Below are 72,089 nucleotides of genomic sequence, written 5' to 3' on the forward strand. Positions count from 1 at the left end.
ACCAGCAGCATGGCCTCATGCTCACATTTAGTGCTATCCTAGAGGGGAACTGACCCCAGCCAAATTTAAGAGCTCACTCATATGCTCCGTTTCCTACAAGATGTGAAATTTATTTTCCAACTGAGTTTTTTTCCTCTTGGGCCTTGCCTATCCTTCATTTTTCCATCGATGCAACTAGGCCATAATCTAATCTGTTAAATGTACTATATGCCAACCGTTTTCAGACTCTAAGATTTAGCTAACCCCCGCCTAAAACTCAAAAGTGCTTGGTCATTTTAATGTGTGTTGCTATGATGGATCTGATATTAGTCTTTCAGACAACCTGTGTGCCCCTGATGGCAGCCTGCAAACCGCCAGTGGTACACGCACCGCTCTTTGAGAACTGCTGCCCCTCTCCTTTTGCCATTGGCTTGTAAGAAAGTGACCCATGCATTTGTTGATGGCTTAGTCTTTTGCTCTTTCGGAAGCTTTTCTCCAAGACAGCACATGTCAGCTTGATAGGGAAAGCCCAGGGAGAAGCAGATTTCCTTGATGGCATGGCCATACTTAATACTCACATTGTTTCACTGAGAAATCTATTACTGTAAGCTGAAAATAAATACCATATATTATAAAAAAATGTATGTCTCATCTGATTTATATAAGCTCTTAGTATTTTTACAAAGGCTTTATTCACTGTACTTATCCACAAAGCATGAAAATTATACACCAAGGGCTTGATTTAGTAATGAGCTAAGCCCCAGTTTAGCGATGAATATTTCTCACCTGAAGAAAAAAATCTCTGAGCAGAAGCCATTCTATAGGTTTTGAGGTGATCAGCATATCTCTGCTGTGAAATGTATTATCTTCCACAATAATTATAGATCCTCTCATTGAGTGGCTTCAGACTGTCCAAGCCAGATTATTTTAGACATTATAGCCCACGCCAGGAGGTTAAAAATGGAGAGGGGAATCTCAGGAACTACAAGCATTTTGTTCTAGGTGGAGAAAAGGGTTTGTAGAGGTTCAATCATAGTGGGTGAAATTTCCCCCTGTGTAGGCATGTAAGCCCCACTGTAGCACTCAGGGGTTTAGTGGGACTGAAGTCCAGCCTTCCGTTATCATCAATATACGTCCTTATGTTGTCAGGTGAGGCGGATGAGTCAGTTAAACTGGGAATCAGGAAACTGTGGCATTTCTATTGAAAGGAATATGTTGGGGAAGACAAACTTTCAGTGACGGTGCAAAGACGAGGCAGGGGTGTTCAGGGGTGCAGTAAGGAGAAAGGTCACAGCAAGATGTCTGTAGCCTCCAACAGGCGTTTTCAGAGACTCCCTCGAGAGATGGATATTTACCAGCCGAGTCTTACGTAACAGAATCCTCGCTGCCTTAATTGTCTTTTCCATGTACTCTCAAGATTGTTTATGAAAATGAATTATACATTTAAAAATGATTGTTTGTTGTTGCATTTCCCATTGCTGCATTGTTGTGGGGACAATAAATATCCTTGTCTGATTTCCCCAGGGTGCAATTTAACCCAATTACTTGAACTTTCAAAGTTAGTTTCCTAAATTTGATTTGATATGCATTAAACCTATTTCAGATGCTTATTAGCTCTATGTAAGGCCCCCATTCACCAAGGTGCTTAAGCGCATGAGTAGCTGTCAGTAGCTGTTCAGGGAAACTGCACCTGTATTCTCCCTCTGTGGTCTCTCCAGGACACTCACTCTTGGCTCTAGGCTCCTCAAAAACTCTCTCGCTCCAGGTTTTTCCAGGCTGGACGGTTCCTTGCCTACACTTAGGTAACCTCAGGAAGCTAGATTGACTAAACAGGCCAGCATCTGTGGTTGGCTTTCTGGCCAAAGGCTACACATGATGCACTTGCCAGCAGACACAAGTTACCACTAACCTATTGCTAAGCAAGCACACTTATTCTTAAGCATTAAAACCAATGCAAGTTCCTACATACATAGTAAAAGCTCACCAGAGGTCACCAGTCATTCTTAGGGGGTCTCAGTAGGCCAAAGTCCTTTCAATTCTTCTCTGAAAGGATTGGGCCTTCTTTGGACAAAAGAGAAAGAAGGCACTGAATCTATTTAAACTCAGACTATTTATCCAAAAGTCCTTTCTTTGTTTGTTGGTCTCTGAGAACCCAGGTAGATCCAGTATATGCAGCATCTTCCGGTAGTGGTACATCTCTAGAGGTGTTACAGCCTGAGTGAATTTGCCTGATCACCCCCCACTGTTCTTGGCTCCTGAGGCACTGAGGTCCCCCTCTCCCATGGTGTTACATATGATCCCTGGCCACACAATGATACATAAACCTAGTACAATAAGATCTCACGCAGACATGCTGGACATTGGAATATCCGTCACACTAGTCAATATCACTACTCAGGCACTTAAAGTTAGGCATATGGTTAATTAACAGGCTGAATCACAGTCGAAATTTCTTGAGTCGCAAAACGTAGGCTGGAAATCTAACGAAACTGGGTTTCCATGACAAATGCTCCATACATCCTGCTTCCAGCAGGGTCAGCGGTTCCATGAGAGCAACTTTTTCTCCTTGGATTACAGCACTGCCTCTGCATTTGAAAATGACAAATAGCACATGCACTCCATGAAATCCTTCCTTAAAAGGTACCAATGCCATGATGCCTACACATTTCTTGACAATAGCTACGCAGTAGCAGGGCTGAAATGGCTACATATTATGGTTTAATTTTGCATCACTGTTTAACTTGTCCTCCCCACTTTTTATGTTTTAGGAACATGGGAATGGATGCAGTCCCCTGCCCTTGTAGGCAATCTCATCATATAATCCTGTTAATAACTTTATCAAGCTCCATCTTAAAACTGGGTAGGTTTTTTGTATCCACCCTTCCTATTGGAAGGCTGTTCCAATAAGGAAGCTGGGTTTTTTCCCCACCTCTTGTGTCTTGTTGTATGTATTGACTATCAGTGCTTGAAGGCAGGAGTTTTCTTCTTCAGAAAACACAGCACCTAGCACAAATGGGCTCTCAGGGTACTACCACCATGTCAGTAACATTAGGCTTTTGAGCTTTGTTTTCCGTTAGTTTGGGGTGAAAGTTTGGGCAAACTTTTCTTTTATTCAATCAGATTTCTCACTTCCACCCTTTCTGCTTTTCTCACCCAAGAGCTCAAAAATTAATGAAAAGGTCCCTGTGCTGTGATTGGGTGTGTTTTATTTAAGGCTTGACAAACTGCAGTCTGAAAGTAGTGTTTTAGCTACTGCAAGGCATCGGAAGAGCTTAGCGGAACGGCTCGTTATTCCAGTGCTTGTATTTTCTGGAAGAACCAAATTAGTCCAAGTTTGTTTTATCATATTTAACAGAGCTATTGCATTTGTTTCCTATCCAGTGAAAGTAGGCATCTGTGTAATGGATGGATGTTCTCAATACATTCAAACCTATTGAATCTTCACTGAATGTGTGCTATTCATTCTAACACGCCTCCCTCCTGCTTTAAAATAATGTCTGCAGATCAAATTAGCCCTGATCTCAAATATTTTATTTTTTTTCTTCTAACATCCTTTTATCTTCAGCCAAGTTCTATAACTTAAATAAAACTTGCACCTGTCATTTGAATCCATTTGCAGTAAAGCGGGAGACATGGAGCAACATTAAATTAACCTAATTTATTATAATACATTTATTTGTAGGAAATTTATTGTTTGGTTTTATAAGAAATTCCATAAAGCCCTTTACAAAATGAAGGCTGATTTGGAATGGCCTCAGAGAGAAAATGGCTTGTCTGGGTTATCCATACTCTCCTCCAAAGGAGATGCAAGTTGAAAAATCTATCCCAGTGCAGAGCTCGTTCTAATGCAGAGTAGCAAATTGTTTTGTCATATTATTTCTTGCATGCTTTTAAAGTATAATTGGATTTAATCAACAACAAAATGTGCAAATGCTGTGAAAAAACCTCCATGATAATACTCTGGGTTATAAAACCTGTGACACTAGGCAATGCAGCTCTAGCGCCCAGGACTTGATAAATGCTCTCATAATTACCCTGTTTATAATCCACACCTCAGTCTGCAAATCAGGTTCTACACATATCCTCCAGCTAAAGTTTACTTTCATATAATACAAGCTTTTCAACATGAAGGAAACAGACAATGGATTTGAAATTAAACCAGCATTTTTAATCATTTATTGATCTCTTGCTGTAATGAAGTGAAGTTACCATCTTAGACCATGACCATCTGCGGCTTGCTGTTTGGAAATCCCAAATCATTTTCACTGTGAGTTCTATTGAACAGATCATTACAGCTGGAACAAGAAGCTTTTTGTCATTTTCTTGTTGTTTAATAATAAAAACAGATGCAGAACTACAGATGAACACAATTACGCCACATAACTAAAGTCACTCAAGTAATTTATCTAGTGAGTTTTTTATTTTATTTTATTTTGGACCTGTAACGGATTGTGTGTGTGGGGGGAAAGATTAGCTTAATGTCATCACCTAGGAAGTGATAGTTTGAAATCTACAGCCTGATCCAAAGTTCACTAATATCAACAGAGAGACGCTGGTTGGCCAGTTCTTTGAGTTTTCATTGATGCTGAAGCATTCGATTTTTGGGACCTAAATCTAGTTGGTGGTTGATTAGCAGCCTTTGTAGTTTGTGGGAAGGGCAGGGCCATGCTGCAGAACCATCATTTGCCCGTCTCACTGAATTCAAATGTTTTAGAAATACTTGCCATGAAATGAATCCAACCTCATCTGTAGCATTTGGGAGCTCACGGGTGTTTAGGCGCATAAATCCTAACTGAGTCAAGCGCCTAAAGACTTTGGAGGGATTTGTGCCCACCTTGTGCACTCAGCAAGTTGCTTTAGGTGCAGGGGTGTCTAGTTAATAGGACACTGCCCTAGGAATCAGGAGACCTGTGTAATCTTAGCCCTGCCACTGACCTGCCACATGACAATGGGCAACTATGCCTCTGTTTCCCCTCCTGTCAGGCTTGTGTATTGGAGTATAAGCTTTCTGGGGGACAGGACTGCCTCTCCTGGGTTATCTGCTCAGCACCCAGCACTGAGCTCCATTTGCGCTTAGGCCCGATGGTCATTCATTAATTATTTCAGTTGTGTTGAAATTATACTCGTTACTCTGATATAACCCTGTATGGGTAACTTGGGGGCATTTTGGATTTATGTAAGGGCCAGAGACCTTGATCTAAACCAGCAATGACACTTGAGGCCAGAGTTTTGAAAGTTTTTAGATGCCTAACGCCCATGGATTTCAAGTACCTTTAAAAGCCTGGGCCTTCGGCTATGTTTGCACTGGAACGAGAAGGTGCTATTTGGAGACAGCTTGAGGAGACATCCTAGCGCTGCCTGAGCAAGGGGGCTAGAAAGAGAGGTATGGCTGTGGTGATGGGAGGGGCTAGATAGATACTGGGGGGGTGGAGAAGGGGGCTAGCCCATCCTGCCATGGCCACATTGCTTTTTTTAGCACATTCCCTTGCTCAGAGTAGGCAGACATATCCTTAGATTGAGGAAATCCGATGTTGCTCCCATGGATTGCGCTGGATGATGGGTTGATCCTCGTCGAAAATTCAGCTCAAGGGAATTGCTGACGTGTTGAATTCCACACAACATACCCCGGAGTTTGCGATATACAGTCAACGCTATAGTAAACACCCACTGCTGACCTTCGCCAGAAAACCTGCCCTAACGAAGGGTCGTGAGCACGGGATTCTTGTTTGTGTTGTAGTGGTGCCTCTGGGCCCCGCTGTCAGAGATCAGAGGCCCATCGTGCTCGGTGCTGATAAACAAAAGGAGATGGCCCTGCCCCTAAGAGCTGACCATCTAAGAGGAGAGGCAACCGATGGAGATGGAAACACTAGGTAGTCAACGTGATAAGCGGTGGTCACAGCGAACAAAAATGGCTCCAGGCTGGCATTCCTTTCACTTTAGGTAGCTCAGACCTTAGGCGCACCCATGACATCTCCCTGTTGGCATATTAAGCCATGAACTTTTAAAGACTGTATTTATTGGCACATTTGGTTTTATGGTGGGAAGTAGGCTGGAAAGTCTGAAGAAAGAGAATAAAACTCACACAAGGCACCATGGGATCACACAGTAGGGTTGATACGATAGCCTCATTACCTCCTTTCTCTTGCCAGTGGTATCTTACTGCCTACTAGCACTTAGTTTATTATTTACTTGTGGCCTGACCCAGCATATTCCTTGATTAGTTCGGCCCCTCTCGTTTTAGAATTGAGGGACACAATCTCTCTGCTGGCCGGGGTTTCTTCTGTGGGAGGACTGCATGGGGGCCATTCAGGCAAGAGAAGGTTTTGGGAAATAATAGACCAGCGGGAGGCTGTCATCACTGAACAGCGTACAATGAAACATGCTCACTCTGTAGATTGCAGTCTGAAGTGCCGGATTAGAAGGTGTTAAATTGTTCATTTCTAAAGTGGCATTAAGAGGACACCCCCCTTCTAATCACATCTGGCAACGTCTTCAAAATCCACACGTCGAGGTGGGATTCCCCCCTGTGAACAGGGCATGTGAACTCTGCACTCCTTAAGACCTCTAGAGCAGCGTGGCCACTGAAAGAGTATCCCCTCCTGGCCAGAGGTTGCTCTCCTCCACCTTCCCTGTTTTTCCCCCTCCTCAAGGCCCTTTAAGAACTCACAGTTCAAGAGGGTTTCAAACAATGCTCATAGCATGTCCCATTTATTTAGTCCTCTGCTGCAACACTCGCCCTCGCGTCCTCAAGCTCAGCTCAGTGTCTCTCTCTCCTAATTAGTCAAAAAATAACACAAAACCACAATCTCACACAGTTTTCACCACAACTCCCCTGTACAATCCTTCCCCTACTTGTCCAGCCTTTCTCCCAAGCCTGCAGAGGTTTCTCCAGCTCTCTCCTACTTCTACAGCTTTTTCCTTCCTGACTCAGGGCCGTGCCTGAGCCTTCTTGATCCCTCAAGTATCTACAAACATAGCTGCGATCGCCTGAGCTCCCCCGCTCAACTCTACTGCCATTTCCTGCCCTTTTTATCCTGGGAACACATGACTCAACCCAGCTATGCCTCATTCCGTAGTCAGGACTGGTTATGCCCCAGGCTCTGTCTCCAGACCAAGGGCAAGCCAGCCTGTTACATGCCCGAAATGGGGCTTAAATGGAATTGAAGTGATACAGCAGCTCTGTGCTGGCCCACTGGAGTGAGTGTCACCCTAGGGAACGGGATTTGCCAAAGTGCTCAGTGCTGGTCTCACTGTGGTCCCACTGAAGTCAAAAGGAGTTTGATCAGAGGAAAAGTCAGGGAAGTTTGATGTAGGGAAAATGCGCAGACATCGCCCCAAAAACTCTGCAAAACCTGTTGCAGTTTTCACATCTGGTTTAGCAAGAACTGAATCTTCCATGTGCACACGAAGTCACATTTTTTCAGAACAGCTTATCTAGTACCAGTCTGACACTTATAGTTCATGGCTGATCACCCTGCTACATGGCATGCTTCACTGCATACAAAACTCAGCTGCTGTGGGACAAATTCAGCCCTGGAGTAAATAGGCACATTGCCACGGACTTATGATGTTGAAACCCTGCTTACATCAGAGCTGAATACGGCCATAGGTGGCTGCAGGTGTTGAATGGGGAACATAGAATGTGGCAATGCAGGCTTTGTTTGGGAAGACAAGACGAATCTTTCAGTCTAATAGATCAAGTACAGCCGTTTAACCTCAGAGTGCATTTTCCAATTGTTGTACCCTGCTTTAGCCATGCAACCCAATTTGACTTCAAGCAGCGAAAAGTCTGTGCAACTTGGAAACGCTATCGTCTGATGTCAAAAGAATGTACGAGATTGAAAGCAAATTAGGAATCCAGCCAGCTGTCCTGAAATAAGAAATATATATATAGAGAGAAGAGGAAAAACATTTTTGATCTTTTGATCTTTCTATCACAGGAAACCACAGAGCAAAGCGTAAGAGCAGAGCTGGCTTTCATCAGGTTAGACCATTGTAACGCTTCCCGAATAATATGCTTACTAATGAGTTCATCAAAATCACTACCTTTCATTCCATCTAAATGGTAGATTTATTTGTGCAGCTGCTAACGAGATATTTAATCAATGGCACTCAATGGAGGGGAATCATGATTCTTATGAGTCATCATCAAAGGCATTTCAGATTCTTGCTGTACTTAGCATGACAAGGCACTCAAGTCAATTTGGAACCAGCCTTTACTTTCTGGCTTTAATGCTTCCCCATAAAACTGGACCATTTGAATATAATATCAACCAATCCTGAGGATAGCTGGTATTTGTGCAGAGAATACAATACTGATCTAACATGTTGAATATGCCAGGAATAAGGGTGTGATCCAAAGCCCATTGAAGTCAGTAGGAGTTCTCTGCTGAGCAAGTGATGAAAAAAGTGGGATGTAGAAGCGGGCGTGTCAGCGACAGAAAGAAGCATGGTGGAAAGGTCAGAAATAATGGGGTCAAACTCAGCACGAATCACAGAGAGAGCTAGAATTGAATAATGGGAAGGGAAATTTCAAAGGAAAGAGAGCAAGAGGAATTGGGCCAAAGAAGAAGACTCTGAACAAGGAAGCCATAGCCATGAAGTTCCTAAGAGAAGTGTCTAAAGAAGCAACGCTTTAAATATATAGCGGCTGGTTCTCCTGTGTATTACTCAGTCATACAGCAATGTAGCTCCACTGGAATGAATGGACCTCCACCAGCATGAAACTAATGTAAACCAAGCCCATAGCTTCTTTTGCCACAAGATATAAAGTCTACCATTTATCAGCCTTGACATGCTCCGTAGGTTTCATTCTGAGCAATTCTCCTGACAAACAATGTTTATTCAGAAATATTCCTCTATTTTTCCTACCTAGAAGTAAAGGCCGGATTCATTCCATCAGTAGCGTTAGGCCAGGGATAAATTTAATACCACAACTTTTTGACAATATCAAATTTACCTTAGAATGTGTATTTCAATGTGCCCTGAAAAATGGGGCCAAGACAATTTGAGCTGTAAATGTGGAAACTGTGGGGCAGACTCTCAGCTCTTGGAAACTGGCATGGCTCTATTGATGTCAAAGCCAATGTATACCCCCTGCAGGTCCGAGCCTATATGAGTAGAGTCTAGTTTAGATGAAGGAAATATCTCCATAATTTCTCAGCCGCAGAGTTCACCTCAGTCATGTCTGACATGGAATGGATGCCCCAGACAATCCAATCAGCATTCTGACTGGCCGAGAGAGATTCTGGATAGATGCGTTTGTATTGAGGATCATGGAGGTGAAACGCTCGTTCAGCATTTTTTCGGTTTCACATTTTCAGATTCGCACAGCGCTGTGGAGAGGGGCCCCACTGCTTTGTCATTTTATTTACTACCAACTTCCCTCATCTGACAGATCATCTTTGGCTAGAGACAGATCATTCTGACCAAGTGAAATGAGCCATTTTGTATGTATAGAAGGGATGAGAGAGGAACTGTGTGTGTTGAGCACTGCAGGAACCTTCTGCTGAAAATATTCTAGGACAATAAAGTAAATGTAAAAAATTGCACAATGTGAGTTGAATAATTAGGATAAGAATAATTTGTTAAATCCACCTGGGCAATATGCAGAGAGGCAAAGGTTAAAGGCCAGGCCAATCTGTTTGCCTCCACCCCTGAGTAAGTGGGCATCAAACAAGCAGACCTGGAATTGCTTGTTACTACTCAAAGAGTCACAGTTCAGTCCTGCCCTCTTCTTGCTCCAGAGGGATGCAATCTGCATCAGAATTACTGCTAGTACAATTTATATCCCCACTGTGCTGGCTGGTGTACGGGGCAGGGGTTGGGTTGAAGATATGCCTGGGTTGAAGATATGCTTACATCCCACCCACTCCCCACCATCCTGCAGAGGAAGGGGAGTAGTGGCCTTACAGCTGCTGATTTCCCCCCAAGCTGTGACCCAGGGAAATAAAGGACTTTGTTTGACTCACATATCAGTCCTTGCTTTACTCTTGATCAGTGCAGCTACGTGCCACCCCTTACTCCGAGTGGATTGCGGGGTGTCAGTGTAGCCCTACAGAAGTACTTTGTTAACGATTTTTTTAAAATGAGGAATAAATTCCCACTTTTGTACTTAGTTCCTTATGTCTTCAGAGTGACTGTAACGATCACCAGCACATTTGCCGTTGATCAATATGCAGTGATTTGCTTTGGACTTTCATGCTTTTGATTAGCCACGCGTCTGACACGGCAATCCTGGCCGGCAGGATTGTTTGGAATTCCATCTGGAGTTCTCTTTCAGTGAATTTCATACTCTAAACAACAGTTGTTCAGAACGAGATCGTTAGCACTGCGATCACCTGAGATAAATTAGTGAGAATTCTTTGAAAGGATTTGATAGGACTCTGATTTTGTTGCATAATCTTAGGCATTTTGATCACTCACATTAGCATTCAATCACATCGCTTGAGACATCATCAGTGCTTCTGTTTTACCTTCCGTCTACCTGAGAGAGCACACTGAGATAGGGCCAGATTGTGCCATTCTTACTCACACTAGATTGGATTGCCACTGTCCTTCCTCATCTGAGTAAAGGAAATTAAAGCCATCCACTTTTTTCCCCCTGCCTGGCCTTGGTCAGGCTGTGATTCCAGTCATGGGAGAACGGGAGAATTGTGGCTTCTTTCCTAATACTTCGCATGGGGGCAAGTGAGAAGGAGATGGAAGGATCCCTGTCTTTGCCCCTTTCTACCGGCCTGGCATGGGACACAGTGGAGAGCAATCTGCTCCATGACAAACAGTGAAGTAACTTATTCCCCTCCCAGGGGCAGCAGAGGAGGAGTTGTGAGTTTAGTTGGCCAACACAACGGCAGCCGCCCCTTCCTCAGAGCAGATTGGAAACATATATCTAGCCTGTTGAGCTGATCCTGGGTTTAGCAGCAACCCTCTGAGACTCAGTACCTGCAGAAGAGATTACTCAGTGTGAATAAAGGGGACAGGATCTGTAATTAGCAGCGCACAAAAAGCCAGATTGGTAAGCACTGACTCCCTTGCCGTAATGGGACTCTACATCAGTTTGAGTAAGTGTTGCACAGTGAGGCCCTAGATTAGCCAGGCTGTCAAAGGGACAGATTGTGATTGTGACACACATTGAGTAGCACCTCACTTGGCAACTAGCCCCAGGGACCTCTGTGGTGCAACGTGCTACTCAACATAAGGAAGGGTAAGACGACTTGGTCCCAGCTGGTTATCTTTATCCTGTGTAGGAAAGAGAACGACAGATGTATATTGGCCACTGTTAAGAAGTGGCCACCATTTGAACAGATGTACAATGGTCACCATTTGCCAGCGAATACCATACAGGATCAGACTGTGATTCCCTTATTCATGCTGAATAGTACCTGAGACCACAAGCAGTCCTGCTGAGGTTACTGAGTCTACTTGTGTAGTAAAGTGGTGACACCTGTTGTAAAGAGGTGCAGAATGGAAGCCATTTGCAATGCAAAACAACGTATCTTATCGGTCCTGGACACACCAGGGACTACGCTGTGTATTCTAGAGCACCAGCTAGTTAGTGGCTATTTACATAGATAGAGACATAGATCATGCTCATGAACAGGTATTAATTAGAGCAGGCTGGATGATGACAACTTCTGAGCTTTTGTTGCCGCATAGGTCTCAGAGCTCCCAGACTCCCTCACACGTTATGTCAAAGGAACTAAAAGGTTTATTTGATTTTAAGCACACGGGCATGTAGAATTAATGTTAAAAAGTACTACTGATGGAATGGAAACGTGTCTAATGTATGACCTTTTCATAACCTATCTTTGCAGTCAGCTTATGGTTGTTTTTGTGCTTGTGATTGGCTGACTTCTTGAATAACAAGTTATAATTTTGTAATGGAAAGTACAAGAAAGGGTTAAGTAGGAAAACATTGCAAAGGGAGAAACAATGGAAATGGATAACAATTAAACTGTATTATTGGGATGTGAATCACCTTGGGGAAAATGTTCTGTTGGAAAATATATCTAACTGCAAAGGACAAAATGAAATGATTGGCTGTGAGTCTTGTTTTAAACTCATGCTAAAGTAGGTCAAAGCTGTTTTGATTCTTTGTAGCTGGAAATTTGGAGGGTAATGGAATATGTAACTGTCTAGATCGATTGACCACAAGGGTGACATTTGCTGTTAATGGACTTATGCTAAGCCATGTAGCTAGCCACAAATTGTAATATGTGCAAAACAAGTGCTATAAAAGATTGTAGCCCACCTTGGGCCAGGGTGAGCAGCAGCCTCGACCCCAGGACTAGTGAGTATCACATATTCTCTTTGTGTTGTTTGACCTCATATGCCTGATCTATGATTAATAAACCAATTTGAGCTTGACCATTGGATGTCTCATTAATCAATCATCAAAATGAACCCTGTTTACACTTTCAAAAACCATTATTTTGCATTGGAGGAAAAACAAAACCTTTTGAATATTTTCATGAAATGGAATTGTGTCAGAAAGGTCTTGTAGTCCGTTATATATAAGAGACACACACACACACACAAACACACGCCCCACCACCACCACCTTGGAGCTCAGAACCATCTCATACAAAAATGATGCCAAACGAATAGATCTCCACGAATCATTTCAGCTGCAACAGAATGGGATTGGTCCCCAAAACAATGTTTTGCCACAAATGTTCCCCCCCACCCCGTCTCTCATAGTTACCGTATTGCAATTGCAATTATGGTTTTGCAATCGCATTGTTACAGTATTGCAATCCAGCATTACCATCATTGTTTCTTCCTCTAAATAGAGGGAAGACACTGTGGTTCCAATTTCTCAGCCATACTTGTGTGCTGTGCAATTGGCAGCTGCGGAGCAACCAATGTAAGGGTCTAATCCATGTGCTTATAGCACCAGGTTCATAAGGGAGCAGTTACTTCCAGGAGTAGTAGCATGGAAGTCAAGGCGACTACCCGTGCAGATAATGTCAGTAAGGAGTACACAATCTGTCCGTAATTAATAGCTACAATAAACAAAAGGGCTTCTCCTGCTCCTGCTGAAATCAATGGCAAAAGTTCCACTGACCTCAATGGAAGCAGGAACTGGCACTGGACTTTGAGTCACTTTCTGATGTCTTACGCCTCCCCCAAAGCATGCGTACAGTATTGGAAACTATTCTGAATCTTTGCCCAGATTCTGCTACCTTACTGATGCAGCGCAATTCTTTATTCCATGACTGGTTGTGCTGAAATCCAGGGGAATACTTGCCACATTTGGTGCTATTCACCATGAGGGAGGGTAGAAAAATCTGGTCCTTAGTTCTCAGTGCAGTGCTGGAGCCTATGAAAGGGCTGGCGGTGTGTGGAAATCACTGCATTGTACAGTGCCCAGACAAATGAAACAAGCAGGTCAGGCGGTGAGCTAAAGAGCTGTTTTATGATGGTTGAAAGCGAGCTGAATAAAGCTTTAAGGAAGCTATAAAATATTTAATTACTCCAGATTTTCATTTTAGACAGCAGAGAGTTATATTTTCAAGTCCAGCTGCCCATATTTCCATTAATAAAATAATCATTTGAGAGAAAATCCAGTGTAAAGCCTGAGCTAAAGAGGAAGACTCAGAAGAGTCCCAATAATTAATTTCCCTCCCACCGCCCTTAAATAAATGAGAGCTAAAGATCAAATTGCATCCAGCTAAGTACTTCTACTGTCTGTGTAGGAAAAGGCTGCAAAGACTAGATGACCGTGGGGCTCAGATCTGATTCGTACAGGAGGAATGCCATGTTTCAGTGATTCTCACAAATCCTCAAAGTACCAGAACAAAATGTGTTACCTGAAACGGCTGGGACTCAGTGGCAGCTTCCATTTTTGGCCTGTGGGAGCTACTCAGAGCCATTTCTTTACAAATCCAGGATATATCTTTACAATACAATACAATTACAAATACAAAATATCTTTAAAATAGATTTCTATGTGCTACACTGTAGCACCTGCACAGGGGGATAAGAATCCTTCTGACACCCTTACCTGGGATACCCAGATCTCGGGTCCATTGTTTGGGAGTAAGCGACATTTACTCCTCTGCTTATTCCCTCCAGGAAAGAGATGGGTGGGAAAAAGGGGAATTTTGCTTCCCCTCTTACCTGTTGATCATAGTGGCTAAGGCAGTGCCGGAAGGATGTGGGAGTGGCTATAGGACAGAGCAAATTACTAGCCCCCAGGAGCAAGGAGAAACAGTCAAAGGCATGTCCTTGAGTCACCACGATTCCTCCTGGGATGGGGCAGCTAATTGCCACCCGCTGCTCGGGGCTTCACCAAAAGTCACAATCTAACCCAATCTGGGTAACCATTGCTTACTACGGATATACTACGGATGATGGTTTTGATGTGAAATGAACCTTAAAGCACCATTTTGCAGGCGTTTGCACTATCTGGCAGGTTCCAGAACAATTACTTGTAGCTCGTATTCAGTGAATAATAATCTCTCCGTAATATAAGTTACCGTAGCAAAATTGCCTGTTCTCCCATATCAGCACAGGAATTATGCCTGGTGGAAAATTTGCTGGCAGTGTTTGCAGAGTGAGTCCAGCATTGAAGAAGCAGCCCAAAAAGTCATCCAAATTTGATAGAATTTACACTGAAACTTGGAAAATCTATGCACTACAGAGGTTATTGTTTGCCTCAAACAGATTTCATTGTGTGCTGGGTTAGAATCTGCAAGATTGCTTTCTCTGTATTGTACGTTTGAAGTCTTTAAACTTCTTTATTGTGGAATGTGCTTTCCCTATTATTTGTGAGTAAACAAGACATTTGATTTCATCATCGGGCCAGGTCATTTCATTACAGCAATCTCTTAGTGGCAGAGTAGGAATCACATTGGGACAATGCAATGCTTACTGTCTGTAGCATTCTCATATGAATTGACATTCCAAATGTCAGTAAAGTCAGTTTACGATGAGCTAAAGCATACAGTAATTTAATTTCATTTACAACTTTTTATTACAGTGTCACAGAGGTTAGCAGCAGAGCACACTACTTGCTTTTGGTCTTTGAATTGCAGCAAACTAGGTACTTACCTCCCGCAGTTACCAACTTCCGCACTCTTCAGAAGAGGTGGTGCTGCTCCAACGTTCCCAGCTGTCCCATGGTGTCCGTTTTTTTAAATATAGGCTGCTTTTAAGTGTATCAGGGTAGTTGCAGCTCAGAAAATAAATCTAATTATAAACTTATTCACTTTTGAACTAGCCTTTTAACTGTGAATATTAAATCAGGATATAAATTGCTTAAAATAGTCTAGTAAGATTTACAGTATTCCTAAAGTTTTGATCGTCTACAAATTATTTCAAAGTCCTGCTGGTGATTTCATTTTTAGGTCAGTCTTTTAACTGTAGTGATTTTGCGGTCATGTGGCTTGTTTTAAATTAATTGGGGCATCACATTACCCATGTGGTGGGGCGGCTGCCCCACACTAGCCTGGAAAGGGTTAATAAAGCCGTAGGGAGGCTGCACTAGGAGCAGCCAATCAGGGCGGAGGATGCCCTATATAGGCAGCCAGCAGAGCACAGAAAGGGCAGTCCCTCCCTGGAGTGTGGGGAGGGAAGGCTGGTGGCCCTGTGGGCTGAGGCAGGTCAGCACCTTGGACAGAGCAGTGGCTGGCTCTGGAGAAGGAGCAGCTGAGAGTGCTGAGGTAGGGGTTGGACAGTGGACTGCAGTGGCCACCGGAGGAAGTGGCTAGACTGGGACTGCAGAATCCTCCAGCAGAGGGGAGAGCACAGATGGTGGCATGGCCAGAGGGCTGTGTCATGAAGCAGACACTGCAGGCTTTGGAGAGACGTGGGTCCTAAGGTGGAGGTGTAACGGCGGGTGAGACACAACCGTGTGGGGCACTGGACCTGCAGAGCTGATTTAACTAAACAGCAGGAGGTGCAAGAGTGGTAAGTGCAACCCTGTTACAACCCAGAACAAGTGGACAGCAAAAAACTGTTATCTTTTAAAAAATGTATTGGCATCATTTAAAAAGATAAAACGAAGTCTGTGAACTACTAATTCTCAAAAGCTTTGGCCTTTGGATGCAATCTGAACAATTCCTTTTCATCACAAAGAATTTTTTAAATTTCAAAATGTCAATATTTCAAATGCTGAAATTCCAAATTTTGAAGAAAAGGTAATGTGTTAGCAGGACATTTTGCTAAATTTCTCTCCCTTTTTTGGATCAACTACAATGCTGCTAATTTTTTGTTTGTATCAAATTGAAAGTTTCCCCCCAAAAACTGGTAAAATGGTGATTATTCTCTCCTTCTTTTCCCCAGTCAGCTCTGGGAACACTACAGCCCTGGTATAAAAGATGGAACATTTTATTTAAGAATAAATTATTCCATATCTTTCAAGATATCTCAAAAGACTTTCAGCCTGGAAGGAAAATGCTGGTGCTTTTATGAGCTGACCTTTTGCTCTGAGCTGTATTGCCTCTGTATTTTCCCAAATTTTTCATTAATCAGAAAAAAAAAAACCTCTTTTCTACAATTAACAAAAATAATTGTTGGTTTGAAAATTCTGTTGCTGCTGCTGCTGTTAAAGTCTGATTCTGTTTCCTACAAAATAAACACACAGAAAAGAGCAGAGCTGAAAGAACAGCAAAAATAGAAAATGCAGATTCTGTCTCTGGTGCTGATTCTTACTTGCATTCCCACTGCTGGAAAAGCAGAGACATGGCACACAGTCTTACCAACCACGCCAAAAGCTGACAAACTTGTACCAGCATCAGGTTGTTTAGGCATTGCATTTAGCTGCCTCTTTGGACACAGGCTTACAGCATGGTTGCAAAATATACAGTGTTGGCCAGACAAGCCAGACTTTTATTAGACAGCGGACATAAGGGAAAAAATGGAAAAGAGATAATGTGGGAAGGAAAGGACATGTGGGGGAAGGATTGATAGCAGGGATCAAGTCGAAAGTCCCAAGTGGCGGTTGGGATTTAGCTGAGATCGGTGGAAGTGGTAATGTCAGTGGAGTTCCTTTCTTTGGCCTGCTCTGGTCAGGATATCTCTCAAGATCAGGATAACAAAAGCCCAGTGGATTCCAGGTCCCAGCTGATGAAGATTTGATTAAACCATGATTTGAGGACTTCAATAACTCAGTCAGGGTCTATTACAGGAGTGGGTGGGTGAGGTTCTGTGGCCTGCCTTGTGCAGGAGCTCAGACTAGATTTATCATATCAGTCCCTTCAGACCTTAAAGTCTGAGTCTATTGGGCAGGGGGGGGGGGGGAGTCATGATGGTAAATTTTGCTTCTTTCCTGTTCCATCTTTTGGTCAGAAACTGATGTAAAACAGCTTGATTATCCCCCCAAACTCTCCTTTTAAGGACCCCAAAACGCAGTGATGGATGGACATTGCGGTGTCCACCAGTCAGACCTAATTTCCAACACACCAGTTTTGGTCCGTTGATTTCCAGTCCCACAATTCTCTTGTTTACCAGGTCTGATTGTAACACCTTTGACCAGGGGGCTCGAATCACTGGGCTAGGGGATATTCGGCTATGTGACTCCCTCATTTTCTCCAGTCCCGCGGTGGATAAATCCTGGAAGCCCAGCTGGTGCCCGGCTATAGAGGCATCCTCACATTTTCTTTCTCCCTCTTTGGCCCAGTGACACTTTCATTATTTACCCGCCGTAGAGAGACGGAGGGAGACCTGCATCAGCCTATTGCACAGCTTCATGGTTCAAACCGCAGGATTTGAAGAGGGGTCCCCTACTCCGTTCTGGCAGAGGGGGAATTGAACCTGTCTCCCACATCCCAGGGGAGTGCTTTAACCATTGAGCTAAAAGGCATAAACTGAGTGGGGGCAACTTGGTGTCCAGACAGACGGGGCCCCAATCCAGCAGACAGCCTCTGAGCCTGCCTACCAAATCTGTGAGACGGGCGGAGGAGTACCTATCTTTCCTGGTTCGTGAATCGCTCTGGGGCTTAGGTGGGAGATAGGCATCCGAATGGCCAGAGGGAGGCAGCTGTGCCCATTCCCAGGGGCAGGAACTTAGGCGCTAAGGGAACCTTTACAGTGAAAGTTTTGGTGCTAGGTGAGTTTACAGGGTTAGGCGACAGCTGGGTGGGGATTTTGTGGATCTCAATGGTGCCTAAAATCGGTCCTTACGTGCCTAAATACCTCTGTGGCTCTGGGCCTTAGACACGTTTAATTTTATACATAATATTTACCTTTGTTCTTCTTATCAATTTATTTTACAAGTTTCCTAGACTGAGTAACCATGTTTAAAATGTTGGCTGTCATTCTCCAAAGAGTTAATCTGTGTTAACCGCAGGGTTTTACTGAATCTCTGTAAATAGGACAAAATAAAGTAGTTAAACACGAGTGTCGTTGTTCTGATATTTGCTAAAAGGCTAAACTAGTCTCTGAGATGTCTGTGAGAGAGATGAATGTTCCCTCCTCTGTCTGAATTATTAGCGTTATTAAGATATCTGTGGTGCCACATGAGGTCTTTAATGACTTCCTTCAGGGAGAAGAGGACACATTTACAGTACCCTTCTTGAATGTGTCAGCACTGAATAGGTGTAATAAGGATTTAGTTGTCCACAGCTAGGTTGCTTTGTTATTACTGCCTCTTTCTTCCTTTAATAAGACCTTTTGGGGTTTAGGAGAGCAAGTCCATCACTGGTAGGTTTAAGCAAAATGAAATGCTGGTGGTAAAAAGCTGCAGGAAGAGCTCACACCACAGATCCGAGATGTGGATTGTATGCTATTGGAGTTGTTTTTTTCCTTTTCCAGTGGTAGCTTAAAGCAGGGCCCTTTGCAATGGATGCTGGATGAAAGTGATGAAGACATAAAAATAAATAAATCTGGGAAATGTTTTATTAAGGGCCAGAGAATAGCAGCTGAAAGAAAAGCAGCCAGTAAAGAGATGGTTTATGAGTCCCTGAAGGATAGTAGAGGTTTGTGAAAGAGCTACCATTTTCAACTTTAAGTGGACTACTCCATGGAACAATTAGTTGGGGCTGTCTAGTAATTCACAAGGAATCTCAGCACAGCACAGTTAAGCTCTGTCTGAGGCACCCACAGACCTAGAATGCAGCGCAGATTTGCTTAGAATGAGGACAAAAAAACCTTGTGTGCAGGAGGTTGCATGTTAATGTGACTGTCAGCTCTGGACAACGCCAACGTTGCAAACGGGCCTGAAATAGTTCCTTAACCGAGGAGGAAAGGGAAGCGTCTGAGACCTTCTGTAACTCTGCCCTTCAATCCAGTAGCATGAGATTCCTAATGTAGAAGTAGAGAACTTTGCGGGCTGATTCGGGCTACATCCAATATTCGCTGTAGAAGGTGTTTTTGTCCCAAGGATCATTGAGAAACATGGGGTTGCATTTTTTTCCACTGCCCTGGAACTTTATCTGCCTAAAAACAGAGAAATAAAGAAGGACGAGTACATCAGATGAAGCCAGGCGGTAGTTTGCTAACCCCCCAAATGCCTCTGTCTGTTGCACTACATCTCTTGCCATTCAGACTGAGTCAAATATGAATTCCGGAGGATAGTCAGTTCTTACCTAGTGTTTGCACAGAAAGTCGAGATACTCTGAGCTACTCCTAGTACTCCCATAAATAAGACTTTGAGAATTATTCCCAGCCCTAACAGCCGCACATATTTGCTGAGAGAAGCCCAGATACAGTGGAGAAAGCCCAGGTAATATGTGAGTCTTCTGCCAGGGCTACTGATTTCCTCCCTCCGTCCTTCAGCAGTGCCACACCACACTCCGGAAAACAGTGTGCTACCCCCTCTCCAAAGCAAACACGTAGAAGACAGCCTGAGGTGGGCACATGGTTGCATTTCTCTCTCTCACTCACGCACACACACATCTCTTCTCCAGAGGCTGAGTGGTTACTGGGAGACAAAAACAGGAGACCCCCAAAACATCAAATATCCCAAATGATCCTGATTTACTCCCAGCTGTTTTTCAAGATACATAAATCTGCAGCTTTGTAAATTTTGATCCAGATACTTTATATGGAAATGCCATTGATTTGGTGAAATGTCAGGTTATGTGTGTGTGTGGGGGAGGGGGGAGAAGAAAATGGGGCTTGTCAAAATTAAAAATGATGCAAATAATTTTGCCCAGATTTCTTTAAAATGTTTCCCATATGCTGCACTGCATTAATATCAGTTTTCCCTTGGAATCAATATGGTGGTAGCTACATTATTCACTACCATGGGTGTGGGTTTGTTTGTTTTTAATCCTGTAAACTCCTCTAGAGGAGCACGTTTATGAGCGCCAGGAGAGCAGGAGGAACTTGTATCAAGATGAATGATCTACAAGGTTCATAAAGAGAGAATTTAAAAGCAAATGATCATTTAAAATATATCCCTTCTCAGAGATGAATGTGGTCTCCAGGTCTGCCAGGCATTCGTTAATCTCCCGCACGTTGCACAGAGGACGTGAATTAGAAGTGTGCTTACAGAATGCCCAGTGGAAAGTCTCTTGTCTAACTGAAAAAGCTAAATTTACTCTCTGGTGTCAGGCACCTGGACGAACTTGGTATGTAACCAGCAAACAGAACCTATTTTCAGCTTGTAAACAGACTGCAAAAAGAGACCACACTTCATTTCACAGCCCCCTGCCTGATCACAGGAGCAATCTCTCAAAGAAGCTTGGATCTCCTTGCTTTCCCCAGTTGGGTAAATGCAGACTGCTATAAAATTAATTACATATATTTTTTATTTGAGAGACAGGGTGGGTGAGGTGGTAATTTTTATTGGACCAGCTTTGGTTGGTGGAAGGTAGAGTTTCTGTGCTATACAAGGCTCTTCCTCAGGTCTGGAGAAGGAAGCAGACTGTTTTCATTTATCGCATCAGGAATTCCTTCCTCAGAACATTACTTCAAGGCTAGGGGAGTGCCTTCTTGACCCATAGTTTTCCCTGCAAATAAGACAAAAATACCTGCAAATAATCAGTGCACTCCAGGGCAGAGTTAAGCACAGCTGAGCTTCCAGAGGGAATCTTTAGGATGAGTAACATCCTGGAGCTCTGGAGTGGTTTCTGCAGAGTTAAGTATAGGCCAGGTGCAGCCAGCTGCCTATGAACCTAAACAAAAGTGAGAGTGTATTGGCATGCGACCTATTGTACAAAAATCACCACCTTGGGGCCCATTCCTGCTACTGGATCTGTGTGGGTAAACTCACGCAGAGCCCCACCGAAGTCATCCATGAACATTTTCCTTCCCCTCCAGGTCCCATTGAGTGGGATGCACGGTACAGAAGGGTCTGAACCAAGCGCTATTGAATTCTGGTAGCCTGATGTTAGATGTGGAGAGGCAGTCCCTGCCACACAGCTGGAGGACACAGTGACGGTGTGGTCAAAAGCTTTTACTGGCACCCGCGTGAGAATATGCATTCTTTACTAATGGCATGACAATCTCAAACTTGTGCCGATAAAAGGTTACCAAGCCCATCCCTCTCGGTCATTATCACTCTCCAAATACGTGGCTCTCTCTTTCTCTTGTCTGTGTGTCTGGCCCCCTGCATTTCACCCACTCCTTGAATCAGAGTCCTACCACTCACCTGACAGTCAGTGAAGAGATGACTTATTGCTCATCTCAGCTCAACACTGATCTATTTTAGGGCATCAAGAGGGAGAGGAAATGGGGCAGAGAACAGCACCAATTGGGTCTGCCAGTTTTATCATGGGGACCATTTAGCATGAAAAGAAGCTCCTAATTAAACTTCTGTATGTAATTTCCCTCCTATTGTAACATATCATCTGATTTTCCTCTTTTAAAATAAACTTTCCAATGACTAATGGGGAGAGAAAAGGAGATTGATCTGATAGTGGTTGTGCTTTGTTTTTAATCAGTTCACTGGACTACATCGCCACGCCTCACTTTCAATGCTATGGTTTCTTCCTGCTGTGGGAAACATTTTAATTACTGCTGGGGCAATACTGACTTTGGGGGCTGATCCTGCACTCTGAGATGAATGGGAGTTTTTCCAGTGGCTCGAATGGGAGCAGATTCATGCCCTGGGTGAGCACAAGGGCCAGTATATGCAAGTCTAATTGCAGAGTTTGCACAGCCAAGTAGACAAGACTGTCATAGAGGGAAAGAACGATACACATTGTGGTAAAGTCCGCCCAGATGGCTACAAAAGGGTATACCATTTGTAACCCAGGGAGTGCCCTCCCATTGCTAAAGGCCCCTCCCCCAGCCTAAGGGGAGGAGTCACTGAGCCCGGGATACAACTGATTATGGGGGACAACTAATGAGAAAACCAGGAAGGGGCGGAGGGCAGGGGCTAAACCAATGTAGGGGACTGCAGTGTGCAGGGGGGGGCAAGAAAAACGGGGGGAGGGTGTCAATTAAAGGAGGGCCATGAGCGCTGCTGGGTTGGGAGCACGGGGGCCAGGGCAGCGGGGGCAGGACCAGGGGGCAAGAGCGCAGGGGTTGGGGCTTGGGAAAGCGGGGGCGAGGCAATGGGGGAAGAAGAGGCCTCCCCCCAGGGCGAGCCCCCTCCGATGCCCGACAGTGGCGGCCCTGGCTCCCTCTCCTCCACAGGCCCCACTGGACTGCGCCGGGCATCGGCAGGGCCTGCCTGCTTGCCCAGGCGTTCCAGGGGAGGCACCCCCGGGGCCTGAGCAGAGGTGACATCCCGCAACGGAGGAGGAGGGGTGGCGACAGGAACCGGACGGCTGGGGTCGCCGCTGCTGGTCTGGCTGGTGCCATCCTGGGTCTCGGGGGTCCCTGGCCTCCCTCCTTGCCGGGCCAGGGGGCAGTCCCTCCGGACGTGCCCCGTCACCTGGCAGAGGTAGCACCGGGCCTCCCCAATTGAGTAGTAGACCCGGTACTGAGCCCCTTGATGGAGCACCAGAAACGACCCCTCGAGCGAATCTTTGTCACGTGCCGCTGGCAGCAGCTGAAGCTGCAGCTGCTGGTGGAAGGAGAGGACGTGGCGGAGGGCGGGGTCCTTACAGCCGAGGGGAAGTGGGCTGATGGAGAGGGGCTTCCCCAGGGTGGAGAGGAGAGGCAGAAGGGCGGCGTTGGGGAGGAAGGGCAGGACAGAGGTGAGGATCACCCGTACGCCCAGGTCCTACAGGGGCTCCACCGGGACGTGGATGCCCCCCACCGCCAGGCCCGTCTCCACTGCCTCCTGGGCGGTGGCCTGGGTTGCCAGGAAGAACACCGCCTTCCTGTACATCTTCGAGGCCGCCACCACGGCTGTGGACCCCACCACCCGCGCCAGCGCCCGCACGTAGGTCTCCCCGTGGGGCAAGGCGGGCACCAGGAGGCACCGGACCCCGGGGCTTCCTGGTGAGGGTAGGAGAAGGGCCCGGCCCCCAGGGATGGTGCCGGAGGTGGTGGTCGGGGCAGGTGACGAGGTGGTGAGTGGGGGCCCTGCAGCCACCTGGGCATACGCCCTGGGAGCGGCGCTGCCCCCAGAGCTGGTGGAAGGGACAGCGGGGGAGGGGAGGGGCAGGGAGCACCACCGTGGGAGGGGTCACCTTCCGGGCAGGGCCCTTGCTCTTCTCCCCCCCCCCACCCATGGCCCAGCAGCGGTAGCGAGGCCAGTATCCACGGGCAGGGACGGATTGTCAGGGCGAGAGGGAGGGGCAGGAGCGTCTGGCAGGGAGGTCCCGGCTCCAGGCTCACCCGCCATCCTGGGAGAGGGTAGGAGCGGATTCGGGGGGGGGGGGTGGAGGGAAGGAAGGGAGGAGGAGGGGTAGGGGAAGTAGAGAGGGGAGGGAAGGGATGGGAATGGGTAGGGGGGGGGGAGCAATCACTCCTGCCCGCTAGGCTGAGAGCAGGGGAGGAGGGCACCAGCGCAAGAGAAGATGTGGAGGCCAAACCAGGTGGAGATCCAGGGGTGATGCACTCACCAGCCCTATGTGGAAACCCAGCTCCTCCGGCTGCATGGGGGGAGGGGGGGGAGGGAGGAAGCGCACGGGCTAAATCAATGGCGGGGAATGCAGTGTGCAGGGGGGGCAATGAAAAAAAGGGGACTGGGGGTCAATTAAAGGCGGGCCATGAGCACTGCTGGGGGACTGGGAGCACGGGGGCTGGGGCCAGGGCGGGGGGTGGGGCGGCAGCAGGCAGGGGAAGGGGGGTGTGGGGTGGGAGCAGGGCTCAGGAGCAAACCGCTGAAGCCAGGCAGGGCAGGGAACAAACCAACCCAGGGGCTGGGGCAGGGAAACAAACTGACCAGCAGGGAGACCAAAGCAAGGAGAGTGGGGCAAACAGACAAACAACCCACCAGACAAACCACAGGGAGGGGGGGGGGCCTGTCAGCAGGGGCAGCTACTGGGAAGGGGAGGGTGCCCCCAAGCAGTGGAGCTAGGGGGGATCAGCAGCAGGGAAGGGACGCTCACAGCAGGAGCAGTGGGAGGAAGCAGCTGGCCAGGAAAGGCCCTTCTGCAGGTGGTGGTAGCAGCAGCAGAGGTGGTACAGGGGCCACTCATTCACCACTCACCTTCTCCCTCCTGGCCAGGGGGGAGGCAGGCAGGCAGGGCCCCCAAACACCCATAGTGGGAGCGGGGAAGGCCAGAGCAGAGATATGAGCCCTGGACTGCTAACGGCCCTTTTCCCTGCAGGTAAAGGAGAGGTTACTGCAGGTCAAGTAGAGACACCTGGACCCAATGAAGGGCTACTCCAGGTGTACTTAAACCCTGCCTCCCCCTACATTGGGGGGAAGGAAGGTGTTGGTGCTTCTCAGCAGCCAGAGAAAGCAAACCCTGGCTCCAGCATGCAAGAAGGACCAGTGCAGCGCTGACCCTTCAGGGTTTTCCACCTCCAGCACTGCCCTGTGCAGGAGCCATAGAAAGGTACTTCCCAGGGCCCTGGGATATATGCTGACTAGAACTACCTGCTCTCCTGTGGGGTTGAAGGGCACCCCTCAGGCCTGGAATGAGGCTGGTACCCCAAATGCTCTGCTAAAGAGGTGCTGAGGGGAAAGGTCAAAAGACTTGTCCAGGTTGGGGCAGAGTTACCACAGGCCCTGTTGCCAAAGGAGACTTGGCTATACCACAATATATTGGGGAACAAACATGGTTGTGAAGTATGGTCTAAAGGTTTTATCAGCATATGTTTTGGGATGCTCATGTTATTCATGAGGAAGTAGCCATTCCTAAGGGAAAGTTGATAACTTCAGACCATTGTGTATTCCCAATATGCCATATCTTATGGAATTTTTTGGAAATGTTTTGCTTTATGTATACTTTTTGTTTTTTATATTCCTCCCCATATACAGTCAGGCTACCTTATTTACCATGTGTCCAACTATACAGGACTTGGAGAGAGAGGCAAATCATACTAACAATTTTTAGGGGACTCTCACATGACATTCCTGAAATAGGGTCCTCTTCCAACCCTAAAAGGGCATAAAATATCAGACCTTAAACTTGTGCTAGCATGGGAATGAATGTTGCCTGTCTGGACCTCAGGTCAGTATAATAATTTGGTGGTGGGTGAGAATTCCATTTTTGCCTCTTTCCTGACTGGGACCACATTGTCCCAGTCAAGACCAGTCCCCATTCTTTCCCCAAGATCTCACTAGAGCAGTATAGTCTACTACAGGTGACCAGAGGAAATGGTTTTTGTGGTGGGTTTTTGTTGTTGTTTTGGGTTTTTTTAATAGTGGCTCCTAGGAGCTGCTGAGAGGAATCTAAGAGGTAGCCTCAGCAGAGATGAGTTGGTGGGCAGAATGCAGATGAGGAAGTGTAAAGTGCATGATAAATGTAGCTTGCCACAGGGTTATCACCATTATATCATGTGTGTGAGATGGTGACCTGCAATCTCTAACCCTTAGCTGTTCCAGTTTGGTTTCTGATGAAATATGTATTTCCCTGTTCAGGAAAACAGACCCATTAATACTGTTAGATCCTCAAAGGTATTTAGGTACCTAACTCCCATTGAAATACATCATAGTTAGGTGCCTAAGTATCTTTGCACCTGTGAGCTGTACACAGCAGAGCAAAACCATTGCACATGCTGGCCTGTAGAAATTACACATTGCTCCCCTTTTCTTCAGTCACTGTGAAGAGACCTATTAGGTGAAATTTCTGTCCTCTGGCAGCCTCACTAAACTTTCTGTGCTACTCCCTTTCAAGAGCAAATCCTTAATTCCCTCCCTGCCCATCTCTGGTGCATTATATTAACTAGGTCCATGAAGCTGATCTCGCAGATTCCACTGAGTAGGGTTCAAGGAGGTCCACAAATTCTTAATGGAGGGGTGGGGTCGTCAGAGGTTAGGCAGCTGGGGAAGAGCTTTACTCTGTGCTCTCAAACATGTAAAGGCAAATAGACTTTTATCCTCCCCAACATTTCTATAACTTCTAGACAAGACAGTCGATAATCTGCTCTGCTTACTATTGTGAACATCTCTATTTAATAAATTTTATCTGGGTGACTTCTTCTTGGGTGAGATCTGGGTTGGATATTAGGAAAAATGTTTTCATTTGGAGGGAGGTGAAGCACTGGAATGGGTTACCTAGAGAGATGGTGAAATCCCCGTCCATAGAGGTTTTTATGGCCCAGCTTGACAAAGCCCTGGCTGGAATGGTTTAGTTGGGGTTGGTCCTGCTTTGAGCCGGGGTTGGACTAGATGACCTCCTGAGGTCCCTTCCAACCCTCATCTTTTATGATTTTTTTCAGGCCATCTCCTATAATTTACAAAATTTTTAGAAGACTAGATCAATGTCTATATTTTCACTTTCATTAATCGAGAACTCCACCAAGCTAGGGAATTTGGGTCAAATTCACCCTTAGGTGTAAGTCCATTAACTCAGTTTGACCTTTAGCATTTTCTTTTGAAAATTCCCTCACTTTTTCACTATGTGAGGAAGAAACAGGAATAAATTCCCACAGGAGTTGGATAAAAGACATGACTGAACTCATCACTTACAGGGGATCCCCACCACTAGAGGGGCTGATCTGTATGTAGTCCTGGATTAAATTAATTTAGGCCCTGATTCAGTACAACATTTAAACATGTGCTTAAGTGTTTAGCTAAATGGGAGTTTATATGCCATGATGTTGGTAGGGCTATTGAGTTGATATTGTGCATCCCCCTGACACAACCCATTCCCCTTGCACAGGTCTCCAGACACAGAGAATCAGGGCTTGTCTACACTTATCTCAGAGATTTGGCGGCAGTCGACCGGAGTTATGCAAGCTATGCAAAAAACTTGCATAAACTCCTGTCAACTTCTCTGCTTCTGTTCTGCGCACCGTCTTCACTGCGCCTCTTGAGAAGGTGGTCTTAATACGTCAAGTTCTGGATCGACTGAGCAGGTCTTCACTGACCACTCAGTCAATCCAGATAAGCCGATCTGACGGCAGTGACTTTGCCTCAGCCATGGAGGAGTCTTCTATGGAAATGACTGAGTTCCCTCTTCAGCAGCTGCTTGGTGTGATCCAACTCCCTTCCAACAGTCTGATCTGAAGTTCAGATAGGAGATTTTCCTTTGATTCCAATGGGCTTTGGCATAGAGACCCACATATAGTTCAGGGGCAACATGATCAGCCCTTGGTTATGGTGTGAATGTGGGAGGAAATAATCTCATTTAACAATATGGGTCAGATTTTCGTGCTGCTTGCACTAGTTTAAATCAGGAGTTACTCCACTGAAGATAAAGGGCTTAACCAAGTGTATCAGAATAAGACCCTGGAGAGTTACGCTGCAGTGTAAATCTGTGCCTTTAATAAGAAGCCCAGAACATTGTGGCAGGAAACAGAACATATAAAATGTAAGAGAGAGGGCCTTGCGCTCATTTAAAAAACTTTGGGCCCAAACTTTGCAAAAGTTCCATGGTGTTTGGATTATCTTATGCTGAGAAATCGCAACAAACATTGACACTGAATATATTTTAACCTGGTGCCCTTCAGTATTCTTCTTTAAAAGTTCCTTTTTATTTTGAAGTCGCTCTATAAACTGTTCTCGATGAACTGTAGAAACATTTGCACTGCTGTAACTGATTTCCCTTTGAACTTTACAAATAAAATAATGTGGTCTAATTCATTTAGATGATCTTTATGCATCTCCACGAAGGACAATTTATTTTCCTATGCACTTAATGATATAATGCTTTCAAAAAAAATTAATTTCCCTCCCCTTTTTTTTTTTTAAAAAGGGGGTTAGTAATTTTACTTTCACTAGCAGCAGAAGTGATTGTAAATTGTAGATGGTTCTATTTCACCTAGCCTTTTCCACTCTACTGCAAGTCCATGTAGCTGGCACAGTTTCTTAGCAGAAGACTCTCCAGCTAATATATCCGCTCTGAGGATCAGGTGCATTGCAAATTATTCTGCTCCTTCATTCTCTGAATATCATTCCCTTCTTGAACCTCTGCAATTTTGAAGCCTTCAGATGAGAGCTGTGTGAATATTGCAAATATTATTTTTGAATAATTGTGTCCAATTTTTTTATAAAATTGCTTTGACTGTCCTTGTACCTTTTGTCTATTCGCTTTCAGCTGTTAATCTAGCAAACAAATGTACTGGCAGGCATGTCCATTATAATAATAAATGTGATACAAGGATTGCCATAAATTCATCCTTCTCAACTGCAAGTATTTACAGCAGAAACCTGTGTCTAGGAGTTGTGCTCATCCACTCAGAGGATGGCAACAATATTCTCTGACATGTCCAAACAAAACTGCTCCTGTTTTGAGTAGCAAATATTGAATTCTCAAAGAATTGCTTGCAGCACCTGGTCTGTGATCCACAACAGGTTTGACTGTGGTCTCTTTGCACTAATTCAGCAGCTGTAGATGAGATCAAACTGAGCAACCACCCTAGGGAGGGTCACCTGGGAATAGGGGAATGCTTGAGTGGCTTGTCCCATGTAGAAGCCAGGGTTTGTAGGGGCAAAACAGGGGTTGGGTCTCCTGTAGTGCCCCAGCAATCCCGGGCTGCCATAATGGCCCCATGGGCATAAACAGCTGCAAAAGTAAGGCCAGATGTTCCCACTTGAGCTGTGTTGTTCCTTGGGTAACTGACCCATGCGGCGGTGCTCTGTCCCTCTCTTGCAGAGGCTAGGTCACATGTCGTGGTTGCTGACCCTTCTCCAGCCTCACCTAACAGAGGTTGCTCTTAGCTCAGGCCTGAGTAACTCATGCTTTAAGAGCCCCAAATCCCAGGTTCAATCCCTGCTGCTGACAACCCACCCCAGGGCACAGAGAAACATCTGCATGCAAGCAACGAAGTGCGGCATTGGACCCCTGCATCGTTCCCTCATTCACACCACTGTAGCCAGAGCCTGCTGCAAACAGCAGTGCACTGATCCTCAGCCCAGAGGTCCCCCCTTCCATGATGGAAGATGAGGTTTCATCTCTCTGCAGCCCTAACCCCCCCTCCCCTTGCAACACTTGCCCCTATGCTGGGAACTGGCCTTAACCCAATAGCCCCAGGTTCAGTGGGAGAACAAAAGTGGCTTAATACCTCCCAGCCCAGAGATGCACTCAACACCCCTGAACTGCAGCTGAGGATGAGGGCCCACAGGAATAAATAAAATGAAATTTGTCCAAAACTTTGCAGGGTGAATCAATCTGTGCACGTCAGGTTCTGTTCCCCAGCCATCTCTGAACATTCAAAGGGCTGCAACCCACGGGGATAATTGTCTATTTCCGATAGTTCACCCAGTTCTGTGCAGGAGCTCCTCAGGTGGAGCATCGCCAGCTGTTAGTCCAGCATCTCCTGCATAACTGAATGTGGAATATTAATGGTACACACAGGGATAGAGTCTGGCTGCATCAGCACCACTCCCTGGGAGGGCGTGGTCCTTTCTCCTCTTGGTGCAACCATGCGCAGGGCAGGGAGCATGCAGCCCTCCAGAACGCAGAAAGCACGAACAGCGTCAAAGGGTCTGGGTCTCCGCCATAGCTCTGCCTCCTGGCTACAGGACGGTGGGGAACTGACTACAACGTGACTACTCCCTGCTACCCAGTGATCCCACCCCCCACCACCCATGCATACTTCACTTTCCGGCATTACTGTGATGGCTAAATTGTGCCCAGAATAAGACTCTTGAGTCGGGTGAGGCAGCAAAGTAAGTGAATCCCTTTATTTGGGCAGTGCTGTGTTAGCACGTCGTCCATGCCAATGATTGACAGTTACATTTGGTAAACGGTATCTATTCTGGTGCAGGGTGTTCAGTGAAATTCTGCCTCGCGCTGCTCGGTCACTCAGCACTTGTACAGTCTGTGCTCCTACTAATGGCTGGAGGCTTCTATGTCTAAGCAGTAATTTTCTGGCAACCGGAGGGGCTCTCGAGCCATTTTATTTGATTATGGACTAGTTCTTTGACTGGCCCTAGATTCTCTGAGCTATATGGAGCTGGTTCCTGGGGAAGGGTGATCCCCAGGATTAGATGTGTGCTTTCCTGGAGGGTCTTCCAGGAAGATTCAATAACATTGATAAATCACACACACAAATGAGATGGTTGCTGCACTTTTCCCTGTGTTCTGAGCCCAGGTCTGCCATTTGTGTGTTGTCCAATGAACCCTTATCTAGCTATGGTATACCTAAGGTGTTTGTCACCATGGTAACAGAGAGAATTGGGGTGTGTGTGTGTGTGAGAGAGAGAGAGAGAGCATGTCACTTGAAAGGTGGTGGACAAAGAGTGTGAGAGTCAGAAGTCCTCTTTCTACCCACAGCACAGGTAGAGGACAGCCAACAGCAAAGCAGGCTTCTCTAATCTGTGCTTAAACCTGGACCTGGGGAGACCATCTGCAGGAGTGAGAGAGTTCAGACTCCATCCTTAAACCCTGAGAAATACATAAATGGAATTGCTTCAGATAAATCAATAGTTGCAATATACCTTCTTTCAGTTTCTGCAGGATTCTATGTCGTTCCGCTAGCAAGGACTGCACAAGGAAGTACAAGGGAATAGGAGGAAGGACGGCCGTGGCATGCGAACCAGGCAATCGGTATTTAGTTCCCGGCTCTGTCACAGATTTCCTGTATGACCTTGTGCCAGTCACTTAGCCCCTCGGTGGCTTAGTTTTCCCATCTGTACAATGGGGATAATAGCAGTGCCTTCTTCGGCCTTGCCTCTTTGGACAGTGTGATGGGGTTGCGCTGCACTTTAAGGGTAGTAAATCCTAGTGGTCAGTTCACGCTCACTCCTTCCCATCCTATAGTCATTGCACTTGAATCGTTGGGGCAGTCTGAAGAAGGAAACTGGAGATATGGGTAGAGAGGAAGCTGCCCTGGGGGTAAGTAGCCCAGGCCTTGCAGAGTGGGTGTGGCAGGGCTCCCTTCTCCTCAGCCAAGTGGGGATAATCTGGGGACGGGATTGGCATCGCTGCTGCCTGCTCCCTCACAGTGGGATAGAGCAGCTGGAGAAGGGATGCCTGCTGAATGCTCTAAGCGTCAAGGGCTGTTTGGGGGGGAAGGGCTGTTTGGGGGGGGAAGGGCCTGCCGCTGGCCCAAAGGAGACCCCAGCTCCAAGGGAGGAGATAGGGGAACTCCTACCTTAAGGAAAGTAGTGTCCTGAGATGCAGCCCCAGCTCCGGGAGAAGGGGCTGAAGACTCCTGCCCGGAGCAGAGATGGGGTGACCCCGGGAAGATTGGACGGAGCCCTCCTTAACTGCCCAGCACAGGGTCCCTGGGCTGGAGCCCAGAGGAGAGGAGAGGGCAGGGCTGGGTGCTTCTCCTTCTTTCCCCAGTTGAGGAGCCAGGACTGAGAAGCAAAGACTGACACAGTCTTGGAGGGGGGACTGAGAGCGTGACGTAAGGGCCCCTTAGCCTTCGGGACTTTTCTGTTCTGCCTGGAGGGGCTGGGTTCGAAAGGCGACCCAGCTGGGGAGAGGCGGTGCCAGGGCTAGAACGCCAGGCAACAGTGGCACATGGGGGGGGGGGGACCCCCTGCAATGCCAGGCCCCCACATGGAGGGGTGCTCCGGGAGTGAGCATGGACCGGAACAGGGGTCGGGGGTGTGGGTGTGTGTGGGGGGGGGGTGTGTGTGTGTGTGTGTACAGTAGCTAGCATCACTCTCTGATGAGGAATCTCTACATGCTAATGGGACCCTAACGATAAATGAGGCTACAGATACTGAGGTGCTGGTCTTAGGGGTTCCTGACCTGTATGTAAGTGGCACCCCTGTAGGTGCTACCAAATGAGCCCTAACAATGCGGTGTGCTAATGAGCGCTCTTCTAGCTTCACTGTCTTTGAAACGGGAGCTTATTCACGAGACCTTTTCCCCCATGACACCCGAGTGTGGTTTAGCTAATCCTCTCTGTGGGTGTATGTGGCTCATGGGTCATTCCAAAGCCACTCCAGGAGCGGAAAAGCAAGGATCCTTTTCCCCATCTAATGAGCAGAATTTAGAAATTCAAGCACAAGGGCAAGTCAATGAGAGAAATTTGGTTAGTGCATTCGCCATTTGTGCAGCTCCTGCATAAGCACAATCAGCTCATTATCATCGAGCATGAGGCTAAGACAGGAACTTACCCGTCTGTCTTTGGAGCTGAGCTCTCTGTTCTTCACAGCTGTGCTTTTTGGGCAGCCTCCAGAACGTCCTTTGGGTGCGGACTCTGCAAATGCTCTCTGTCCTCTTGAACTTCTCACAGCATCATTTAATTAAATGACTGACTTTGTTCTCTGGGGGTATTAACCCTGCTGAATGTCTTTTCGGGCTCTGCATCTGTTCTGGAAATCACTAGCGCAGAGCCCAGGAACACAAACCACCAGAGCAGGGGCAGCTGCTCATTAGGTACTCGCGTTGGCCAACGCTTGCACTCCCCCATTTCTGACAGAATTACATCCCATTGATTAGTGTACTCACCTAACGCTCTGACAGCAAACTGAAATGCTCTGCTAAATTGTTCCGAATACATTCCTCTTCTTTGAGAGCAAATGCCCATTGGATGGCATGATCTCCAAGGACCCTAGTGGACATTGGAGCAGGCCTCAAATCTTCAATCAGCTCACCATTTGCTATGTTTTCATTGCTAAATCTACATTAATGATGGGCCTAAAATGGACAGTTCCCAGCTGGAGCTCAACTTTTCTAAGGGGCTAGGGTGGGAGAAGTCAGATTCTGACGTTTTCTCCACCTCATTATAGAACTCAGAGTTATCCCTGAAGTTCCAGTCTGAATTTCCCCCAAACTGTGGGACAGAAGAGTGTTTTGGACGAGATAAAAAGTTCATCGTTTGTTTGCCCAGGTGACCTGGAAAACTAGGTCAAATATAGCGCTTGTGAAGGCAAGGGACTAAAGCATGATTGCAGCCAGGTTCGAGAGGGAATTGACTTCTCCCACGGAGCTGTGCCAACGCACCTCAGTTCCAACCTGATAAAGACCTACCGAAGTAATCTCACTCCTGTCCCAAAGCAAATGAGAACTTAATACACCAGAGATGAAAGTGAGGTACGTTAACATCCTACGCTGTCTAGATAGCCTATTAGCCCCTATTAACATTACATAGGTATTCCATTACAGAAATTGAAGGGAAATGTCTACATCCACATTTCACTTTATAATAATTGTACCTGAATTGCAGGGCTGGTCTATGACTATTACTCTGGCTAGCCATGATCCTCTTGATCTCTGGATGTCAAGACAAACCACTGCCACGTTTAATAGAGTCATAGATTGAAAGGCCAGAAGGCACCATTGTGATCATTAGTCTGGCCTCTTGTATGCTCGAGGCCACAGAACTTCCCCACAATAATTCCTAGAGCTGATCTTTTAAAAAAGCATCCCATCTTGATTTAAAAAATTGTCAGGGATGGAGAATCCACTATGATCCCTGGTAACTTGTTCTGATGGTTAATTACTCTCCCACTTAAAAATGTATACCTTCTTTCCAGTGTGCATTTGTCTAGCTTCCATTTTCAACCATTGGATCATGTTCTACCTTTTTCTGACAGATTGAAGAGCCCATTAAGATTTTGTTCCTCCTGTAGGTACTTACAGACTGTGTTCAAGTCAGTCCTTAATCTTCTCTTTGGTAAACAAAATTGATTGAGCTCTTGGAATCTGTCACTATAAGGGATGTTTACTAATCCTTTAATCATTCTTGTAGCTCTTCTCTGAACCATCTCCCACTTATCCACATCTTTCTTGAATTGTGGACACCAGAAAAAGAAACAATATTCCAGTAGTGGTTGCACCAGTGCCAAATTCAGAGGTAAAATAACCTCTCTACTCTTAATCAAGAGTCCTGTTTTATGCATCCTAGGACTGCATTCCAATTTTTTTGGCCACAGCATCAAACTGGGAGCACATGTTCAGCTGATTAGCTACTATGACCCACATCTCTTTTTCAGAGTCACGGCTTCCCAGGATATAGTCCCTAATCTTTAAGTATGACCTTCATTATTTGTTCCTAGATGTATACATTTACATTTAGCCATATTAAAACACATATTGTTTGCTTGTGCCCCGCTTACCAGGAGATCTAGGTGGCTCTGTATCAGTGACCTGTCCTCTTTATTGTTTGCCACTCCTCCAATTTTTGTGTCATAACTTCATTGGTGGTGATTTTATGTTTTCTTTCAAGTCATTAATAAAAATATTAAATAGCCTAGGGCCAAGGACTGATCCCCCACAGGACCCCACTAGAGACCCGTTTGATTCCTCATTTACAATTACATTCTAAGACCTATCAGTTAGCCAGCTTTTAATTAGGGCTTTCAATTAATTGCAGTTAACTCAGGTGATTAACTCCAAACAAATTAACTCAATTAAGAAATTAATTGTGATTAATCGCAGTTTTAATCACATTGTTAAACAATAATAGAATATTAATTTAAATTTATTTTAAATATTTTTGGATGTTTTTCTATATTTTCAAATATATTGATTTCAATTACAGCACAGAATACAAAGTGTCCAGTGCTCACTTTATATCCTTATTTTTATTACAAATGTTTGCATTGTAAGAAAGAAACAAACAAAATGTTTTTTTTTTTTTTTTCAGCTCACCTCATACAAGTATAGTAGCACAATCTCTTTACTGTGAAATTGCAATTTACAAATGTTGATTTTTTTTTTTTGTTTCGTTGCATAAGTGCATTTAAAAACAATATAATGTAAAACTTGAGAGCCTACATGTCCATTCAGTCCTACTTCTTTTTCAGCCAATTGCTAAGACAAACAAGTTTGTTTACATCTATGGGAGATAATGCTGCCTGTTTCTTATTTACAGTGTCCTCTGAAAGTGAGAACAGGTGTTCTCATGGCACTGTTGTAACAGGCGTTGCAAGGTATTTACGTACCAGATATGCTAAACATTCATATGTCATACCCATCATACTTTGACCACCATTCAAGAGGACCTGCTTCCATGCTAAACTGTACTTTCACCATAAAGAGATTGCACTACAGTACTTGTATGAGGTGAATTGAAAAATACTATTTCTTTTGTTTATCTTTTTACAGTATAAATATTTGTAATAAAAATAAGACTATAAAGTGAGCACTGGACACGTATTCTGTGCTGTAAATGAAATCAATGTATTTGAAAATGTAGAAAACATCTCAAAATATTAAATAAATGGTATTCTATTATTGTTCAACAGTGCAATTAAAACTGCAATTAATCACTATTTTTTTAAGTGCATGATTAATCATGAATAATTTTTTATTCATTTGCCAGTCCTATTTTTAATCCATTTAATATGTGCCATATTAATTATATATCATTCTAGTTTTTTATTCAAAAAGTCAGGCAGGGCCAAGTCAAAATGTTACATCAACATTTTTACCTCTGTCAACCAAACTTGTAATTTCATCAAAAAAAAAAAATCAAGTTAGGTCCTCTCAAACTATTTTCCATAAACCTGTGTTGTTTGGCATTAATGACATTACCCTCCCTTAATTCTCTATTAATCGAGTCTGGTATCAGTAGCTCTAGTATCTTCCCTGGGATAGAAGTCAGACTGACAGGCTGTCGTATTCTGGGCTGTAGTCCAGACCAGTGAGGGGTTGTGTCACTGTCTGTCCTGTAAGCCTGAGGTGTTGCGAGGCTTTCCTGCTGTAACTCCCAACCTGGGCCACTCACAAACAGCCTACTAGCATGCAGATCACACCTGAGTGTCTGTGTATAGCCGCAGTTCTGACCCCAGCAGCAGCCTGTCAGCAACACTCTGAGGCTGCTGGAAGTGACTGGTTCCCACCTGCAGGGTGACCCTAACACACTCCCAGTCTGAATTTTCCCCAGAACATGGGATCTGCACTGTCCTGAACTGCCCAGGAGACAGCGGGTATCAGAGGTCCATTGCCCCTGTAAGGGGTCAGTATGCAACAGTTTGCTACTTTAACTGGAGTTACCAAACAGTTCATTTGAAACACAGCACTGATGATTATCGATTAAAGAATAAAACATGTTTATTTAACTACAAAGAGAGATTTTAAGTGAGTAAACGGCTTGGTCTACACTTACCTCTGCAATTCGGCAGCAATCGACAGGAGTTACGCAAAGTATGTAAAGAACTTGTATAACTCCCGTCAACTTCTGTGCTTCTCTTCTACTCACCGTCTTCACTGACCTGCGCTGACGGGAACTGTGTTCCCATCGACGCAGCACTACGCCACTTGAGGAGGTGGTTTTAGTACGTCAACTTCTGGATCGACTGAATGGGTCTTCACTGACTGCTCAGTCAATCCAGATAGGTTGATCTGACAACAGCAACTTTGCCCCCATCAGTGTAGACATAGCCCAAGTATAAGGTATTAAAGTCAGAAATGGTTAGAAGAGATATAAAGATAAAAAGCTTTTAGTAGCTAAAACTAAAGATTTGGTTCAAAGTAAAATCCTTACCACCTGTTCCCAGCAACGTGGCTGATCAAATTCTCAGGTCAGGATCCCTCTTAAGTTAAAGGGTTGGTTCCTTTGTATTTTAGGGGTGTGTGTGAGTGACAGAGCAGGAAAGATGCCTTAGCGTGACTTTGCCCCTCACTTTTGTAGTCCAGTCACCTTTTGAAGTGGGTCCTTCTGAGGATTACCCTTCAAAGCAAAGTTTATTCAAATAGTAAAGAAGGTGACATGGAGTCTTGTGGTGAAGGTGGCTTTCTTCTCCCCTGTGTATGCTGAAATGCAGATTTGCTTTCTCTCTGCCATTTCCCCCCCCCCCCCCCCCGCTGTCTCACGAACCCTGTTTACAACTTATATACAAATTGAGGTAAACACACATTCCTCTGTTTAGGATAGACCTGTTTAACAACTTTTGACTAGTCAGGTCTGTGTGGGTTTGAACATGTGCTAACATCAAACCAGGGAAATTCATAACTTTACATATAATGTTGCTACATCCATTTCACCATGATATTATTGACCAGTGAGTTAGTTTTCAAATGAGATCTTACAAGGCATATTTTGTACAAAGATTATTACAATAGTGTGTAGGATGTGAATACAGGGGTGTTTTCAGTCCCACAGGCTTATAACACAGACAGAGGTCATCTAATTTATCCTTTTTAAAATACTGGCACAACATTAGCTTACTTCCAGCCTTCTGGAATTTCCTCAGCATTCCAAGACTTATTAAAAGTGAACATCAGTGGTCCAGCAAGCTCCTCATCCAGCTCTTTTAAAACTCTTGAATGCAAATTTATCTGGACCTGCTGATTTTAAAAATCTCTAACTTTAGTAGCTTCTGTTTAGATACTAGTGTAATGAGTGTTATCATATGATAGGACTGCATCATCTCTCTCTTTTCTTTAGATAATTGGTTTATTTAGGTATCTAAGTAAATAGTGTTCAAATGCAAGGCCTACAGGTTGTGGCCTGTAAAATGTCAGCTTAGCCATACTAGACCATATGCTTAAGAAGTGCTTAACATAAGTAAGTGACCAAAAAATGACCCGATGCCGCAAGATTATGGGAAAAGATGTGCCATATCATGAAAAATTAAGAGTAATTTTTTTGTTTACAAGATAGCAGGTAGTCACATTTTTCTAACATGTGCACTAACCGCAGGGTGCATTAGGTGGGTAAATGCTAATAAGGCATAGTCAAAATCACATTATTAAAAAAAGGGTGCCAAGTGGGGAAAAAAATGAGCTCCCCATAGAAAAGCTGCAGCAGAAACCATCCCTCGACTGATAATCAGTTGGCAAGGCAGTCATCAAACCTTTAAAATATCATTAAAAATCTAAGCATCACTACGTCTGTAACTTGTGCAGAGGTCTTCATAAAATTTTATATGCTCAGGTAATCATAACCTTAATTGTAACTTTAATAAAACTTGTATAATAAACTGAACCTTGTAGCTGTACGTGTGGTCGCTATCCTGGGTCTTTGTGTTCCTAAAATCTCAATCTAAAGCAAGTAGCAGAGGCAACCTTCACTGTTAAGCTTAAAACTGTCGCCACCAAAGCCAAACCCACAATGGGGAAATACAACATTACTAAATTCACTTTAAATAAATTACAAGGCTACATTCCCCAAATACAGAACAGAAAAGTTTATTGAACACATCTCCCTTTTGTGCATTATCATTGATTATTCTACCATTTCCCTCTGGTAATGGACCAATACCTTGTTAAGATTTTCTTTGTTCCCAATATACTTAAAAACTTCTTATGGTCCTTAACTCTGCAGACCATTGATTTCTCTTTCCGCTTCGAAAGAACGGCCATACTGGGTCAGAACAATGGTCCATCTAGCCCAGTATCCTGTCTTCTGACAGTGGCCAATGCCAGGTGCTTCAGAGGGAATGAACTGAAAAGGGCAATTATTGAGTGACCCATCTCCTGCCACCTAGTCAGTTTCTGGCAGTCAGAGGTTTAGGGACCCCCAGAGCATGGGGTTGAATCCCTGACCATCTTGGCTAATAGCCATTGATGGACCTGACCTCCATAAACTTATCTAACTCTTTTTTTTTTTTTAACTTAGTTAATTTTCCCTTATCAGGTTTCTTCTATTCCTAGCTTCTGATTTATATCCTTTATTATCAACTTCCCATATATCTTACTTTTATAGCTTCCTTCACTTCCTCTCTAAACCAGGTTGGTTGTTTCTTTATCCAATACAGCCTTCTACCTTGATTGTGGCTTTTTGGGGCATCTAGTGAAATATTCTTAAACTATTCCCAATTATCATTTACATTTTTCTGATTAAATTCTTTCTTCCGGATGATTTGGCTTGTAATTGTTTTTGGCTTTGTGAAATTGGCCCTTTTAAAGCACAGAGGATATATATCACTAGTCTGGACTTTATTCTGTTTGCACATTATACATTTGATCAAGTCATGATCATGTGTACCCAAGTTATAATTAATTTTTAGTTCTGTGAGCTGTTCCTCCTCATCTGTCAAGATGAGGTCTAATATAGAATTCCCCCGTGTTGGCTGCAACCCTTTAAGTTAGGAAATTGCCATCCACACTGTTTAGAAATTCCATGGATGTGTTAGTACTGGTAGCATGAGACCGCCAGCATTTGTCACTCAAACATGAAGTCCCTCCATGAGCATGCAGCTTTTTTTCCTACACGTTATAGGGAGTAAGGAGCCAGTCATCCTGTTCCCTAGTGTGATTTGCTGCACTATGGCAGACACCAGCTAATATCCCATCTTGTGCTTTATCTGTCAGGACATGGGTCCATAAGCATCTGAAATCATTTTCTTCGAAGTTACCAGTGACCTGGAAACAGGTAATGCCATTTTTGACATCGAGAGCTATTGCCCACTCACTCCTTCCAAAGTAGGACAGAACCATTGATTTTTCGCATTCCCATCATGCGACTCATCCCAGCAGGTTTCAGAAATACCAACTCGATCAAATTTATCTTCATAAGTGGGTGATTCTGACTTCTTTTGTTTGTTAACCAGGGTCCTAGCACTGGTGTACAGGCACTGGTGTACAGGGTCCTAGCACTGGTGTATAGGCACTGGTGTACAGGGTCCTAGCAGTGGTGTACAGGGTCCTAGCACTGGTGTACAGGCAATTCAAGAATTTCTTCTCTTTGCGTCCTTTGGTTCCTTGATTAACTTTGTTCTCAACATCTCGATTTTTGTGCTGAGTGCTCATATTGTCCCTCTTCTTACCCTCTTTTTTTATTAGTTTAAAAATAAAACTTTGAGCAGGGGGTGGGAGGAGATGACCTCCTGAGTTCCTTTCCAGCCCTGATCTTCTATGATTCTATGAACAGCCTCCTTATTACTCTAGCCAGCCTGCCTCCAAGAAGACTGGCCCCCCTTCTATGGAGGTGCAGGCCATCCAAACTCTACAGCCTCCTCTCCTCCTAGAAAGTGGACCAATGTTTCACAAAACCCAAACCCTTCGCCCTACACCACTTGGACAAAGCTGTCGCCACTGCACATCCGTAATCAAGGCAGAGGCTTGCAAATACCTGCGGATGGGATACACTGAAAAAGCCAGTGTCACGAGGTGGGTGGGCCCTTTAAGGGGAATTTTGCTCAGCCTTGTCTGGGCCTTGTTGTCTGGCCCCAGGTGATGGGTTTGGGCTCGGGCCGGTGGTTGGGTCACATGATGGTAGCCCGGAGATGGGGCCTCTTCAAAAGGGCGACAGGAGGGAGGAGGTCTGTCCAGAAAGGCCCAAAATCTGAGTTGGCCCTGACAGAACTCTTATGCCCAGAGGCCTGAGGAGTTCAGAGGGAGCTGGGGCCTGGGTCTCTAAGGAAAGGGCATAGGTACTGGCAGATGGCTCCGATAGGAGACACAGGGTCAGAGAGCACCAGGAACGGGGCTTGTGATGGGGTGTTCTCCCCCTGCTGGCGGTGAAAGGGTTAATGTAGACTGAGACGGGGGCTAGTTAACCCGGCTGGCCACAGCTGAGAGGAATCAGGTGGCCAAGCAATCGGGATGGGGCCCGGCTAGGGAGGAAGCAGATGGGCTAGGTGAATAAAGACAAAATTGGAAGGGGGGAGGGGGAGAAGTCTGCAACCGTTGGCTGGGAACAGGAAGGAGGGTTTGGAGGCGGCCGAGACAGGTAACCTGCAGTGACTCCCTGGGAGCAGGGAGCTGGGGGGGCTGCCACAGCTGGAGAGAGGGTGCCCCACCCTGCGAAAGGCATCGATCTTGCAGAGCTAATCCCCAGAGGAGGAGGTGCCGTTCTAGCAAGTGAGTCGAGCACCCCCTGTTACAGGGCTCATCACATCAGCCTGAGAGAGAGGCCTGGATGGAGCTACTGGTTTCTGCCCCGAACGGTTATAAAACCTCCTCCTGCAGCTGTCTTCTGTGGAGTTAGACAGCTGTCCTGCTCATTCTCACAAGAGACACCCCTAGGAGCCTCAGGGCTTTGGGCAGTCCTTGCAGGGTCCCCCGACCTTCCTCTCAGCCCGCAGGTTCGCTCTCCAAGCTGCCCCCAACACGCTTTCCTTAGCTCGCTCGGGTCCAGCAGTCAAATGGCTCCCCTTGATCGACGGCATCTCCCTTTGCATTCTCTGAACCTCCCAGAGTCTGAGTTTTCAGACACTTCTATCACCTTGTTTCTTTGTTCCTCTGATTCTGCTGGGGAAATTCCCCTGCTCCAGCCCCGCTCCCTGCAGGCGATGTGGGGAGAAACCAGTCTCCTTTAGCCTGGCCAATCTCTTTTCCATATTCATTGCTCTACCAGGGCAGAGGCCTTCCCTGTTAACTACTCTTCACCCGGTCCCAGAGCTGCTTCCAGGTTGGGGGTGTGCAGCATGACGTGGTCCCTGTCAGGCCTTGGCTGATTAATACATGCTGAGGATTAGTTCTGTCTAGAGTACAGGAAATCAGACAGCATTCAAAAGTCATGGAGATCCCCCCCCCGCAATGAACTATAACGTACTGAAGTGTGGGACTTCATTCCACCCCCGGCCATGTGCGGTTTCCTTCTTCACTTTTCTGGGCCTCAATTACGGCACAGTTTTGCTGTTGGCTGAGAGTACAGCTACGTGCCAGTCCAGAGGTGGCTACACTGCAGCAACAGATCAAGTTATTTCTGTAAGTCTGTACAATTCTTTGGCCGTGCCCTGGAAAAAAAAGTGCTACATTCCTGGGAGTCGTGGGGTCAGGTTTGCTGCTGTCTTATGTCTCCCCGCACCACTCCTGGCCATAAAGGGATTTCAATTTGACCCTAAGTCTCCACCAGGCATAAAATTGCTATATCTAGCCCCAAGACAGCATGGGGAAGGAAGAGTAGCCGGAGGGCTCTGTGTTCTGCCTAAGCCCAGCTGGCGGACAGCCCCTTGGCCAACCGTTGCTCGCTAGTGCAGCTTAGAGCAGCCCCTGGGCTGCTTTGAACTGCATTGGGGCTTCAGCTGGGAAGAGAATCAGGGAGCCATGTCCTGCCGCTCGTCATATTGGACCAAAGAATTTGGCAGATCACCTGTACAGCTGCAGAACTCTATGGCTTCTAATGGGCCACAGCCTCCCTCCCAATACCATAAGTCAGGGGTATCAAATATATGGCCCGCAGGCTGGATACCCCACAAACCTTTTTGTTCTGGCCCCTGGCGGCCGGGTACGGCCCATGATCCTTTTTGGTGTGGCCCTATCGGCTGCCGCCCAAGGGTAGGAAGCTGCGAGATTTCTCGGCGGCGGGTAAGACGCTGCGAGCTATCGCCCAGGGTAAGACGAGGGTATGGCCTACCTGAATCACATATAATTAAAATCTGGCCCGCCATAGGAAGTCAGTTTGACATCCCTGCCATGAGTTGCGTACATCCCGCCACACAATTCAGTCATAGACCTGTTGCTGCAAACCATTTCTCACAAGAGCAGTCCTACTAAACCATGGACTCAGCAGATTAAAGACTACTCAAGTGAGTAATAGACTACAGGCGTTAGCATCTACCTCTGATTTATTTTATTCTTCTTTATGTACAGTGCCTAGCACAATGGGCTCCTTGATATTACTGCACTACAGTAATAAATAATATTCTGAACACAATCTTCATCACACTCTACAGATGGCTATCTGTTTGTAACCCAGTGCTGCATGTGCTATATCTTTTTTATTTCATCCATATTTTCATACAACGCTCTAATTGTTTGCCTCCTGAAAACATGATTTCATTAATTTAATCTTGTACTGCAGAACATTGCATGAGATCTTAAAGAAACTTCATACTGTGCATTAATTTCTTTCCGCATAATTGTATTTATATTTCAACAAATAGACTTGAAGTACATTATTATTCTAAAATGAGTGCTAATGGGTTTCAGCACTCTCATACAGCTAATCGGGCGTTTATTTCACAGCTTTGATGGCTCACAAAGATTTCCATTTCTTCATTTACATGAAACAACTGTGAAGGACAAATTAAATGCTTACTTATTTAATCTACATTTTTTCCCTGAAAATTCTGTACAAACATCCGTAGTTTGAGTACAACATATAATTCTTTTGAACAGTGCGGGCCATGTTAAATTGGTTGAAATGAGAGTTCCACAAATGAAAACAATATGAATTTGGATATTTTTATTACAATACAGTAAAGAGTAACTACTTCATCTCAAAACAATGAGACTATTTTTCTTTGCGTTATCCCAATGCCAAGATACGTTGTATTGGTATTAATCTCAAAGGTCTAAAGAAATAAATGTGTTTATAAACTTTCACTTTTTGCCATTACACAATGATAGGTAGGCTCAGGGTCATTTTAAACAGAAGCCTGGGATTTACAAGGTTACATGGCAAACACAACTGCATTCATTTAAATTAAAAGTTTATTGATTTAAACAAGAAATTAAACCAGGCATTTACATTGAAACTGATTATGCATAACAGACTTAGACATTAAAGGTTTTGTCTTCCTCCTTTCCAAGGCAAAATATCAGCGTTTCATTTCCCAAACAGCTTTCCTTAATTTTTCTCTCAGTCCAGCTGTGTGGAGGGCATTTACTTACCCTGTAAACAGAGAGAGATGGAGGAGAGAGAAGATGGACGAAGTACTGCTTTTGTTGATGTTCCAAAAGGGTGCTTTGGCTGGAAAGTCAACCGCAGCACCAGTTGCTTTGGACTAGGGTGACCAGATGTCCCGATTTTACAGGGACAGTCCCGATATTCGGGGCTTTTTCTTATATAGGTGCCTCTTACCCCGCATCCCCATCATGATTTTTCACGCTTGCTATCTAGTCCCTGGCTTACGAGCTGGGCAGGGAGGTCATTTGATTGTATCTTTTTCGTAGGCAAGGCAGGGCTGCATGAATACAGTGTAGTTGACCTCAGGAATTGATGAAAAGCCAAGGGAGCGAGCAAGAAAGAGGATGGGGACCAGGGAGGGTGGAAAATAACACAACAAGGGAAGGGAAAACAATATAGGACCTTGCATGCCTCTTCAGTGCTTGCCATTAGTGTAAGGCCCCAAGGATTAGACCCCGGGGGGCTGATATTCCCACAGTGCCACCAGGAGGCCATTCAGAGACACAGCCACTGAGCACTGTGGAAAGTAGGCACCACAGGAAGTGCCGCCCAAGAAACCCAGAGTGACGGCGCCTTGCGGCCCTCTGATTGGCCAAGCCCCCTGTTTAAACTCAGGGGTTGCCCCAGAAAGTTGTCTGGGCAACCACACAGACTTTAGCCTGCTGCAGTGCCAGGCTCTATGTGATCTCCTGCCTGGGATGGCTTAGTTGGGGTTGGCCCTGCTTTGAGCAGGGGGCTGGACTAGATGAACCTCCTGAGCTCCCTTCCAACCCTGATCTCCTACGATTCTATGATCAGCAGAGCCTGAGGCTGTTCTCTGCTTTCAATTTAGGGATGTACGGTCACCCTAGCTAGATGGAGAGGTGTAGACCTTGTTCAGGAGCCTATGCATTGTTGCAGTCCCTTGTGGAGCCCTGGGTTATCAACTCTCCCTGCACTGGAGGTGAAGAGATGCTGTGACACCAGCCCTAGGAGTGTTCGCAAAACCAGTCACCGTGCTGGGTGTGAGCGAGTGTCCCTCAACGCACCCACAGACAGGGTGTGGCCCTGCCCAGTGGGGAAGGCCCCTGAGGAAGCTGGCTTTGCATCCTCTTCTCGTAATTAATATATGTGGCACTCTCGTTTCGGAGTTCATGCCTCAGTCACCATTCCAGGGACTCCGCCTGCTTGGGCTAACTCATCCATAGGTAGAGTGTGGGGCAGGAGCATCCTGACTGCCCACGCGCCTGCCCCCATAGCGGGAAAGGAATGGAGCATATAGACGCCCTTCTCTCCCACCCAGCACTTCTCAACTCTCATCCTTGAGCATCCACCAATTCCCCACCCCACTGAGTAGATCAGCCCACTGCATGGCCAGTCTGGTATCTTTCCAGGACTCTCATAACCAGTGTAATCCTGCAGGGTCCCAAGTAAAGCCTAATCAAGTGTTGTTTAGCTTGACGTAGTCTCGCCTTGAGAATAGCTGACTTGCTTGATACCAGATCTGTACGTGGTTTGAACGGTCCCATTTCGAGCCCTTTATTTTTGTGCACGTGAAATATTTTGGAATCGGTGACTTTTCTTCCCCCCCTTAAAGTAAAGTGGAGAGAATTAATTAATCCACAACAGCGCTGACAAGGGGAAAAGACGTTAATTGGAATAATGTCATGAGAACACTGCGCTCTGAGTGTGGAATGGAAACACTGATATTGACACATTAACATTTTGCTACAGTGTTAAAACAAAGTGCGTGCCTGTCTGTGTGGTGGTGATGCCCAGAGTCTCTGGGAAGGAGCCTTGGGCACACACTAGGCCGATGCAAATGTGACCAGAAGCTGACTGGATCCTGTGTCCGATCCAGGCCTTTTCAGCCAAGAGAGCTCTTTAAACGTTTTGGTGTAGATTCTCCCAGGATGGCCCAGCTTACCCTGGGAGGATGACCTCAGGTAAGGGCACAGAGCAGCTCCTAAACAGCATCTGTTCTGTGTCTGGTGAGGAGTGTGACCAAGCCTTTTTTGCAGCAACATGATCTTGGGCGGCTGTAACAGACTCTTGGACTGGTCCAGGGCACAGCTGGCCCAGGAGCAGGATAGGGTAAAGGTGGCTGCATATCCTCTCCCTCTTCCGATGGGAGCTGTGTGCTGCTCGGCCACTCCAAGATTCAGCAACTTTCTCAAAATCAAGACTATTTCCGGAGGACCAAGATAATTATGGGAGGGCCAGAATTTGAGCACGCTGCCAAACATGCGTTAAAAACACTGGCTGAGATGCGTGTGGGTGTGCAAAAATCCAGTTTTGCTCCCGCAAATGAGTATTTGTGTGTGCAGATTTGGATGTGGTGTGTATGACGCTTTTGTTTTGTTTTTAACGAGCGCAGACAGATTCACCCACAGATGTTATAGGCACCTTTGCAGAGTCCTGCTGAAAGTTTAGTTCCAAGTATAGAAAAATGTAGTGATCTATATCTTCACAAGGAAGGGAAATGAGATGAAATAATACAATAAGGCCAGTTCTCTGCCCTCATGCAAGCCTGGTAAAATCACCTGTGGGTTTTATAGGTGCAAATGTTAACACTGGCAGTTGCATAGGTGTTTGTGTTTGAACTTTAAAGTAGGTGCACAAGTATTCACACCTGCGATCTGCAAATATAAGTACGTACACACACACACACACACAAAACTACCTGGGAGAGCTCCCACTGAAAATATACACACCCCTTGGAGTCTATAAAAAGAAATACTAAAAATAATGGAATATGAAGACCACAGGGTTAACACAAAGCATACTGCTTAGTTTATTTATTCCAGGCTCTCCTGAATGCAAAATACTGTGTGTAATGTTAATGTCAGCATGAGAAGTCCCATATAAAAATAACAAGGTTCCTGTGTTTGGTATTTTATGGGGAGCAGACCATGTTTCCCACAAGTTCAGTCCACGGTCATAATAGTTTTCCCTTTCTTTTTCTAAATTGGCTTCAAGTCACTCTTTAATGATCAATATAAAGCCTGATCATAGCTGGTGGTAGGGTTGTGATATACTGTAAAATAAAAGCAATAAGTCTTTCTCCGCACAAGCTCTCATTGGGTTCTATAATGTCCAAACTGGATATTTTATAACTCGGCCAAATTAATTTTGTATGCAGTGGCTTTTTCTGAATGCGATGTCTTCAAACATCTGCTCAGAAATTCATTAACTTTACAATATGTTTGGACTTCCCTCATCCAACTCACTGCATTTCCATAGTGCTAAAAATAAAGAAAAGCACGGTATAATTGAAATAACCCACCCACACGTTGGCAAGTTTTTCTGTAAAAGGCTGTAAGGAGACCAAAGCTACACTATTAATCAGCAATGTGCAATACAGAATGTTTCACATGATTAATACATAATTTGAAATGTTTCTCATTCTCAAATGGGTTCAGAGCAGGTAATAAATTATGTCACAACTGCGCATTTGACAGCTGACACTATTATACATTTAATCTGCGAATATGAAATGCCAATTTTTAGCTGTAACATGAATATAACATTTTGACATTGCATTGCCCACTGCGTTCTCTCCAATTTCCTTTTTGTGCCTTGTGCCTGTAAGCTACAAAACAAATAATAAGGGAGCCTGTACTTACAGCATTTGTATTTCGGTGTCTGGAAAAACCTTTATCACCCTTGAATGTTCTGTCATGTTAGCTGCTGTAACATGTGATTATAGGCTAATTCTGTTTTCCTGCGGTGAATGCTATGTACCTTACAGTCAGCACTTCCATTTTCCCTGCGTATCACCATCTCATCACTTCAGCGTGGCCAAACAATGGTAGATAAGGCTTAAGATTTCCAGCTGGGATTTCCAAAGGAGTGTAAGAAAGAGGGGCACTCACACCCCATAAAGAGTCAGAGGGATGTGGGCACCTATCTCCCTTATGCTCATCTGAAAATCTCAGCCTGCGTGTGTGTGTATGTGTGTGTGTGTCTATTACACAGAGCATCCCTGAGATGCAGTGATGCTTGGACAGATAACTGATTCAGGGCCAAATTGCCACCCACCTTAGGCCCCTTCAGTGTGGGTCATGAAGAAGGCAGCTGCCCCAGGGCTGCTATTCTCCCTCTCAGGCAGGGAATGGGTGGAGTCTTGATTTTGACACCTCCTTCCACCAAACAATACAGCTGAGTCAGCATGGAGGCAGCAGCAATCTGCACCAGGTACAGAGCTCGTCCAGATTACTTCCTTCCCCCTGCACCAGGGCGTCCAGCCTGACCTTTTCTGAGCCCAGTCGGGTCCCCGGTTTGCTCCTGGAGCAGCACAGCTATGCACTGTCTCTTTCTGAGGGCTTGGAGCATAGCCACCGCCGTGGGCTGAATTTATAAATAAAGCTTGCACTAGATATATTTCTCTAGGCGGGATAAAAACAAAGGGTCCCATCTATTGTTTGTTCCCATTATAATTAGGGGCATGTCATGCAATAACAGCATACAAAAGCTTGACCTCGGCTTGACCTCTGCTTACCGGGTCGGGGTGTCTAAACCCCCGCACGAGAGCTGAAGGGGTCCTGGAGCGTGGCTGGGCCCAGGTGACCCTGCCCAGCCGCACCTGCGGACCGTGCTCCAGCTGGAGGTGCTGGGGCTTAACGGGGAGCCAGACAGCTCAGAAGGGAGGCAGGGAGAAGGACCTGTCCAGAAAGCTGCCGAGGAAGGGTGCTGCAGAAACCTTCTCCGCCAGCACCGGCCGGCTGAGCCAAAGGGGCGGAAGGTTACATTGGTTCCTTTTTCCTTGTGACTTGGCGACAGCCTGCGAGACTTTAGCAAGAGAAGGAGGTAGGAAGCGGCCCGCAGAGGCAGCCTGATGGCTCTCCTGGGTGCTGGACATCTGGGAACCCTTACAGGGCCCTGGGCCGGAGCCTGGTGGAGGAGGAGGGCCCGAGCTCCCCGACCAGCCCCCCATCTCGTTAAGGAGGACATGAAAACCCTCGCCTTCTAGACTGGAAGGGAAGGAAGGAAAGGACCAATACCTTTTTTGCAACCCCCTTGCTGGGATCATTCCCAAACATCGTATTTCCCTAGAAACCCTGTCACGGGGGGAGAGATCGGAACAGAGCCGGCTTTACATTTTCTGCCGCCCTAGGGAAAATAAAAATGTGCCCACCCCCCACCCACCCAAGCAGAAAAATTTGAGTATTTGCAGAGGTGCAGGGGCTGTCGTTCTTGTCAATTTCATTGCGGTGGTGGAGTGGTGAAATTGACAAGAAATCCAGGGGCAGCTGGAGCCTGGCTTTGGGAAGGGAGGGGGCGGCTGCTGTCCAGGGCCCGCGGGGACACGGCTGGGAGCAGGGACCGGGCGGGGGCTGGGTGGCTGCAGCTCAGCAGCTGCCCTTTACGTTTTTCCGCCCTAGGCAATTGCCTACTTTGCCTAGCACTCAGGGCGGGCCTGGGTAGGATTGAGTGGCAACCTGATGGATTGTCAAGTCAGCCTCCAGTAAAGGACAGACCAACACCAGTTGGGATGGGGATCTGAGGGGAAAGGAGTAGAGACATGGTCACCAGTGTCGTACCCCCCAACCACTAGGCAACACCACCAGCCAACGCCACCCACCACACTTACCTGCCTAGCGCATTTCACTGGAGATTTGTCCAATGGACCCTCCCTTCTGCTTCTACACAGGAACTGCTTAGGGAGACCAAAGCAATCCTGCTGCAGCCACACAACTTTCTGGCAACATCCTACAGGGTGAGCATAACACTTCTCCGGCAAAGCCAGCAGTACTCCAGGAATTGTGAGTGTACAGAGGCGTCATTCCAGGGTTGTGACTGCATCTTACTTGTAGTTGTATGTGGTTAAGGCACTGGGCTAGGACTTGGAAAACCTGAGTTCAATTCCTAGCTCTGCCACAGACTCCCTGTGTGGCCTTGGTGAAGTCCTTTTGTCTCTCTGGGCCTCAGTTTCCCATCTGTAAAATGGAGATAATAATCCTTCCTTTGTCTTCTCTAGTGGTGCTGCAAGCTCTTTGGGGGCAGGGCTATGGGTGTTGTGCAGCGCCTAGCACAAGGGAGCCAATTCTTTGGGCACTCTACACTTACTTTAAGGACTGTACAAACACTGATCAAAGGGGGTGCTGCGGGAACGGGGTGAGGTAACAAGCGGGAGCATTGTTATAGCATGTTGGGTAAGTGAAAGGATCGTGTGGCTTTGAGACCTCCCAACTAGGGTGACCAGATCACAAGTGTGAAATTGGGATGGGGTTGGAGGACAATAGGTGCCTACATAAGAAAAAGTTCCGAATATTGGAACTACCCCTATAAAAGCAGGATATCTGGTCACCCTACTCACTACAGATGGACATGGTAAGAGCCTGGACTAGAGAGAGGGGAGGAAACGGTGATGGGAGAGTAAACGTGAGACTACTGGCATCATTGCCACTAGTCCTGCCATTTTATCCGGGCAAGCTTGCTGCATCTCCCCGTACAGCTCCGTGTAAATCACATTGACCCCAGAGAGCAGCTAGAAATTTCGTTCACCTGTTTAGGGTCTCCTGTTGTGTCCATCGCAGGAGCATTTGTTTATGGGGTGGGAAAATGGTGGTGTTCCTTCTGCTTCCGACTCACTTGTGCCAGAAGAATATTTGCAATACTCCCTTGATGTGCCTGCATCTGTTCTTCTCTTCCCCTCTTGAAGGAAAGAACCTGGCAGAGTGTCCGAAATCCAGAGCTACTGAGAGCGTGTACAACTGAAAGTGGAATGGACACCCCAAAAGATTCAAGCTGAGTTCAGAATTCTGAACTCGTGGGGCATGGGCTGCTTGTTAATGAAGCAGGCAGAATTGATCTGAATGTGGAAATTTGTGACGGCAGCTGTAATACAGAGAGATAGAAAGTCTCTCACACTGCATTTTTAAGTCCTTTTGGAAGGATATTTTGGAATTGGAAAAGGCATGGAGAAGGGCAACAAAAAATTATTAGGGGTATTGAAAAGCGTCCGTATGAGGAGAGATTAATAAGACTGGGACTTTTCAGCTTGAAAAAGAGACAACTAAGGGAGGATATGATAGAGGTCTATCATAACTGGTGTGGAGAAAGGAAATAAGAGAGTGTTATTTACTCCTTCTCATAACACAGAAACTAAGGGTCACCACACGAAATTAATAGGTGGCAGCTTTAAAATGAATAAAAGGAAATATTTCTTCACACTACGCACAGTCAACCTGTGGAACTCATTGCCAGAGGATATTGTGAAGGCCAAGACTATAACGGGGTTAAAAAAAACTAGATAAGTTAATTGAGTATAGATAGGTCTATCAATGGCTATTAGCAAGGATAGGCAGGGATGGCTGTTTGCCAGAGGCTGGGAATGGCTGACGGGATGGAACACTTCATGATTCCCTGTTCTGTTCATTTCCTCTGAAGCACCTGGCATTGGCCACTGTCAGACGACAGGACACTGGGCTAGATGGACCATTGGTCTGACCCAACATGGCCGTTCTTATGTTCTTAAGCATTTGGACCTAAGGGTGGATGTATTCTTTGATGGGCAAACACACAACTTGAACAGAGTATTACTAATAGCAAATCGTATCAGCAAATACTTCATACAAGCAAGTCACAGGTTGAAATACATTTGCACACACCACTCACTGAACATACATAAAAATACATAAAAAACAGTGAATTCACAGATAATTCACTAACAAAGGGGTTAAATTCATGACTTACGTTTTTTAATACAAACAGTTTGCCCAGCTCTATTTTTTAGCCAGGGCTGGCAGCCTCTCTCTCGGATACTTCTGTTACTTTAAAGTTGCAACTGAAAACCTTAACATAGGAGGGAATCTTTCCCATATGTTCACAAGCTGCTTATGATAAACATAATGAGCAATTGGCTCCTGCCACGCTGGGTTGCTGCTGAGATGAACCGTTTATTAATATGGCAAACAACTCATAGGAATACAAAGATGCCAAAATTCTGAGCTGACCCTATAAATATCCCTTTGGCTCACCAGTGAGAGAAATCCTGGGACTGAATGTGGCATACGGCAGAGTGACACAAAACTCAAAATGCGGCAAATGCAAATGAGCATGTTTGAAAATGTTCTACTTACACATCTGCGTGCACAGGAAAGGAAGTGAGCAAAGGAAGACTCAAAGTAAAATGCTGCCCTGGGCCGGTTTAATGCAGGGTCATTTTGTACCAATATACTGTGCTACTGCATATGCTTAATTAGCAGTGTGGGAGTCAGTAAAAAATAGCACTTTGTTGCATACCTATATTTTAACTGTCTCTGCTGAAGTTCTTTACATTTATAGCGACGTTTAATTTTCTAGAAATTTCCCATTGGATATACATTTTTACAGATCAGACTCACAGCTGTGAACTGATTTTAATGGAAGCCTGGCCAGTTTCCACCAGCTGAAGATCTGTCCTGGTAGTTCTGAACTGTTGCCTTGAAATGCAGAAATAGTTTAGCTAACACAATCCCACTCTAAAGCAATTTCTGGTCTTCATTGTATTAACTTGCAGGAAAAAGGCATTGTGAACACATCATACGCTACTGTTGACGTTAGATATCTGCCTAATAAAATTCTATAAAATAAAATATGGATACAGCCCAGTACATGGATTCTAATAGGTAGCTTGGTGGGGTTTTTTTGTTTTGTTTTTTCGGAGTATTCAACTGCTTTATAATCTGATGTAATTTCCTACTTCTCTGTCAGTTAAGTACCGGATGCAATTTCAAGGGACACTGGATCAGGCTCTAAGCGGGTAACATATAGCTGTACAATATGGTCTTTTAATGTTTCTTTAATTATCCCAAGATATGGAACCAGAAAAGAAAATATTAAAGCAGGACTGTGTACATGCTGGAAAAGATCTATGTTGCACTCTGGTAATGCCCAATGAGAAGCGGGAAGGAGAGAAAAGGTGGAGGAGGGGAGTGATTGGCTGATTAGCCTGTGATGTCATAGTTTAAAATGCTGATACAATTGCTCTCTTGTATCAGGAGCACCAGCTTTTAAACACCTTTTTAAAGTGGCCTTCAATGGGATTATTCAGATGGTTAAAGTTATGTAAAATATCAAATTCTTTGCTGGAGCAGAAGGAGAAGACAAGTGGGAAAGGAAAGAAGAGAATATAAGAACAAGAGGAAGAGGCTGGAGTTTACCTGATATCACCTTTTTCAGAATCCCACTGGAGAAGAGGTCATGATCCCAGCAAACAGCAATGGGAAAGCAGCAGATCAGAGGAGAAAAAAAGGAGAGGAACAGTACTGAACATGTCCATATGGGGACAGGCTGCCAGAGGGTGCTGGCTGCGTTTAATCATACATCCCACAAAGCTGTCTGGAGGAAGCTGCTTTTGCGAGTGACAATGTAGTTTAAGGTCCAAAACCAGGAAGTTCACAGCTGCATTATATTACCTTCACAAAGGATTTTAAGTGTGTCCTACTTCAGGAATAGTTCTGCATTGATTCAATGGTGGGTGCCAGCTGGGGCTGCTTCTTATTTATCCGAACATCTCTCTATCTGTAGCTCAGAAGTACACAAAACTCCTGCGGGGATTTTCTACTTACTTTGAATTAATACTCTCCCCTTTTCCTCTCCATTGGAAAGGAAAATGCAATGTCATGCAAGTGAATATATTCTATCCTTAATTTGCCTCTGAAATCCCCATGGACTAATGGGTTCTTAAACAAGTGCTGAAATTCCTGGTATTTTGATTATGATACTGAAAACATTTCACTCTTCTCACACCCAGGAGGTCACTTCTATTGTATTTATTTTCTTTTAAAATCCCTTAAACCCTCAACCTTCCAGTGGGCAACTAAGACTCATAGACTTTAAGGACAGAAGGGACCATCATGATCATCTAGTCTGACCTCCGGCACATTGCAGGCCACAGATCCTCACCCATCCATTCCTGCAATAGAACCCTAATATCTGACTGAGTTACCGACATCCCCCAATCTTGATTTAAAGCATTCAAGGTACAGAGAATCCACCCTTTGCTCTAGTTCAGAACAGCAAATGACCCATGCCCCATGCTGCAGAGAAAAGGTGAAAACCCCCTACCATTCTGACCTGGGGGAAAATTCCTTCCTGACCTCATATATGGTGATCAGTTAGACCCTGAGCATGTGGATGCTTCAGATGCTGCCTACTGTACTTTCCAAAGCCCTGATCCAGCAAAGATCCTCATGACATGCTTAGGTGTCTTGCTGGGCCAAAGTTAGTTAGCTGTGTTGGTTCGTGGACAAGTTAAAAAAAGAACTAGATTAGCTCATGGAGGATTAGGTCAATCAGTGGCTATTAGCCAAAGTGGTCAGGGATGCAACCCCATGCTCCGGATGCCCCTAAACCTCTAATTGCCAGAAGCTGGGCCTGGATGACAGGAGATGGTGTGATGCACAGGGCTTAGCGAACTCTAGGCCTATGTAGCAACTCAGGGTGTGCTTACACTGGCGGCTCCACAGTGATTGATGCAGTGGGATCGATTGAACGGGTTGGATAGACCTTCTCAATCCATCCCATATGGGCTTACCAGTCAACGCCGGTAATCCACCTCCCCAAAAGGAGTAAGTCTGTGTCGATGGGAGGGCATCTCCCGTCGAAACAGCGCCATGAAGACGCTGTGTTATGTGAACTAAGTACATCAATGGGAGATACCTTACGTAACTTGTATATCGACCATCGGCAGCCATGTAGACTAGGCCTAAGACTCAGTCAGGTTTAATGCTGGTAGAACATTATTAACCTTAAGTTGTTAAAATTGCCATAAAATATGTAGCATTTGGACTTTCCTAAATACTGGTGCAAAAGTGACTAATATTCATGTGCTGGCCTCTGTATTTCTCATGCTAAGTGCAACATCTGTACATCTGTGTTACCTAACTCTCACCTGGGCCGGACAGACCCATGATGCCATAAACTGAGTTTTGCCCATAAAAATGGCTATGGCCCAGAGGGGCGAAGGTGTTCAATAAATACCGATTAAAGAGCAATGTTTGCAGAGGGAACACCTTGATTCTCAATACAGCAGGTAGAAAAATGGGTGTACAGGACCATGGAGAAGGGGAAATTTCCCCCCCCCCCCCCCAAGGAAGAGTCACACAAGATGACTTCATTGAAGAATTACCTCATAAGCCCCTCTCCTCCACCTTTGCCTCTGTGGGTCAGAACGGTCACATGGGAAGGTCTGTAGATAAAAGCTGCCTAGTATAAAGAAACAAGGCTCTTTTTTACCAGACTGTATCCTAAGAGTCAAGGACTTTGAGTGCCAGGAAAAGGACCCCTAGCTAAGCCTGGGATTTCCAAGGGAACCGTTCATACTCAATACCGAGGCTGGCAAAAGTCTAGGGAGTTAATGTTTGTTCGCAGTGTTGTCGTGACTGTGCTGGTAGCAGGATATTAGAGAGAAAAGATGGCTATTCTATTAGACCAACTTCTCTCGGTGACTGTTGATACTGGACACTTAGTGATCAGTGTGGATACCAGTGAGACACGATACGCCCAATTTGCAGATCAATCAGGTTTAATGTGCAAGGTTTTCTATAAATACACTAGTTAAATACAAAACCTAAAATTAACTACAATATCTCATACTCACTAAGCTGGAGAGCTAAGCAGTCACTCAGAAGCTGTATATAGGAACGGCTTTCTTCAGGAGCCCCATCAGGGTGGCAGTGGATCCTCTGGTCCAACCGGCAGCACCTCCCGCAGAGTCTGGCGTTGATGGAGTGCGCCCCTTCGTCGAAGTGGTGACTTTTTATACCTTTCCATACACAACTTTCATCTAATTACCTATCTACTAATTATTACATATTCTATTGTCTACATCGGGTTCTCACCCTTGACTACATTCCATTCTCACCATGATAATTGGGGTCAACAAAACAACATCTGGAGATAGGAGGAGCAGTGAGAAAATATGCCCCTGGGCAGTGGAAAAGTGTACTCCCAGACGTTCAAGGGTAACTTGTTGTTCCCCTCACTGTTATCTATGTGCAGCTGCAAACACACGTTATCTATTTCGTCTCATTATGTGCCATGGTATGCAGAAACTGAGACATCCACAAGTTACTCAGTGATCCTATTTCTCTCTGCCAGCCGGAAGATGTCAGGCTGCAGAGGCCAGAATGGTCAACTTAAGCTATACCAGGCCTCAAAACCGAAGTCAAGCAACTCAAATTGCACTGGGCCTCCAACAGTGAGAAAGAACAGAAAGAAACAGAAGTTAGTCCAGTAAAAGCTTTCATCTCACCCGCCGTGTCTCTCTAGGGAGCTAATAACCGGTGTGTCTAAGGAGTTAGAGCCACAGCCGGCACTGGGTTAACATCACTGTTATTGAACAGTCTGCCTAGAAGTGGAACCCATGGTCTTGAGATACCATGAGGAAGGACAGACGGATCATTCAGAACTGCCCTGTTCTGTTCATTCCTTCTGAAGAATTTGGCACAGGCCACTGTCAGAAACAGGACACTGGGCTAGAAGGACCAGTCTGACACGGCATGGCCATTCTTATGTTCTTACACTTTGGAGTGTTCTAAGGCTCAAGATCTGACCTGCATGAATTCTTCTGAGTCTAGTGCACAGAAGGGGCCGTGCTTGCTTGTTTCACTTTTCCTCTATCCCCCCGAAGTGCCTGTGGCCATGTAGAAATTTGCTTTGGTTTCAGTCTGCGCTGGCAGTTGCAAAGACTGCATCTGTCAAAATAATGACAGCAAAGGAAATTAAAAAGGAAAGTGTGCGGAGAAGTATGACACTTCTGGAGATGATAATGGAGAAACAATGAGAATGCTCATTGAGTTTGACAATTTGAGGTTAAAAGATGTCGGCAGTATCTGATTTTTATTTTCCATTACACTCTATTCCTCTCACCTGGGTTAGGGCCCAGTCAAAACTCATATCAGTCAGATGGAACGTAGCCCCAGCAAGGGTCTGAGAATTAGGTTTATAGTGAGTGGTGGTACCTCAGATCTCAAAGCTGTGATTTGTGCAGCCTCATTCGATGGCAAAATATTACATGGAATAATGGGATTTACTTCCTGTATCCATAGCCAGATGAACCTACTGGCTCTTGTGCAGGATCCTCTCTTTTTTTTCTGTCGCACCACTCGATTTGCCTTTTGATGGGTTGCTGTATTGTGGTGGGGAGAGGGTTGGAACGGTAATATGTTTTAAACTGCTCTGAAGCACTCAGCATGTGTGTCTGGGGGAAGATCTGATGGATCCAACAATTAACTGTTATGCTAATATTTCCTTCTGGAATGCCAATACAGCACGCCCACTGGGCAGACGTATCTGATCTATGGAAAGAAGTCAGCTGGAAGGGTTGGAATTGATGGCAAATCGCTCAAGCCTGCACATCTCAGGACTTCATTGTCTTTTCAGTGCTGCAGAAGAAGGGCAGGGCTTTCAAAGGGACAGGGAGTTGTCCCTGGTACTTGTGGCATTGATTGTTATAGCAGTGGTCTGTGTAGAAATATTGAATACAAGGGAGTCAATCTAGGACTCACACCTCTTAGAGAAACGATACTGAACGCCAACTGCTATCTTCATTAACGCAAGCCAATCAAACTCCATGAGCACACTCCAAGGTCAAGACCGTGCCTTGGACTGCATAAGGAGAAGTTACACCCTTGAACGTGCAGCCTGGACCTGCGGTTAGGTTCTTCTCCTCCTTCCCCTACGTTGAGCCATTGTTGGTGGGGCTGTCACTGCACAAGTATCCTAATGGTGATAGCTGGGACGGCTTGTGCAATAAACGCTGGGGGTTTCGTCTCAGATCCTGCTGTTGGATCTATACACACAGGCCCTTTCCCCCATGCAGAACCCCACAGGCACAGGGAGCAGGTCTGGGGCCTGTAATGTTTGTCTGACCTGGACAAGTGTTGCAAACTGCATCAGCAGAATGCAGGGCTCCATGTACATCAGTGCCCAGACGGTCTGACGAAGCAGGGAGTTTTTGTCAAACCCTGGTTTGGGGCCTGATCTAGTACCCACGGCCCACTACGCCACTGCCACTGATGTCAATGGACAGAACTCCCATTGAGATCGATGAACCTTGGATTATCAGCCCAGCACAAAAGTTCTGATCCATTAACCTCTCTATTGAGGTAGGACAGGCTTTCAAAAGATCCTAAGGCCCAAGTCCTCGAAGGTATTTAGGTGCCTAACACCCACTGAAGTCAATGGGAGTTAGGCACCTAAATACCTGTGAGGCTGTGAGCCAAAGTGAGATAGGAGCACAGGTAGCACTGCAAGCTGTTGGCTTGTGCTCCTAAGTCATTCTGGGTCTTTTGTACTCCCCTGCATAATTGTCAGGTATCTGTACTTGGGGGTTGATTTTTGTTTTCCCCACCCCCTCTGGCTTGCTTCTTCATTCTTCACAGCTGTACATCTACTTTTAAAGAGCATCGTTACCTTAAAAAAAAACAAACAACACTTTCCATAGCTTCCCCTTTCCTATGACCCCACAGCAGAGAGAACAAGTATCCGCAAATGGAATCTGGCAAGAAATAAATCAAATAAACTCTAAAACAGTGTCCTAGTGACTTTGTTCAAATGCAGTCACCTGAATTTGTGAATTTGAGAATCTTATTGTTTATAGCTTAAAAAAAAAAAAAAAGCAGAACTGACGACATCAGCCATTTGCCTCATTATACCCCCATCACGGTGACAAATAGTATTTTTCCCAACTCCTTCTGAGTCCATTTGAAAACTTTTAAAGCGCTTCTACAGGGTATTTGTATGTAATTTATTCTACTTACAGACTCTGGAAGAGCTGAGGCAGCATCAGGTAATTTGTGGAACGCCCTGAAATAGCTTTATTAATACTTTAAATATCGCCATCATCGTAGTCTCACCTTCCGTTGCAAAACACTACATCAACACTTTCTCAGAAACCCTTCACATTGTACCCACTCCCCTTCCCCTCATGGAGCCAGTTCCGGGCCCTGAAGGAGACCCAGTTCTGGACCCTGTCTGGCCCATAGGAGCCCAGGAAGATTTTGCTATTGGCTGCAGTGGCAGCAGAATTGGAACCTGAAGGTCGAAGACCAAAAAGAAGGATATGAAGTTTGACTATGGCATGGTTTCAGTTTACGTTCAGCCCTGATTTGGGCCCTCGTCCTGCAAGCAGCATCTTGTGATTGAATCCATTCACCCTGGTAGATCCCCACTGAAGTCAATGTACCAATGAACAGAGGTTCACAACATGCATCGAGCTGCAGATTCCCTTGGTGTAAGATCTCCATGTCCCAGCACCTTTCCAGGACTCTGCTGTCCTTCAGACTTCCAGCAAGTGGCGTTGGAGGGCAGGGAGAGGTGAGAAGGATTTGCCCCCTGTGAACTATCAATTTGATGCAAAGCCCATGAGAGTGAAAGGCAACGACCTCCATTAGCCTGAGGGGGCATTGGATCAAACCCTGTTTTCAAACTGTCATATCCTGCAGTTCTTACAAAGGATGAACTCCCACAGACCCCCGTAGTGAGTGTAACTTACCTTTGCTATTCAAACCCTAACCCAAAATATTATATCGAAAGTCAACCTTTGAACCTGAGCCTCATCCCTAAATGGAAACGTCGCCTTAAAATGTAAACCCGTCACAAAAATGCTTCCTTGTTAACCCCTGCAAGACTGATGCATGTAACCTTTAAAATGCCTATTATTGACCTGTCCTCAAACAGTTTTCAGTGATTAATGGCAATTTAAAAGCAAATCCATCAAATTGCTTCTCTTCTCAAACTCTTCCCTATGCAAAGGAAAAAGCCTGTGATTGTCTGAGAAAATAGCACACTGAAAGTAAGATGGCCCTGCTATCTCTCCTTCCTCCTTGCTCTGATGTTTCACAGATTCCTTTGTGGCTAAGCTGGGAGCATACTTGGGAAGCAATGGGAGTGCAACTTTTGCAGCAAAATCAAGTGTGTGTATTTTGGGAGACCGTTTTTGCAAAATTAGTCCAAAGACTCAAATTTGCTGGTTTCATTTTAACAGCAAACTTTTCCTTTGGCGCTATAAAAGAGGAATTAAATAATCCTCACCTCACTCCCTGACTTGAGTCTCCTAGAGTCAGAGAGCTTACCACAAATCGCCAAACCACTGGACTGATAATAGTCCCGAACCACAAGGTTATAGGATGGTATATGTTTTAAGTACCCAACTCCCATTGGCTTTCAATAGCAGTTGGATGCCAGTTCTTTCAAGGCTTTTGAAAAACCCAGTCACAGTATGTGGCCCAGATATTCAGAATCAGGTGTCAAACAGTTTATCTACTAAGCCATATTTAGACATGTAGAATGTGAGTTTCAAAAGGATCTAAATCATATAAGAGCACAAACCCTATCGACTTTCAGCTGGACTCACGTTTCTAAGTCATTCCGGCGCTTTCAGCCTTCATTTCTATTCAGATGACTACCTATGGCTTTAGGAACTGACGTTTAGGCACCCAGATTTTAAAATTGTTGGTCAAGAGGATTTCAGCAGCATGCTGAGCAGATTATTATGCCATGCGAGCTGGCAGATGAGGGTCATATTGTGACTGTGCTCTTGAGTGGACTGTATAACTGTCCTTCATTAGTCTGGGGCTGGAGGGGATGGCTGCCCTTCATTACAGTACACTGGGTAAACTGTAGAGGTGTACCCGAGACACACTTAAAAAGTCCACACTGGTTTCAGAGATATTACCAGTCCCAGCAATATTCCCTGTATTTACAAGGACAAATATTTCTGGAATCAGTAATCCCTCCGAATCCAGCATGAGCTTTTAAAGCGAGGCCACTGTATTTTATTAGTCTTCCTAGATACCTGGGGTTCTTGCTAAAGCCTGCGGGGGTATACAGCACAGTTCTACTCCATTGGAACCAGCAGGGGTGTACAAAATACCTGTGAATTTTCCGAAATCAGCTGCTGTTCTGACAAGATGCATGCTGATAGGAGCCCATGTAGCTGAATGCGATCACAGTTCCTGTTCTTATAGCATGGAGTGACAAAGAGAGAGCTTCACGAATAGCTATAAAATTTCAACAATTGCTTGTACTTTAGCCATTAAGCGTAGGTGCCATTGATCTATTTAGTCTAAACGATTCAGCATTTCTTAAAATGCTAAGCACGCTAGATCTTAAACAATTTGCTGTGCAAACAGCTTTTACGTTTAGTTGGGGTTTTTTTAAGTAAATGATCAGAAGCAGCAGCATTGCTCAAAATTCTGTGTGTGCTTTCATTTCTGTTGAAGAAACCTGGCAGTTTGTTTTATTTTCCAGCCCATAAGAATCTTTTATCCAGCATGCACAGTGGGAGTGAAAGTCTGAGCAGAGCTGCAGGAAACATCTTTCAATATTGATTAAAGTCACTTTCAATTTTTGACAAAAACACAAAGGCAGCTATCAAAAGCAGAAAGCTCTGGCAGAGGACGGGGCAGTATCCCTCTCTGAAAACTTTTGCCATGAGAAGTTGTGTGCTCTAGTGAAAAAGATGAGATGTGGCCATGGAGGAAATTCGCAAGCGCTTATGAAAATCATTGTTGATAGATGAAATGAAAACTTTTCATTTCTCACTGATCCAGTCTATAATTTTAATGTGTCTGTTATTAAAAATATATATTAATAAATATTTGTGGGGAAAATCCATTTGTGCTTTTCCTATTAACTCAGCTAGAGCTGATCATTTTGGTTATCATGCTATCACTATTTTTTCAAACTACACATTTCTTACTTCCTTGATTTATTGGGAAGTTAAATTTCTGTAGACTAAAACTCCTGTTACAATTCAGGTTCATTTGAACTGAAATGGCAATACTTGATTAAGGAAGAAGCCCTTTTCCACACATTGATCATTGCTTCGGGTCATGACCGTCTCTGAATCCAACAATGCACTCCCTGTTGGTGAAACTCTTTGACTTACATTATAACAACTGGTTTTAGTCCAAAGAAAATTCGCTTCTGAAAATATAAGTAACACAGAAGCAAGGAACATGAGTCTGAAGAACATAGATATTATGGCTGAGGGTGACCACCTTCCTCTGAATAAAAGAAGAAATCACACACCGTTTTTCAAAATACTTCATTTAGGCTCCATGTGGATGCAGGGACCTGTCCAAGCTCATTGCAGGATTAGGGCTAGATCTCTAGGGTTGGAAAGCCATAATTGTAGGATGAATAAAAAATAAGGAACTGGCTCATTGAACCAGATCCAAAGGTTGGATGCTGAAGCTAGACATATTGGATTTTGAATATGGCACAGTTTTAATAGGGAGGGTAATTAACCACTGAAACAACTTGTGTAAGGAAGTTGTGGGTTCTCCATCATTTGACATTTATAAATCAAGACTGGATGTATTTTTGAAAGATAGGCTCTAGCTCAACCAGAAGTTATGGGCATGAGCAGGAATCACTGGGTACAGTTCTCTGGCTTGTGTTATAGAGAAGGTTCAGACGAAATGATAATAATGATTCCTTCTGGCCCTTAAAAGCTCTGAATCTGTGGTCTCTCATCCAGTTCCTAGTGGATGTGTCCGCAAACGACAGCCAAATGTACACTCAGTGTCACCCTGGTTGTTAGTTTCAGTAAAAAGGCCAAGTATGGGCAGGGGTCTGACACTGAAATAACTAGAGGGGATGGCCCTAGCTAAGGGCTGAGTGGGTGATGTACTACTGCAGTCTGTGCTATTACCTATTCTGAAAATAAACAGGGATCTCTGGTTTCTAGTGCTATCAGCCTGGCACCGTTGTATTAACGTAGATGGAATAAATGGCCCAAAGGTGTTAACATAACCCAGTCACTGTCCAATATTCAACTGTGTTAGACAAGGTTTGGGGATTGTGAATCAGAGACCTCGGTTTGCTTCGTACCATGGCAAACACGCCATTCAAAGTCCTTTGTACCTTTTATTACAGACAACAAAGAAGGAAAAACAATTAAAGCAGAGGTAATCCATCATTTTTCGTCAAGGTCCAAATGTCTTGATCAAGGTATAGTCAAGCTCCAGACCCCAGGGAAAATAATACAAAGTTTCAAAGCTGTTTTAAGTCCATGTTCAGTTTCGAAACCATCACATTGTGTTCAGAGTTATGAACGTTTCAGAGTTACGAAGAACCTCCATTCCCCAGGTATTTGTAACTCTGAGGTTCTACTGTGATAGCAATAATTATAAAATAAGTAAATAAAAAGATTTCATGATCCGTTCAAAAGTGCCTGGAGATCTGGATTTGACCCATGGTCCACCTATTGACAACCCCTGAGCTAAACCCGTTGAAATGTTAAGTCTTGCATGAGGTTTTCCTTTTAACAACATCCCTTGTTCCCTTTCCCTGTAGCTGGAGGGAATTTTAACAGAAAAAGCCCCCTTGTTTGACAGTCGCTCAGATCATGATGGCTGCCCTTTGGGGGGGAAAAGAGATGTTAGTTCAGACGGACAGATGCTGTTGTTATTGCTGCTGGTGTTAGAGTCCAATCCTGTTTCATCTCAGGTGGTGTTTGTGATCCAGCTGTAGCTGGCAAGGGTGGTGATATTGTCTGGGTCCCTCTCTCTGGCTTGATCTGGGCAGGACTCACTCAGGATTTGGAAGAAGGCAGCCTGGGCTTCCAGAAGTCGAGACTGGCAGCCACGATGGTGAAGCTTGCTCCAATAGCCTCCATCTATTCTTCCCTATTTCCCCCTAAAGTCTCTTTCCTTAAGAACCCTTAAAGGGAGTGGGAGTGGCGGGTAGAATAGCCCCTCCCCTCATTATTTTCTGCAAATTAGGCCTAATTTCTGACACACCAATTTTGGTTCATTAATGTCATGTTCCCCATCTTTTGTTTCATGGAAACAGGACCTCTCTTTCACCTCAGTAGCTCTGGACCTGTTTGTTTATAGCAGTCATGCGTGCGACGAAGTGGATTTCTGCCCACAGAAGCTTATGCCCAAATAAATCTGTTAGTTTTTAAGGTGCCACAAAACTCTCGCTCTGTATAGCAGCGTCCCTCAAGTGTAACGGTTCTGCAGGCAGAAAGGGCCAGATTTGGATCATTCTCGTGCTGATTAAAGGAGAAGTGAACCATCAGTTCAACTCCCCCTGCGGAAGTGAAAATAGAATACTACCCAAAGTCTAGAAAAGATTTATGCAGAATTTCAAAGGACCAAAGCTTGCTCCTTTGAACGCAAGGATGAGCAGAAAATTATCCTCTTTTTATCTATGGTAAACTGGATGGAGAACAACAACCCACTGCTCTGTGCACGAAACAAATGTTTGCTTCAGCTTCATGTTGTGCTGTTGGAAAAGACTAAGATGCAGCAACTACCTTTATCAATGGGCCGCTCCACAGATGGCTATTACACAGCAGTGTAACTAAGTGCAGGGGTTGATTAAGTCACACTGGTGCTGACCTCTACTGTAGAAACACTTAAAACAGATTAAATTGTGCCTAAAAAAATGTAATCTAATCCAAATTAAACTAAACCATTCTTTATCTTCAAGGTGCTCTATGGCCTGGGCCCAGCAAATCTAAAAGAGTGCCTAAAAGTTCCAGGCTGAAGATCACGGTTAGCAAGTTCGCTTCTTCGTATAATGGAATTCTCTACAACCAGGGCAAAGATCATCTGTGAAGGAGACAGAATATTCTCCGGGGGGCCAGTCCGAGACTGTGGAACAAACTCCCCCAGGAACTAAGGAGCGTCACAAACCTCATCACTTCCCACACCAAGTGTTAGGCACCTTTCTCTGACCTGGCTTTCTCTGACATAAATACATAGCAACATGTATATTGATAAAAGTAAGACTCAAACCCTACCACAGCCAGACACTCCACTGCACATACTTCTTCCCCTGGGGAGAGGACAAGAGAACAAACAACACATGACAGATGTTAGAAATATTGTTTAGTGCCCTACTGGAAAGTGCTCTGATACTACCGTGGTGAGCACAGTATAAGAACCTATATAGAATAGAATAGAAACCAGTTTAAATGTGTCTACATTAGAGGTTTTCACTGTAATTAAATCAATTTTAATTCAGTTACACCAGCACAGGTTTTCCAAGATAGACAAGCCATTTGTCTTAGATTTTATTATAGAGTGAGTAACCCATATTCCTCAACAAACACGTTTTCACACCTTTCTTAGGAAAACTGATACAACCGGCTAGTCACTGTATTCTTGTTCCACAAAATCAATGCACATTTTCCGTTTATGAACCCTATTTTTCAGACAGGAAATACAGCGACACGTTGGCTGGTTAACACTTCGGTATCATCAATGGTTGCCCATATTGCACAATGCACCACAGGGCAGTTGGTTTGCAGAAGTTCGAGCAAAGAATCTCACCAGACCACGAAGGTGGAATGATATTTTCTTTAGTTCCCTGTCACACAGACAATAACATTTCTGGCAGCCAGTTTCAGAAAACTTCACAGACAGATCACCTGCCCTGATTGTCAAAGGTCCCTCATGCACAAGTGACTTTTTTTGGAAAATGCATTTTCAATGAAAGGAAATGGCTTTACATTGCCTGTATTGGATGGATTGTATCCAGCTGACAATGGCCTATGTTCATTAGTTTTCCCAAAGCCACATAAGCAGAATGGAGAGCAGTGGATTTTGCACAATGTTCTTATGCTTTTGGAGCTGGATTCTTGTTCCTGACTCCACCTGATTTGTGCTACCTGAAGAGCAGAAAGCAGGCTGAATGCCCCCCTAACCAGGCAGCTAAGGATTCCCCCCCAAAAATGTGGGGATCATGTGCAGTTGCAGAGGGATCACGACATCTTGCAGGGAATCAGGCAGAGCACCACATATCCCACCCGCGATGCAACTCGGACACACACACACACACACACCCTTCTACTCCTGTGGGACCACTGCAGCTGGCGTAATGTAAAACAGGCCTTAAGCTGCTTTAAATTGCTCCAGGGGCAGTTTCAGATGCAGCCACATTCGTAGATGTATAGACTCCACGGCCAGAAGGGACCTTTGTGCTTATCTAATCTGACCACTTGTATAACACCATCCACAGAACATCCCCAAAATAATTCCTACAGCAGATCTTTTAGAAAAACATCCAATCTTGATTTAAAAACTGTCAGTGATGAAGACTCCACCATGACCCTTGTTCAGTTGTTTCAATAGTTAATTACTCTCACCATTAAAAATTTCCGTCATATTGCCAGTCTGAATTGGTCTAGCTTCAACTTCTAGACATTGGATCGTGTTATACTTTTCTCTGCTAGACTGAGGAGCCCGTTATTAAATATTTCTTCCCCATGTAGGTACTTAATGACTGTAATCAAGTCACCCCTTAACCTTCCCTTTGTTAAACTAAACAGTTTGAGCTCTTGGAGTTTATCACTAGAAAGCAGTTTTTCAAATCCTTTTATCTTTCTCATGGCTCTTCTCTGAACCCTTTCTGATTAATCAACACCTTTCTTAAATTGTGGAGAACAGAAATGGACACAGTATTCCAGCGATGGTCGCATGAATGCCAAATACAGAGCTAAAATAACCTCTCTATTCCTACTTTGAGGTTCCCCTGTTTGTGCATCCCAGGGTCGTATTAGCCCTTTTGTCCACAGCATCTCACTGGGAGCTGATGTTCAGCTGATTATCTCCTATGTCTTTTGACCACCATGACCCCCAAATCTTTTTCAGAGTTACTGCTTCTCAGGATAGAGCCCCCCAGCCTGTATGTATGGCCTGCATTCTCTGTTCCGAGGTGTATCCATTTACATTTAGACCAGGAGCAGGGGAGCAGAAAGGTGGTTTTGACTTCCCTGTCATCCCCGCAGTCCTCAACTATGCCAATAAAATCTCAGCACCACCGAGAATCCAGCCCTTTGCATCCGCGTCAGACCTTCTGACTGATTCTGGAGTTATCCCATGCTTCGTTTGAAGGCCTCCTACCTGTGTCAGCTGACAAAATAACTGTTGCAGTGAGACACACGGACACACAAGTGCAGCTGCTGCTATCTTGTCCTCCCCAGCGGAACCTTTCAGGGAGAAGAACTGAGCAAGCGATGTTTGTTAGACGGGTTTTAAGAACAGCTGGTTGCTTCCACTGTTGTGATTTCACGGGTATTTGAAGAGAACATTTGCATGACCGCCACGTCTTACAGACACCCGGGCAGAACACGCTGTGAAGCAAACCCACAGCCATACCCGGGCTGCTCGCTCAGCTGACATGACTCACCCCTCCAGCAGAACCTCTTCAGGCTTATTGCTCAGTCATGCTGCAACAGCTTATCCCGGGGCAGGGCCAGGGCAGATGGTCCCCATGCACCGGTATTTCATTGATCCCGCTAGGGCCGCAAATTAGTCTGTGCAACAGCACCACTCAGCCAGGAGCCCTCCCATTGCCTCACGGTATTACAGATTCCCTAGGCTTCCCACCACAACTCCCATTATCAGGCCTGGTCACCTGGAACCCACATCCTGACACACGCCATGCACTTTGTCATCCCACCTGTTCTGCAGAAAGAGGTCATCATCATTGTCATCATCATCGTCATCTTCGCAAGGACGTAGTCTCCTCGCAGACTGAGCGCCCCCAGACTGATCTCCAGCTGTGTCCTTGAGACCGCAGGGCTGGATCTCCAGTTGATGTGCATCACTGGCTATCTTTCGATAGCAAAACTCTTGATACGGTCTCTCACAGTATTCTTATCAGCAAGTTAAAGGAGTATGGGTTGGATGAATGGACTATAAAATGGATAGAGAACTGGCTAGATCATCGGAATCAACGAGTAGTGATCAATGGCTCCATGTCTAGCTGGCAGCCAGTCACAAGCGGAGTACTCCAGGGGTTGGTCCTGGGGCTGGTTTTGTTCAACATCTTCATTAATGATCTGGAGGATGGGGTGGATTGCACCCTCAGCAAGTTTGCAGATGACACTAAGCTGGGGGGAGTGGTAGATACCCTGGAAGGTAGGGATAGGATATAGAGTGACCTAGACAAATTGGAGGATTGGGCCAAAAGAAATCTGATGAGGTTCAACATGGACAAGTGCAGAGTCCTCCACTTAGGAAGGAAGAATCCCATACACAGCTAAAGACTGGTGACCGATGAGCTAGGCAGCAGTTCTGCAGAAAAGGACCTGGGGGTAACAGTGGATAAGAAGCTGGATATGAGTCAACAGTGTGCCCTGGTTGTCAAGAAGGCTAATAGCATATTGGGCTGCATTAGTAGGAGCATTGCCAGCAGATGGAGGAAAGTGATTATTCCCCTCTATTCAGCATTGGTGAGGCCGCATTTGGAGTATTGTGTCCAGTTTTGGGCCCCCCACTACAAAAAGGATGTGGAAAAGTTGGAGGGAGTCCAGCGGAGGGCAACAAAAATGATTAGGGGGCTGGAGCACAAGACTTATGAGGAGAGGCTAAGGGAATTAGACTTGTTTAGTCTGCAGAAGAAAAGAATGAGGGGAGATTTGGTAGCAGCCTTTAACTACCTGAAAGGGGGTTCCAGGGAGGATGGAGCTAGACTGTTCTCAGTGGTGGCAGATGACAGAACAAGAAGTAATGATCTCAAGTTGCAGTGGGGGAGGTCTAGGTTGGACATTAAGAAAAAGTTTTTCACTAGGAGGGTGGTGAAGCACTGGAATGGATTACCTAGGGAGGTGGTGGAATCTCCATCTTTAGAGGTTTTTAAGCTGAGGCTTGACAAAGCCCTGGATGGGATGATATAGCTGAGGTTAGTCCTGCTTTGAGCAGGGGATTGGACTAGATGACCTCCTGAGGTCCCTTCCAACTCTAATATTCTATGATTCATGTGCCACGGAAGGTTTTGGTGACCATGTGATGCAGCTGTGCACTGGCATTCCTTGAGTGGTGGTGGGATTTAAAAAAAATAAAAAGCAGTTCTGTTACACAGTGGTATTCAGAGAACAGGCAAAGCTTCAGGAGCATTAAAAATACTGCATTTCACATGCAATACTATGCATCTACAGCGAGGCCAAGTCCTTCAAAGGTTTTGGCTGCCTAACTCCCATTGATTTCAATGAAATGCTGAATACCATTGAGGATCTGGACCTAAAGGAATAACGGTAGACCTACAAATGCTGTGCAATGGGCGTCTTTGCACCAGACGATGGTCGTAGTTAGATTGGTGTAAATCTGGAGTAACTCAGTGGAGGTCGGTGATCTGAGAAAGCACATACATGTGTCATTATATAATGGCAGGCTTGCCTTTCTCATCATTCAGTTTCTAACAACAGCCAACAAGTTCCTGGGACAGATTCTGATCTGGGTTTTGGCCAGTACAAATATGGAGTCCTTCCATTAAAGGCAAACCTGACCTCATGTGCTGCCATGCATGTCATCTCACCAATGCCAATGTTTGCCCATTGCCCATCAAGTGCCTTCATCATTACCATTTCCAGGGCACATGAGCAGCACTAGGAGGAGATGATGACCCACAGATAGTTGAGAATCCTGAAAGATCTGTTATGGGTCCTACTCTGAACACAAGAAAAAGCACAGAGTACGGGGAAATTCAACACTTTTTGTTTGATTTTTCCCATGCAATACAAAAATCCGATGGACCAGATGCTCAATTGTTGACATCATTCCATTGGCCTCAATGGAGCTGCCAATTAACATCAGCTGAGGATCTGGCTCTATGTTCTCTAAAATACACAAGGGGCTTGATTCTTAATTCACTTACACCCAATGAAAATCTGGAGTGACTCCGCAGAGGCCAGTGGGATAACACCAGTGTAAATGAAGGGATGCTCAGGCTCATATGCAACTCTCTCTTACATTGGTGTTATATTGGGGTAGTTCCATTAGCTTCAAAAGCTGGCCCACCATGCATTATATTGTAATAAAGAAAGGGGATATTTCTCAAATAACAGAATCTGTCTTATAGGTTGGATAACTGGCCAAAAGAGCTATGGGACCTTTTCACACCATTCCCCATAGTTTAGACCATTTTTCTGTATTATTTGTGATTTCTGATGGTCTTTTTGACATGATCAGACTCCACCGATCTTTCAGTAAGCAAGAGCATATGTAGGCAGTATTTAATCTCATGTTCTTCCCTCTTCTGTCTGGACACATTAAAAGAATTTGTATTTGACTCATCCAGGATGTCTACAGATTTGGGGCAGTGGTTCTAGTGTGCTGAACTGCATAGAGAGAGGATAATAATAATACTTAACCCAGGTAATAGAGGAGGAAGAAAACCAGGACAAGCAGAAATAGAAAAGAAGGAGCAAGGAAATGATATGACATGTAGGTTTGCTCAATGAAGACTGGCAATTAATAAATTGCTCTGTCTTCTTCTAGTAAAAGCTTTTATTAAAAGCAATTCCAATAAACTATGCTCTCAAAACCTCTACAGCCATTCCTTAATTGTGCCTCAAGTTATCAGCTTCAAAAGGTTAAGCCATAACTTTGATGTCAGCATGGAGCTGGGTGTTTGATCTGCAAATCAGGGCATGTGAGACCAAAAGATCTTTCCACGTCCTGGCCGTGTGTGTTCAGACATCGCAAGCTGGAGTTAACCATCAGAATTGTGTTTGTGCCTTTGTTGACCTCAAAAGGGATTTTGATGCAAATATCGACCTTTGCTTGGGCATGGGAAAGAAAGAAAAGTAGATCAGACATTTTGGACCAATTGGGCTGAATCCCGGGTGACCTTATCTAATTGGTAATCAGAGCTTGGCTCCTGAACGAGATCATGCCTGGGCTTTGGATGTGGCGTCAGAGGAGTCCAGCATGTACACGATCCTGTACATAGGGAAATGAAAAGTATATGGGGATTCATGCTGATTTAAACAAAGGAAAAGGACACAGACTTTCCTGGCTAGAATAAGGAGAGTTGTGCTGGGACAGACAAGATTGAGACTACTAATGGTCTCATAAGGAATATTATCCCCTGTAAGTTCTCCCCTTTGAATGCCTATCTATATATGGTTTGTCTGTTCATAACTGTGTTTTCAAATAAACTTGGGATTGTAAGCATTCAGTGACTCTGATTTTTATTTATACAAGAGCTCTTACCCCCAGGATTATAGTCAAGGTCTTGGTTCAAGGTCTGAGTCCAAGGTCTCAGGACTTTATCATGCTCCGTACCCTGGGCCCAGGATCTCTGAAAGACCTCCAAAAGCTCTGTGATGGAAACCGTAGTCCCAGCGGAACTCTGAACTATAAGGTAAAACTCCTCGGGGAAGGAGAGAGCATTTTCTCCAGGGTCCATGCTAAGACTGTGGAATGAACTTCCCTAGATACTAGGGTGACCTTCGCAAACCTCTCCACTTTCCGCTCCAAGGTCAAGCCTTAGTTCTTTGGCCTGCCTTCTCTAATACAAACACAGAGCAACAGGTATTAATAACAAAAAAAACCACTTACCAAACCAAGACACTCAGCTGCCCACGCTTCTCCCTCTGGGAACAATGGAAGAATTAACACCACGTGACCAATGTTGATCGCATTGCTTAACATCCTGCTGGAAAGCGCTCAGATACTACGGAGATGAGCGTGGTATAAGAACTGTGACAGGGGCTACCGGAGGGTAGTAGAAGGACACTACGTTAGCCCAAGAATGACCAAAGCCCTGTTCCCCTAGCAGCTGCCCAAGGTTTCCTTCAGGCTGATTAGGGCCAGCTGAGGCCAAGGTCAGCTGAAACCAATTAGAGTTGTCGGAGGTCAGGATCAGCTGAGACCAATTAAGGACTGCCTGGGAGCAGATAAAAGCTCCCTGCCAGCCAGGCAGGGGTCTCTTGGAGTCTGGAGGTTTGGAGTTTTGGGAGAGTTTGGAGTGTGTGGAGAATGAGGGAAGGAGAACTGCGAGTGGCAGGAGCCAGAGAAACGCAGGGGGTCTGGCCATTGGAGCGGCCACTCAGCCCCGACGGAAACCAGGGTAGGGAAGCAGCCCAGAGGAAAGATTTACACAGTGCCTTATAGCAGCAGCCAGCCACTGCTGTCAGCCAGGGTCTCTGGACTGGTGTCCGAAGAAGAGGGCGGCTCGGACACCCCCTACTCCACCGTAGGATCTAAGGTCCTGAGGGCACTGCTCGGCCGGCGAAGGCCCGGAGAGAGACGGAGCAGAAGCGAGGCGGCCGCCATCTTAAGACTGGTAGGAGCCCTGGGCGGCCATTTTGTGCCCCACTGCACCAAAAGAAGCGCTCAGCCCACGGGAGCACGAAGGCCACCTTACCACAGAACCTAAATAGAATAGGCAACATAGAAATTCCCATGGACAGCCTGACAAAGAGAAAGTAACCCGAATGAACTTAGGGGCCCAGTTGTGACTGCAGTGATTACACCATGATTTTTAGGCCAGTGTCTACAAACACCATGCAGAGCGTGCAATGATATTAGCATTGTAACGGCCCCATCATGGTGACAGCTATAGCTTTGCAAAATGTTGGCAACCTCCCACTCCCGCCTAGTTCCAGCCCATGTTTGTTGCCTATT

The 72,089-nt window shown here is 45.3% G+C and overlaps 1 long non-coding RNA gene across 1 annotated transcript; it reads left to right on the top strand.

The window, feature by feature from the left end:
- The first annotated feature begins 24,663 nt into the window (after window positions 1-24,663).
- LOC137157695 (uncharacterized) lies at window positions 24,664-50,575 on the top strand. Its single transcript, XR_010921194.1, has 3 exons — window positions 24,664-24,767; window positions 49,379-49,444; window positions 50,390-50,575. It is a non-coding gene; the product is annotated as an uncharacterized lncRNA (long non-coding RNA).
- Window positions 50,576-72,089: the final 21,514 nt, after the last annotated feature.

The sequence above is a fragment of the Emydura macquarii genome, unplaced genomic scaffold (genome assembly GCF_026122565.2).
Source record: "Emydura macquarii macquarii isolate MOO-44397 ecotype Brisbane River unplaced genomic scaffold, CSIRO-AGI_Emac_v2 contig_1551, whole genome shotgun sequence".
Classification (NCBI taxonomy): Eukaryota; Metazoa; Chordata; order Testudines; family Chelidae; genus Emydura; species Emydura macquarii.